The sequence below is a fragment of the Lonchura striata genome, chromosome 36, assembly GCF_050655825.1.
Source record: "Lonchura striata isolate lonStrDom1 chromosome 36, ASM5065582v1, whole genome shotgun sequence".
NCBI classification, from domain to species: domain Eukaryota; kingdom Metazoa; phylum Chordata; class Aves; order Passeriformes; family Estrildidae; genus Lonchura; species Lonchura striata.
In genome coordinates, this window is record NC_140738.1 from 12729047 (window position 1) to 12799933 (window position 70887).

Here is a 70887-nt window from a genome sequence, read left to right on the forward strand (position 1 = left end):
CCAGGTGTGAGAAATCCTGAGTGGTGTGGGAAATGGGGGAGACGGGAATTGGCACATAGACTGTTTTCCCACATTCAAATCAATTTTATTTATTTGCCTAAAGTAGGAAGGTATCAACACTTATTGGTGATAATAGATCACTTGACTCACTTTGTAGAGACATTCCCTACCTCCAGGGCAACTACACAAACAGTAGTAAAAATACTATAAGAAGAGATAATCCCTTGCTACAGACTAGCAGAAGTAATAGACTCTGACAGAGGGCCACACTTTGCCTTCAAAATAATCAAAGAAGTAGTTACAGCTCTAGGAACAAAGTGGCAATATCATACTCCCTGACATCCACAAAGCTCAGGTAAAGTGAAAAGGGTAAATGGGAAAATTACGAAACAACTAACTAAATTGATGTATAAAACACAGTCATCTTGGGTAAAATGTTTACCTTTAGCCTTGTTAAATATAAGAATTCTGCCCAGAACCAATATTGGAATTTCTCCATTTGAAATGCTTTATAGGGTGCCTTATGACATGGATTCTCCTATAGATCACCCTGAAATAAGTAATCAACAAATTAACCAATATGTCATGCAACTTATGAAGGCTCGGGAAGGGCTTAGAAGAGCTGGATTACTAGTGCAACAACCTCCTTTAGACCTAGCAATCCACAATATAAATCCAGGTGATAAGGTGTTAATAAAAAACCTGGAAAGAAACTTCACTAACCCCAAACTGGGAAGCCCCCTATGTTGTTTTACTCACTACAGAAACTGCAGTCAGAACCGCCGAGAAGGGATGGACCCATGCGAGCCGAATAAAGGGAGTGATTCCTGCTGCTGCCAAAGAGCCCTGGAGAATAACCAGCCAGCCCAGGAACCTTAAGGTCACATTTAAATGGACTGAGTGGACTCAGTAAAAATTGTACGAACCAGCTGGTATAGTGAGATGTTGGACTATGGATATCCCATAACTAATGATTTTAGAGTATATTATACAAATAAGGATTGTGATTGTTACCCTTTTGTATGCTCTATTTGTAAAATTTGCAGGAACAGTGGTGGGTCCATAGTTACAGAGGCACTCCTCCTGGGGGTATTTGTAAAGGTGTTATCAGTTAGAAAGAGAACTGACAGAGTCAGTCCTAAGGATTGGAGAAGAGAACAGGACCCTGCCAAGAGAATCCCAAGAGTGGTAGGAGGTGTTTATTAAGGGAGCTAGGCCTGAAAATTTTTGTTTCCACTCCAATGAACTCCAAATTAGAAAAGGGAATTGCCGGAAAACTTTACCTGGGATTCAGTGTGACTCACCACAAGTGAAGGATAAAAGCTGGGAATCATTCAAAAAGAGGCAGCAAAAACAGAGTAAGGGTCCTCCTGAAGAATATCCTTGCTGCTGAGAAGATGGTGCGCCTCACGGCTTGGAGCAACCGAGTCGGCGGGCGAGGCAGAGGGATGTTAGAGGGAATGCCGCGGGAGACAAGACTCATGATATCATGATCATCAAGTCTCAGTTTATTGTAACAGATTACACAGTTTATATATGTTCGTTAATTAGCTCATACATATTGCAAAAGCCGAGCTCATGATTGGTTGCTATGTGACTTGTACTATTATCTTAAAAGTATCTTTATGATCGATACATGCCTGTCCAGCTGGCCTTGCAGTTAGAACAGCTTAGTACCCCTTTGTTCTTCTCTATCTACTTCTACATACCAAGCAGTTTCAATATCCTGCTTTCTGCACACCATCTACTCTTCAGGGCCATGCGAACTTTGCAGCAGTCACGTAGCCCTCCCTATTTGGATTAAATTTACAGTGTCATGTCCCTTGTCGTTCAACCATTCCTCTGTCAGGCTCTCTTCATCTCCCCCGTTTTCCTTTTGTACAAGAAGGTGTGCATTCAGCATTTTCTGCAAAAGCTGCTGCATCAAGCCTTGCAAGCAAGTAAACACACAGGGCAAAACAAGCAAAAGTATCACAATTATGCTTAGAACTATTATGCTGTATTTGATGATGTCCCTCAACCATGGTCCGATCCCCAATCCTTTCAGCCAGCCTTCTAAGCCCAATCCGTCCTCCACCTTCAACTCTTGAGTTAGCTCGGTCAATTTTCGTATTTGCTTATGGATGGATGTAGAGTGATCAGATAAGTTCATACAGCACATTCCTTCAAATTCTTCACAACTATGACCTTGGGCTAGAAGAAGTAAATTAGTGGCAGCTGCTCTGTTTTGCAGAACTGCATGACAGATACTACCTATATTTGTGGCAAGCTCACTTAACATTTTAGATGAAATATTAATTTATTTTTCTGTCCAGTAGGCTAGGATTTTTAATTGTGTGAGAGCTTGCACTGAAGCAACTCGTGGGGTGAAAAATGAGGTTAGTATTACAGAAGTGCACCCCACTTCATATTTCTCATGTTTTTGATTGTTCTGTTTAACATGAAAGGAACAAACTTAATTCTAAATACAAACTATATTTATGATAAACTTAATGTTATGCTTCTGATTATCTAATTGATTGTCCCTCTTTTTCTTTTGCCATTGAAAAGCAATGGTAAAATGAACAGAAAAATCACAGGCATTACTAAAACTCATTAAAACTTAGTAAAAAAAGTCTATAACATAATTAAAAACACACTTATGAAAAAACCCAAAGTCTACAACCTTCTGTGGGTGAAACACAAATCTTTGCACAATCCACTTTTGCTGTGCATCCTCTGATTTACTTGTGGAGAGATTAGTGTTCTCTTGAAATTGATAAGTTTAACATTCTTCACTGAAATCTATCTAGATTCTGCACCTGCTAAAACACAAACAAACTCAACACTCCCCACAGGGACTGGAGGGTCCTCTCTCAATTCTGCTTCTTAAAATTTGCATGAAGAAATGGAAATATCAACATCTTTGTTATAAACATGAAAAAACATCAAGAACAAAACAATGCATACACAATTAATATTACATATAAAATCACAGTTACCAAGTGCTACACTATCATATTGTCATCCCAGAGTCTGAAGCAGCTGATAAACCTTAAAACAACAGAGATTTGGATAAAACATGTCCGGATCATGTTTCTCCAAAACTCCTTTTGAGGCTCAGCTGCCCTATATGGTCAAATTGTCAAGCCAAAAGGACTTGAATACTTTTTGATGCAGAAAACACCTGGGTCAATCACACCATCCACGTAGAGCCAGAGCTTGGCCAGAGCTCAAACTCTAATTGGAGGATATGTTTTAACACATTATAAAACAAAAGTCCTAGAAATAACAGTTATAAGTAAAAAACCTTATTATTAAAAATTTATCAAACTATTAAATAATTGAACCTGTTTAAAATCTCTTTCAAGACAAAAATTCTCTAAATACAACAAACTCTTTCTTCAGAAATCTGAAAATTTGAAGTCTGAAATTTTGAATTAAAATTTGGATAATGAATTTTTAAAGGAAGATGAATTGCAGCTGCATAAAAGATTGGATAAAGAAAACACATGAGTAGTTAAAAAATCAAAAACACAGGATCCTGAAAAAACATCTTGTAATCAATCACCTAAAGAGACAATAAAACATATGAAAACTGACTGTAAATACTATAACAACACCTTAATACCTTAATAATAATTCTTATCACAAAAATCAGACAACTCACATTTTATGATCAACCTATTAACAAGAAATGTTTAAAATAGTTTAAGACAATCCTTTTAAAGCACTCATATAACATTAGTAACAATCACTACTTATCATTACTTACGAAAACTTAACAATCACTATTTATCGTATTATCTATAAAACTTAAAAATCATTATTACTTATATTATTATCTATAAAAACCCAAATACAGAGATTACAAACTTAATACTAAAATTCCATCAGATGACATTTTCTCAACTCTTTGTTTTCAGAGACATTTTTGGTAATTAAATCATTACTAACATTTCTATCTTTATATAGTGATTTTTATCTATATCATATTTGAAATAACATTGATTCACATAATGTTCATCCTTCTTGGTATCTTGGAAAACACTCGGTACTGCTGTACTTTTTCATTACGTCTTCTGACTTGTAAGAAATTGGGAAGATGCTGTTGAAATTTTTGCTGTAGTGCTGCGATCCCGCCATCGGCGGTGCTGCTGCTCTCGGCGTTGTCGCTGCCATGGCAACCAGGACTGTGCCGCCATCTCCGCCGCCATTGCTGGGCGCTGCGGGGAGATGAGGGGCGGCGCCGCCTCGCTCCCGTCCTTGTTGCGTGACTTTGTGGATGGGAGAAGAGACACCCCCGCCACGGCCGCGCCCCGCCTGCTCCGACTCCAGCGCGGCTGAGCCCCAGGAACGCCCCTCTCCCCCCTTGTGCTGCTGCTCGGCAGCAAGGAGCCTTCCGTCTCTTGGCTGATGTCCGCTCCGCTCCGGGCTCGCCTCCGGCTCGGTGCTGGCCGGCCCCGCTCTGTCTGGCCCCGCGCCCGCCGCTCCGCGCTGCCGCTTCTGCGCTCTGCCTGGGCGGCTGGCCGGTGCTCACCGCCGCAAACCGCTGCCTTAGTTCTGCCAACCTCCAACCTCCGCAGGTTGCTGCGCTCACTTTTCTTCGGCAAGGCAGCACTCCCGCTCCAGCTCCCGGCCCCGGCCACGTCCACACCCGCCGTTCGGGTTCCTCGTGAACGCTGAGGTATTCACTGCTCCAGTGGACTCTCGCAAACAAACAACGATGCGAAAAGTCTTTTTCCTCCCATCGGGAATGGCCCAATTTGGAGTTTGGAGTCTTCTGATCTGTTCCACCTGATCCCCGTTCACACAAAGTGAATTTGGGATCCCAGTCCCGTTGCCATAAAGCAATTTGGACTTCAATTTCCAGCACCTCAATGCCACTAGTGTCTATGGGAGGTACAGGCATTTCAGAAGCAGAGATGGGAATGGGAAAAATTGTGAGAACCAGAGAGTTTGGCTCACTGGAGAGAAGCGAGGATTTCCATTCCTTATTTTTCTCCAGAGCTGTCCGTATCACTTCCACCGCCCTCTTTTCTGCCTGACACATTAACAATTCGTTATGAACCACTCTCCAAAGTTTACTCATTTTCTTGCCTGGTTTGTCATCATCTAACACTAATTCCCACACCTTATCCCTATATTTTCTCCATTCGGAAAGTTCATGAACACTATGGGGGTTAATGAAAAAGCCATAGGACTCAGCATGATGCAATAGCGAGGGGAGATCTTTATCTAAGTCAATCCCCCTAATCTGCCATTTTCTAAGAGAAGCACTAAACAAATCATATGCTGCTTGCCTTTCCATGATTACGTCGGTACCGTTGCTGGCTCCTTCAGGCTTCGGCAGCACGTATCGGCCAGGCTTATCTCTGCAGTCACCTGGGGCACGGTGCACTCTATTTCAATTCAGCACTTTTGCCGTCCTTCCAGCTGCAGGACCCGAACTCCAACGCAGCACCTCTCCCGCCTTTCCCTCGGATGAGGTCCCTGTTCGGGCGCCAGTTGTTGGAAGGTGCTGCGGGAGACAAGACTCATGCTATCATGATCATCAAGTCTCAGTTTATTGTGACAGATTACACAGTTTATATATGTTCGTTAATTAGCTCATACATATTGCAAAAGCCGAGCTCATAATTGGTTGCTATGTGACTTGTACTATTATTTTAAAAGTATCTTTGTGAATGATACTTGCCTGTCCAGCCGGCCTTGCAGTTAGAACAGCTTAGTACTTCTTTGTTCTTCTCTATCTATTTCTACATACCAAGCAGTTTCAATATCCTGCTTTCTGCACACCATCTGCTCTTCAGGGTCATGCGAACTTTGCAGCAGTCACGTAGCCCTCCCTATTTGGATTAATTTTACAGTATCATGTCCCTTGTTGTACAACCATTCTTCTGCCAAGCTCTCTTCAGACAAGGACAAGGAGGATGATGAGGATGAGGCGGAGGAGGACAACGAGGAGGAGGAGGAGGACAAAAAGGATGAGGACGAGGATGAGGAGGAGAAGGATGAAGATAAGGAAAAGGATGAAGATGCAGAGGACAAGGAGGATGAGGAGGTCGAGGAGGAGGAGGAGGATGATGAGGACAACGAGGATGAGGACGAAGAAGAGGACGAGGACAATGACGAGGACGAGGACGAGGAAGAGGACAAGGACGAGGACGAGGACGAGAAGGATGAGGAGGAGTACGAGGAGTAGGAGGACGAGGAGGACGAGGAGGAGGAGGATGAGGAGGATGAGGAGGAGGACGAGGAGGAGGATGAGGAGGACAAGGAGGACGAGGAGGAGGAAGAGGACGAGCAGCAGGAGGAGGAGGACGAGGAGGAGGACGAGGACGACGAGGAGGAGGACGAGGAGGACGAGAAGGCCGAGGAGGAAGACGAGGAGGAGGAGGAGGACGACGACGATGACGATGACGAAGAGAAGGTGGAAGATGTGGAGGAGGAATAGAAGGAGGAAGAGAGAGAACGAGGACAAGGAGGATGATGAGAAGGAGGAGGAGAACGAGGAGGAAGAGGAGAATGAGGATGAGGAGGAGGAGGAGGAGGAGGACAATGACAAAGAGGTTGAGGATGGGGAGGAGAAAGAGGAGGAGCAGAAGGAGGAAGAGGAGGAGGAGGAAGACGACAAGGACTAGGGCAAGCACAAGGAAGATGAGGAGGAGGAGGACAAGGAAGAGGAGGAGGCAGGGAAACATGAAGAGGAGAAATAGGAGGAGGAAGAGAGAGGACAAGATCAAAGAGGATGATGAGGATGAGGAGGGGGAAGACAGCGAGAAGGAGGAGGAGGAGAAGAAGGATGAGTACGAGGACGAGGAGGAGAAGGATGAGGATGAGGAAAAGGATGAAGATGCAGAGGACAAGGAGGACGAGGAGGAGGAGGAGGACGAGAATGAAGATGAACAGGAGGAGGAGGAGGACAAGGAGGAGAATAAAAAGGAGGAAGACAAGGATGAGGAGGACCAGGATGAAAAGGATGAGGAGGATGAGGATGAACAGGATGGGGAGGACGAGGAGGAGGAAGAGGAGGAAGATGAGGAGGAGGAGAAGGAGGAGAATGAGGATGAGGAGGACAATGAGGAGGATGAGGAGTATAATGATGCAGAGGATAAGGAGGAGGAGGATGAGGAAAAGGACAAGTATGAGGAAAAGGATGAGGATGAGGAGGACAAGGAGGAGGAGGAGGATAAAGAGGACAAGGAGGAGGAGGACGAGGAAGACGAGGAGGAGGAGGAGGAATAGGAGGATAAAGAGGATGAGAATGAGGATGTGGAGGAGGACAATGAGGAGGAGGAGGAGGAGTAGGAGGAGGACGAGGACAAGGAGGACGAGGATGAGGACGAGGATGAGGAGGACGAGGAGGAGAAGGAGGAAGAGGAGGAGGAGGAGGAGGAGGACGAGGACGAGGAGGAGGAGGAGGACGAGGATGAGGACGAGGACGAGGAGGACGAGGAGGAGGAGGAGGAGGAGGACGCGGAGGAGGACGAGGACGAGGACGTCCTCCTTGTCCTCTGCATCTTCATCCTTTTCCTCATCCTCATCCTTCTCCTCCTCGCTCTCCTCCTCCTCCTCATCATCCTCCGTGTCCTCGTTCTCTCTCTTCCTCCTCCTATTCCTCCTCCTCATATTCCACCTCCTCTTCGTCATCGTCATCGTCGTCCTCCTCGTCCTCCTCCACATCCTCATTCTCATCCTCTTTTTCCTCCTATTCCTCCTCGTCCTCGTCGTCCTCCTCCTCCTCGTCCTCATCCTCGTCCTCCTCCTCCTTTTCCTCCTCGTGCTCCTCGTCCTCCTCGTCCTCCTCTTCCTCCTTGTCCTTGTCCTAGTCCTCCTCCTCCTCCTCCTGCTCCTCGTCCTTGTCGTCGTTGTCCTCCTCCTCCTCCTCCTCCTCATTGCCCTCCACATCCTCATTCCCATCCTCTTTATCCTCCTATTCCTCCTCCTCCTCCTCGTCTTCCTCGTCCTCCTCCTCCTTGTCCTCCTTGTCCTCCTCGTCCTCCTTGTCCTCCTCATCCTCGTACTTTTCCTCATCCTTGTCCCCCTCCTCATCCTCCTCCTCTTTATCCTCCGCATCCTTATCTTCCTCATTTTCCACATTGTCCTCCTCATCCTCATTCTCCTCCTTCTCCTCCTCCTCATCTCCCTCCTCTTCCTCCTCCTCGTCCTCCCCATCCTGCTCATCCTCATCCTCCTTGTCCTTCTTTTCCTGGTCCTACTCATCCTTGTCCTCCTCCTCTTTATTCTCCTCCTCGTCCTCCTCCTCTTCCTCCTCGTTCTCCTTGTCCTATGCATCTTCATTCTTTTCCTCATCCTCATCCTTCTCCTCCTCGTCCTCATCCTTCTTCTCCTCCTCCTCCTCCTCCTCGCTGTCCTCCTCCTCCTCATCCTCATCATCCTCCTTGTCCTTGTCCTCTCTCTTCCTCCTCCTATTCCTCCTCTTCATGCTTCTCTGCCTCCTCCTCTTCCTTGTCCTCCTCCTCCTCATCTTCCTTGTGCTTGCCCTAGTCCTTGTCGTCCTCCTCTTCCTCCTCTTCCTCCTCCTGCTCCTCTTCTTTCTCCTCCCCATCCTCATCCTCCTTGTCATTGTCCTCCTCCTCCTCCTCCTCCTCATCCTCATCCTCCTCTTCCTCCTCGTTCTTCTCCTCCTCCTCATAATCCTCCTTGTCCTCGTTCTCTCTCTTCCTCCTCGTATTCCTCCTCCTCATCTTCCACCTCCTCTTCGTCGTCGTCGTCGCCCTCCTCGTCTTCCTCGTCCTCCTCCTCGTCCTTCTCCTCGTCCTCCTCGTTCTCCTTGTCCTATGCATCTTCATTCTTTTCCTCATCCTCATCCTTCTCCTCCTCGTCCTCATCCTTCTTCTCCTCCTCCTCCTCCTCCTCGCTGTCCTCCTCCTCCTCATCCTCATCATCCTCCTTGTCCTTGTCCTCTCTCTTCCTCCTCCTATTCCTCCTCTTCATGCTTCTCTGCCTCCTCCTCTTCCTTGTCCTCCTCCTCCTCATCTTCCTTGTGCTTGCCCTAGTCCTTGTCGTCCTCCTCTTCCTCCTCTTCCTCCTCCTGCTCCTCCTCTTTCTCCTCCCCATCCTCATCCTCCTTGTCATTGTCCTCCTCCTCCTCCTCCTCATCCTCATCCTCCTCTTCCTCCTCGTTCTTCTCCTCCTCCTCATAATCCTCCTTGTCCTCGTTCTCTCTCTTCCTCCTCGTATTCCTCCTCCTCATCTTCCACCTCCTCTTCGTCGTCGTCGTCGCCCTCCTCGTCTTCCTCGTCCTCCTCCTCGTCCTTCTCCTCGTCCTCCTCGTCATCCTCCTCCTCCTCCTCCTCCTCGTCTTCCTCGTCCTCCTCCTCCTTGTCCTCCTCCACATCCTCATTCTCATCCTCTTTATCCTCCTATTCCTCCTCCTCCTCCTCTTCTTCTTCTTCCTCCTCCTCCTTCTTCTTCCTCCTTTTCCTCCTCGTCCTCCTTAAGTCAGGAGAGGCTGCTTGGAGCCAAACCTGGGCCATTCCCTGAAGACTGTCCTGCTGGAACTCAACCACCCTTTTTCCTGCTATGGGAAATCCTTTACCCAGGTCCCTGCCTGAGCTCCAGTTGTGCTGGCTGAGTGTGCCAGGAGCAGCCAGGCCTGTGCGTGGGGGCTCTCAAGGAGCCATCCGTGCCCTGCTGCCCTGGGTTTGTGGCCATGGTGCAGAGGGACAAGGCGTGGTACTCAGGATATCTCACAGGAATCACTCCTACTGCAGAAAGTCTTGGTACCATCTGCACTCACAATTCTAGAGGAAACAGATGGCAGGAGTTGGTTTTAGGAATTGTTTTCCTACCCACAGATCATTCCTGGCACTCTGAGGTCAGAAATCCCCAGCATTCCTGCTCCACCATGAATTTGCCACTGAGATATGTGAGAGGCAAAGGATTCCCTGTGGCTGAGGGCAGGTGAGGGGCTGGATGGTCTTTTTCCCCCAGCACTGCTCTGTTCAGCCCCCTCTGCTTCCCTGAGCATCTCCCTGGGCCTGGACATCCCCTCCTGAGAGGTGCCTTGAGACTGACCAGCCAAAGTCACAGTTCTGGAGTCTCTGCAAATGTCCAAACATTCCTTTGATGATCCTGTGTATCCCTTTCAACTCAGAATGTTCTGTGATTCTGGGATTACAATTCCTGTTCTGCTTCTCTCATCCCCCTGCTTATAATCAAAAAGAGAAAAAAAAACCCTTGCCACAGTGTTAGAACAGTAAAGTAAAAGCCAGACCTTTATTGGAAGCTCCCAGGTGTCCCAGTGGGGATGGGGGACACCTGGCCCTTGATTCCAACAATTTACTAAGGTTGATAAATTAGGATATTTAACAGGAATATCCAATAGGAGATTCAGTTGCCCCAGTTACACATCCTGGCTCAACCCATTGGAGTAGAACCAAGGGCTTCTTCGCCCCACTTTAGTTATGACTACTCACATTGTTGTCAAAAACCAAAATGTTCTTCTTGTAGGTTCTCTTCCTAATAATAAGACTATTCAGTATTTCAGGAATATATTTAGATAGTCAGCTTATTTTTGTACAATCTAAGAGATAGGTAGGAAACAGAGTCAGTTAAGAATTACCCTTATAAAAGCACATAATAGTAATTTAATATAGTTAATTAAGAGTTTAATAGATAAAGAAAGGATTATATTTCTATAACAATATAATAGTAATTTACAGAGCTATGAATATATGAAAAATGTATAAAAAGCAAAAATCTTTTTGTCATTATCCCAACTTTCCAATCCTGCTCCATACATGAAAATTGAAAACATTTTCAGGAAATTTCCTGACCTTTACAGCAATCGCAGGTTTACCTTCTTTGGGAAGTGTCCTCCGGAGCTGTGCCCAGGCTGGTCTGGAGCTGGGAGCAACCCTGCCCCAGCCAGCCCCTCTCAGCAGCAGCACCTGCCCTGCTCAGGGTGGCTCCTTCCCCCCACAGCTCCTGGCCAGCGCTGGGAGCAGCTCCAGGGCCGGCTGAGAGCTGTCCCTGGCAGGCAGCAGAGTCCCTGGCCCAGCACAGCACCCTGGGCTACAGGACCCTGCTCTGTAGGACAGCCCTGGGCACCCCTGGCTGCTCTGCACAGGAGATGAGCAGAGAATGCACTCACAGGGTCTGTGGGCACTCACAGGTTCTGTGGGCATTGGGATGTTCCAGCTTTAGGAGATCTCTCCAGGAGCTGCAGCTGCATTGTCCTGCAGCCAGAGGTTCCTGTGCCAAGGGCTGGCAGTGATTCTGCCCCAGGCACTTCTCAGCCCCTTCCCAGCCCTGACTGATTGAAGCTCTCTGTGCCTCTGTGCTGTGCCTGGGCTGGCTGCAGGCAGTGCCCCAGCCCTGCTGGGCTGGGAGAAGAGCTGCTCAGCAAGAGAAATGTGCTTTTGAAGCTCTGCTTGGTTACCAGCATCACCCTCTGTGCCAGGAGCCCGGCCCAGCTCAGCAGCACAGACACAGCACAAGGACTTTAATGACCCTCTGGGGCTTTGTGCTCAGGGCCTGAACATCAGGCCCTGAGAGGCAGCTGCAGAAACCTCTCCAGAACTCCAAGTCACAATCCAACTGCAAAGTTTCTCTGACCTTTAATGGGTCCCACTGAGGGACAAGACTGAGAAAGTGTCCCCAGGACCCAGGCAGAGCAGAGAACTGGAGGCACTGATGCCAGGTGGGGACAAAGAGAAGCCAAGTCTTGGTGCCCTTGGGCACAGCAGGGTCTGTGCCACCAAAGGCTGTGAGGAGACACCTTGTCCTGAGGCCCTGGGGCCTCCTGGCACAGTCCCAGCCAGGCTGGGCACTGTCAGCCCCTGGTCCTGCCCTCAGCATCCCTCCCTAGCCCACATCCCAATGGCCTCAAGGATCTGCTGGAAGGAGTCCCTGGGGAGCCTTGGTCAGGAATGGCCCTGGGGACTCCTTCATGCTCCCAGAGACTGCAGGTTTTTCAAAGTACTTTGGCTTTTCCTTTTGCCTTGGAGTCTCTGAGAGCTTTGTGCAATTATGGCCTCCAATTATCTGCTCTAATTAGTCCCTGGAGAGGCTTTGTCAGGAACAACACTCAGTGGGGCCCATTAATGCTTCAAGGTACTTCAGTTCTTTTAAGGTACTTGGTGTTTCCCTTTTGATACAGACTTTATGAGACAGTGCAGTCTCAGCCTCAAATTATCTGTTTTAATGTGTCCCTTGTGTGCTTTGAATTGACATTCAGTGCAGCTCATTAATACCCTGAGATACTCAAATTTTGTAACGTAATTTGGATTGTCCTTTCCACACTGAGAGGTATTTGTGGCATTTTGAGTCTCAGAGAGTTTTTTGTACAAACCTGGCCTCCAGCAATCTCCTCCAAGGAGTCCATGAGGAGCCTGTGTTGGGGATGGACCTCAGTGGGCCCCATTAATGCCTCGAGACACTTTGGGTGTTTCCTCTGACTCTGAGTCCTGGAAAGGTTTGTGCAATCTCCTCTCAGGCCCTGAGGTTCCAAGGCTCAGCTCCAAATGTACCACGGAGCTCATTAGGATCAAGCAAGTCCTGACAAACCATGGCTCTGCCTCAATTTCCCTCTTGTCCTGAGCAGTTCAACAGGAAGATTTCTATGGTAGTTTTCGTTTGCCTATTTTAGATTTCTTGGCCAATGCATCAATTAGTGTGGTGGGTTCAGTGCTGGCTAATTACCAGTGCACTCACTAGAATATACTTACTCATTTCCTGCTGTGAGATAGGATTAGGAGAAAGGCATATTGGGCTCAGACTTAAGGAGTGTAAAGAAAAGTTTGTTGACAGTAACTAAAAGAAGGAGTAATAAGGATCAGAACAAAATTTCAGAATACTTCCCCTCTCCATACAACCTTTCCTTACTTACTGATTATGTAAAGGGACAAAGCAAAAAATTTTCAGTCACTTTACCACCTCTTGAATAGTCTTTCTTTAGTTTACTTAGAGAGAGGAGTCTCTCTTTCTTGCTTTGGAGACTTCTCCACAAGAAAACAGTTCTCTTGTGGCTCTCAATTTCCACAAATAGCAGCCACTTGCAAAAATGAAATCGTGAAATCCCTCCCATTTTTTCACAGCCATTCGCACAGCTGTGTTTAGGGACCATCCAACTTATGGAATATTAGTTTCAAGATGAGCAGTTTAAGAGCAAAGATTGTCTTCATCTCTTTCTGAAATCATCTTAATCTCTGCAGATATCTTCTTCTCTCCCTGAGGGCACAGGGTCTCATCACTCTGCTCTCCTCTGTTCAAACTTATGGGATCACAGCTGCTTCAACATTTGCTTACTTCAGCATGGAGGCCTTTGCTGAAACAAGTCATCTCCCCTTACTTTTCAATGCCTTATAGGGAAAAAGAGAGTCTGATGTATCAATGACATCCTTCTCCATAGTTTTACCAGAGGATTCCAGCCCCAAGATCAAGGCATCTCCTCATCCCTCCCATCTGGGACTCAACTTGCTCTTCCCTGCCCTCAGTGTATTCTGTGTGCCTGCCCTGTGTCCTTTTCTCTCACGGGAGGGAGGATGGCAGTTCTGGAAGTGTCAATATCTCCTCCTGGGCCTGCAGATGGCTACACAACCCTGGCCAGACTCAGTGGCCAATTTTAATTTTGGTCATGGTCCCTGGACATGAAGACCAGTTTTTTTCCATTGAAATGAACAACAGAGCACCACTATTTTAGGGGCAGATGAGAGGTGACCACGAGAGGACAAAGCCAGCCAGAGCTGCCAGATTTTGTTCTGAGAGAGAACCTTGAATATCAGAATTTTTTTAGGCAGAGTGTCAATTTTGGCAATGAGCATCTGAAATGACAGACGGTTCTTTTCCATACAGAGGAAAGCAGTGAGCCCCAGTGCTCCAGGAGCTGATGAGAGGCAGCCCTTGGCATTCTAACATCAGCCAGACCTGTCAGGTGGCCCTTGGGAGGCCAAGCCAGCCAGACCTGGTCCATGTTCCCTCACTTCCATGGGGCCCCACAGTGTCCCAATGGTCCCTTGCTTCCAGGAGACCCTGAGGTGTCACAATGTCCCCTTGGTGACACCAGGCCCTGAAGGGTCGGAATGGTCTCCATGGTTCCACAAGGCCCCACAGAGTCATAATGGTCTCTGGGTCCATGAAGCCCCGCAGTGTCACCATGGCCCCTTGGTTCCATGGGCTCCAGTGGTGCCACAATGATCCCCTTGGTTCCATGAGGTGCCCACAGTGTCACAGTGATTTCCATGGGAAGGAATGAACCGAGCCCCAGTGTGGCGGGGGCAGCCACCAGAGGCCAAGACCAGACAGACTAGACAGTAGTGGGAAATTTTGCCTGGGAGTAACCCTTGGATATAGGGACTTTTAGAGGTGGAATCCCAATTTCAGACATGGACACCTGGAGTAGAAGGACTGTTCTTTTCCAAAGGAAGAAAAGGAAGGATCATTGCTGTTTCAAGGGCAGATGAAGTGTGGCCACCTGAGGCCAAGGCTAGCCAGACCTCTCTGTCCTGGTAGCTTTTGTCTGAAAGCAACTCTTGGATATAGGGAATCTGGAAGGTTGAATCCCAATTTTGGCCATTTCTGCATAGATAAGAAGGACAGTTCTTTTCCATAGGAAGGAAAGCCCAGAGCCCCAGTGTTTCAAAGGCAGAAGAAGAAAGAGGTGGCTCCTGGGTGTCTCAGCCAACCAGACCTCTTCTTCCTGGCAGCTTTTTTTATGGAGGAATCATTGGCTATATGGAATTTGGGATAAGGAATTTCAGTTTTGACCATGAACACCTTGAGAAGAGGGATGGTTCTTTTCACTGGAAGGAAAGCACCAAGCTCCAGTGCTTTGAAAGCAGATGAGAGGCAGCCTCCAAGAGGCCAAAGGAAGCCAGACCTGTCTGTCCTAGCAGGTTTCACTTGGGAGCAATCCTTGGATGTATGGAGTTTTGGAGGTGGAATCCCAAATTTGGCCATGGGTGCCTGGTCAGGATGAGCAGTTTTTTCGTATAGAAAAGAGAAGTGAAAACTCCAAGTGTTCTGAAAAAAGATGAGATGTGGCCACCCTTAGGCCAAGTCAGCCAGACCTGTCTCTCCTGGCACCTTTCGTCTAGGGGCTATCCTTGGACAAAGGGCATTTTGGAGGTGGAATCTCAATTTTGGCCGTGGTTGCCTAGACAGGAAGATGAATTATTTTCATTAGAAGAAAAGCACAGAGCCACATGTTTCAGAGGTAGGATGAGTGCCAGCCCTCAGGAAGCCAAGGCCAGCCAGACTTGTCAGGCCTGGCAGCTTCTGTCTGGGAGCTATCCTTGGATATAGGGAATTATGGAGGCAGATGCTGCATTGTGGCCATGGGTGCATAGTTGAGATGGGTGGGTTTTCTCCTAAAAGAAAAAGCACACAGTCCCAGTGTTGAAAGGCAGATGAGAGGTGGCCTCTGGGTGGCCAAGGCAGCCAGACCTGTTTCTCCTGGCAGATTTCATCTGAGAACAATCTTTTGCAATATAAGGAAATTTGGAGGAGGAATCCCAGCTTTGGCCATGGCCCCTGGGGAAGAAGGACAGTTCCCTCCCATAAGAAGGAAATCCCAGAGCCCCAGTGCTTCTGGGGCATATGAGAAGCAGCCCTTGACATGCCAGGGTCAGCCAGACCTGTCAGGTGGTCCCCAGGAGGCCCAGCCAGCCAGACCTGTTCCATGTTCCCTTGGTTCTGTGGCACCCCACAGTGTCACAATGGTCTCCTTGGTTCCATGAGACCCTGGAATGTCACAATGTTCCTCTTGCTTCTGCAGTGTCACAATGGCCCCGTGCTTCCATGAGGCCTTGCAATGTCACAATGCCTTTGTGGTTCCACAAAGCCCTGATGTGTCACAATGGCCCCTCAGCTCCATGTGCCCTCGCTGTGTCACAACGGCTCCTCTGTGACACTGCGGCTGCACAAGGTCACCATGGATCCTTGGTTCCTTGGGGTCTCTGAGTTCACAATGGTCTCCTTGATTCCATGAGGCAGCACAGTGTCACCCTGGCCCCTTGGTTTCATGAGGTTCCCCAGTGTCACCGTGGTGTCCTTGGACCTGCATTGTCACAACTGACCTGTGGAAATCACATATCCTCCGAACAGAGAGAGACCTCTCCCAGGATTTTCCTGGGAAGCTGTGAGAAAGCTCAAAGAAAAAAATGAGAAACAATTCTTATCTTCACTTGCTGCACCTGTTATTGTGTACGTGTGGAATGTGTTATGGAGATTTATTTACCAAAGGGTGATTTCTAAATTGGCCAATGGTGACAGTGTTTGGATTTCAATTAACCAGTCTGGTCTGTCTGTATCGGACTGTCTGCAAGAGCCATGAGTGTTTTTTCGCAGTATAGTACAGTATAATGTAATAAAGTGATTGATCAGTTTTCTGAAATCATGGAGTCAGTGCTAATTATTACCAGTCAGGGATGCCCTGCTACAATAATTATCCAAGTCAATCTTCCCTTACCTCTGAATGTTAAATAGAATAGGTTTAACAGGTATATCAGCAACACCAACCACTGTAGACCCAAAGAGCAGGCTGAGGGGTTGGGAGAAAATTTCCCTGGTGTCATTTCCTCACAGTGGGTACCATTATTAAAATCATTCCAAACACATACAGTCAGTGTGTGGTAGCCTCGAATGCATGTGCTCACTGTCCAGAGGAAATTAAAAACCCCTAAATTCCTCACCATATTAACCCATCAAACAAATTGGATAGCAGTCACAGTAGCCATAGGTATAGGATGGGAAAAATGTAGCCACAACCATGTGCCACCCAAACCAGGGTCAGCTAGACCACATTGTGACATCTAACAAGGTTTCTATATCCAGTACACACACACACACACAAAAAAAAAAATGTTACTCAAGAATTGTTATTTTCATTTCACCATTTTCCTCTTGACACCCTTGGGCTGCTCATTGGATGCCAAAATTGGTCTTGGTTTACAAGACAGGTCTGCCAGGGAAGGTGGAAAAAGCCTCCTGTGGAGGTGCCTCCAGCAGGACTCGAGAAAGCAGCAAGCTGGGCTGGCAGGATGTCTTAGCAGGCAGGGGGTGAGGGGCTCCAAGCAGGGCAGGGAGAGCCCAGCTCAGGATCCTGGGCACCCGAGCAGACAGGGATAGGTCTCTCGTTTAGTGGGGCAGGTGTTAATAAGGTCCCAGTTTAGTGGCTGTTCTCACAAGCAGAGGCTCACCCCATGACAGAAGAAGCAGCTCTGGTATGGGCTTTGGCAGCAGCAGTGAAAACTCCCTTCTCCAAGAGCAGTGTCTCTGATCATCCTCCCAAAATAAGGGATCAGCAGAAAATCATCAGCCAATGATAAGGAATGAACAGAAAGGAAAAACCCAACACTGGTTTGCTATTCTTAATCCTGTGGGACAAATTCTATAAAGGTTTAATTCCACCTTTATAATTGTTTACATATGAGCTCTTGAAAAGCTTTGGGCAGGGATTGGAACCTGCTGCTCCAAGGCTCCTCTCACAAAAGGAGTTCAGAAAGGCTGGAGGTCCTTGGAGGTATTTGGGGATCTGTAGGGGCTATTGGGGGTCCTTTCTGCACCTCCTGATGTGACAGGAGCTTCTCTAATGAACTTTGCCTAAAGCTCCCAGTCTGCCCATGACAGGAGCCCCTGTGAGTGCCTGTGACATCCCGGCTCTTTGGCAGCCTGGAGACACTTAGAAAGTCTCCATGGAACCCCTCTGAGTGCATGTCAAAAAATCTGATCCTTACTAGGCAAACTGTTGGCTGTTAACTGAAAGGTTGGTAGTTCAAGCCCAGCCAGGGATGCCATTTATGTCAGAATCTGTGGTATTTAAATGATCCCAAAATTATAGAAAGTTGCTGTCTTTCAGCCCCGCTGCCAAAGAAGTTGTAATTCATTTGTGCTGGTTTTCAAGGTTGTTTTTTCTTGCTTATCTATAACATGTTCTGCTGCCCTGCCCAGCTCTGTCCTGCAGGACAGCATTCGGGGCTCTGCCCTCAGTGAGATGTTACAAACATTAAATACCGGAAACTACGTGTGCTATATTTACAATAACGTGCCAATACCTATCACCTATGTTGCACAGTGTGTCCCCAGCCTAAACCAATAGAAAAATGCAAACACTACAGTGGAACATGGAAGGAATGAAGAAGAAAAAGGACAAGGCACACCCAATTTCCCCCATCTTGTCCCCTTTGAACCCCTTACCTACAATCCTAAAATTCTACTTTTGCACACATGTCACGCTAATTATTACTTAAAACAAACACTCAGAGCTTGTAATTCATCCTGTAACATTGAAAACTTTTTCCCATGGACAGAGATCACAGACAGTGTCTCTCGGGGCTCTGTACAGGGGGGTTCTTGAGCCCCTTCCCAGGGTCCCAGGTCTTCCAGGGCAGCCAGAGGGATTCCCTGGATTACCACAGCAAACCTCATCAGGACCCATTGCTATGGTCAGTTTCCATGGCAACCATCCCCACCCCTGTTGCTATGGTCAGTTTCCATGGCAACCATCCCCAGCCCCTGTTGCTATGGTCAGTTTCCATCATAACCATCCCCAGCCCCTCTTGCTGTGGTCAGTCCCTGGGCAGCTCCATGGAGACCCCATGCCAGGGGTGGTTGCCATGGACACCAGCTCAGGCCTGGAGCCAGAATCTGTTTCCATGGCAACTACTGACACTCCATCCCCAGGCTCATGGGATCCCAGAACCACAGAACTGGCTGAGCTGGGAGGGGCCCATCAGGATCCTTGAGTCCAACTGCTGGCCCTGCACAGGACACCCCAACACTGCCAGCCTGGGCCTGGCAGCGCTGTCCAAACGCTGCTGGAGCTCAGAGAGCCCTGGAGCTGTGACCCTTCCCTGGGGAGCCTGGGCAGTGCTCCAGCAGCCTCTGGGCAAAAACCTTTTCCTGAGATCCAACCTCAGCCTGCCCTGACTCAGCTGCAGCTGCTCCCTCCACTCCTGTCCCTGGGCACCAGAGTGAAGAGGTTCCCTCAGCCCCAGCCAGGGACCCGCTCCCAAGGCTGCTGCCTTGGCTACCAGGGCTGGCACCAGCTGGGATGCTCGGTTTCCACAGGCTGGGGTTCAGGAATGGGATTCCTCAATTTCCTGCTCCTGCTAAAACCGCCCTGCCATTTGTTGCCCTCCCACTTACCATAGAAAGCACAAAAGGCAAAGATTCCAGGCTGGAATAAGAACAATTTACTGGCAACAGCAACAAGATGAAGAACAAACAGGAACAGAAAAAATATTGACAACAGAAGGGATAAGAAAAACTAATTACAGGGAAAACTACATCACCATCACTTGTATCTTCCTGGCCACGTGTTTCCTCCTGCATGGAAAGGACACCCTTCTCCTCAGGGAAAGACAGAGTCCCTTTCCTGCCCCTGGCAATGACCTGAGGTGGGAGTGAATGTAGTGACAGGGCCATGGCCAGACCCTCATGTCCTTCAATCCCACATAAGGTCATTGGCAGGGGCAGGAAAAGGGACAGGTGTCTTCCCAGCATGGATCACAGGGAACATGGATCACCAGGGCTCTTCCCAACAGGGTCTCCTCCAATGGGGGATGAAGCTGGAGCAGTGCACAAAGCTCTTCCTGCAGCTGGGGCATTTTCAGGACTTCCCTTACTGGTGGCTCCGTTGGTGTTTGGTCAAGTGAGAGCTCCAGGTGAAGCTCTTCCCACACTGGGCACACAAGTATGGCCTCTCCCCAGTGTGGATGCGTTGGTGGCTGACAAGATGGGAGTTGTGCTTGAAGCCCTTGCCACAGTCGGGGCAGAGGAAGCGCCTCTCCTCAGTGTGAATCCGCTCATGCAGGAGGAGATTTGAGCTGCTCTGAAACCTCTTCCCACAAGTGGGACATATGTAGGGCCTGTCCCAGGTGTGGATTCGCTGGTGCCTGATGAGGTGGGAGTTCCGCTTGAAGCCCTTCCTGCAGTAAGGGCAGCAGAAGGGCCTCTCATCCATGTGAATGCGCTGGTGCACAAGGAGATTGGAGCTGGTCTGAAAACTCTTACAACACTTGGGACACTCGTAGGGCCTCTCCCCAGTGTGGATGCGTTGGTGGATGATGAGGTCGGAGCTCCATCTGAAGCCCTTCCCACATTCCCCACACTTGTAGGGCCTCTCCCCAGTGTGGATGCATTGGTGGCTGACAAGGTGAGAGTTGGAACTGAATCCCTTCCCACACTCCCCACACTTGTAGGGCCTCTCCCCAGTGTGTATGTGTAAGTGCCTGACAAGGTTGGAGCTGCAGCTGAATCCCTTCCCACACTCCCCACACTCGTAGGGCCTCTCCCCAGTGTGGATGTGTAAGTGCCTGACAAGGTGGGAGTTGCAGCTGAAGCCCTTCCCACACTCCCCACACTCATAGGCCCATTCCCCTGTGTGGATCATCTGGTGTAGTTTCAGATTTTTGCTCTGGCTGAAGCTCTTCCCACACTCCAAGCACTTGTAGGGCTTCTCCCCATCAGGAAGCTGCTCAGGGACCACCAGCTCCGAGCTCTGGCTGAAGCTCTGCCCACCTTCCTGGCCCAGAGTGGGTCTTTCCTCCTCAGAGCATCCTGGGCTGGGCTTGCAGCCCCTCCTCCTGTCAGATCTCCAGGGATTTTCCTCCCTGGTGGATTCTTGCGCTGTGGAGTTGCTCACAATGGCCTCTTCCATGAGGTTCTGCTGCAGGGATTTGTCTTTCCTGGTTTCCATCCTCAGCTCCTGCTCTGGGGGAGGAAGGACAAGGAGAGGATGGGATTAGCCTCCATGCCACAGGGAAGGACAAGGAGATCCCCCCAGAGGATCCCTGGCAGGAGGGCATCGGCAGCGGGGCTGTCCTGCAGCCGGGGGCCAGGCTGGGCTGGGAGATGGAGCAGGAGAGAGGGGGAAAGGGGCACTGACTTCCTCCTCACCTGCCTTGGTGTCCCAGGGCATCTTCCTCTTCCTTGCAACCTTCTTCTCCATCTGGCGAATGTTTGGGCATGGGAAATCCTGTTTTGGGAGGAAAACAAGGGATGAGCACAGTGAGTTTTGTACTGGTTTGAACACAAACCAGGGGGAGAGTTTTAAGCCAGAATGACAATTGAATAAGAAAATTAAGATCACGGCAATGATACAGAAACACTGGCTTAATCTGACAGAGTCAGGATATAACCTGACACCCCGTTGGTCAGGGTGGTGGTAGCTGTCTGATGAAATGGTGGCTGCAGTCCAGCTGGAGTGATAAACGTGATTCTGTCAAAGCCGTGATCCTGGTCTTCCTCTGAAGGTCCAGTGGTGGTTATGGAGCTCTTGTCCTCTGGGAATCCAGTAGTCAAGGTGGTTGTGGTGTTGCAAATGGTGAGATTATATCCAGGCAGGAATTCTTGGTTCCTCCCCCTGGGCGGAGCATCCCACAATGGGATGATGTAATTTTATCAGTGCTGCAGTGACACTCAGTGGCCCATTAACAGAAGATGGCCCCTGGAGGGCGTTATCAGGGCTGAGCCATGGAAGAGATAAAGAACACTGTCCCACATGTTGATAACAGTTTATGGAGATGGTGACTGAAAACACTTTTGGTTACATCTGACACTGTAACCTGAAACAGTGAGGCAATCCCTGCTCGGGGTGGGGGGTGAACACCACCCCCCTTACCCAAACTGGCTCCGGTGTAAAACCCCCACCCTGGGAGGGCAACGCACACAGGGGACAATATCACACTTGCCCTGTCCCAGGGGAGATCTTTGTCCCTGTCATTCCCTTGCTCTCTCCCCTTTTCTCTTTCTTTCCATCTCTCTCTTATGTTTGTTAAAATCACTGGAAGAAAGGGAGCAAATGATACCAGCGAGACTGACAAGGATCATTCACCCCAAAGTGAAGAACACAATGCCACTAAAGTCCTACAAGATGCCCAGCTGAAGTACCTAAATTCCCAAATAACTCTTGAATTCAGGGGCTTGGGGGGAGAATCATTACTTTCTTGGTCCCTGTCAGCTTTGTGACAGCTGCACAGAACTTTCCCTTCCTTTTAATAATCTGTATTGGGACAAATTTCCATGTTTCTTTTTTTGCAACCTGTCAGCATCTGAGCTGGAACTGTGCTGGAACTGATGAAATTTGGAATTGCCACAGAATTCCTTCTGTTGTTGGTTTATTAATGTTTGGGATTTGTTTGAGTTTCAATCACAAGTGACTTGTGGAAAGAACAAATCTTCCTCAAGGCATTTTATGTAGGGTTAAGTTTAATTTCTGCTGAGTTTGTTTTGTCCAGTGCCCAGGGGATGCTCAAGGGGTCTCTGGTTTTGGTTTGGACCTAATTTTCTTCTGATTTGTCTTTATCACTTAAAAACACCTGAAAAATGACTAAAACGAGTATTGACCAGAGATGTCAAAAGTCCCACCATTTAAGAGGTATTTAAGGTGGAATTTACGGTTTGGGAACATATTGTGCAGGATTTCTGTGTTCTTGGGGGATATATGGGAGTATTCTCCATATTTTTGCACTCCAAAAGCCAAGGTGGATTTGTCTGTCACCGCAAAATGACTCAATCCCACCTCAAAATGGCTGGTTCCCATCTCAGTCACATGCCAAAATTAGTCGATTCCAGAGCCTCCAGCGTTATATGGGGTTGGAAGGAGATTGGGAGAAGTGAGATCCAAATCTCAAGTTGTGGGGTCAGGATTGTGTGGGGCTGAGTGGGTGTGATTTATTTTGATAGTAAATAAAACGATCAGAATGATTGATTTCTGTTCCATTCATTTTCTGTCAGTTCTGGTTTGCTTTTCAGAGTGCTGCCTTCTCACCTGATTTTGTTTATGACCTCCTGTCCCTGACTGAAAAGCAAGATGTGTTCTTTTTGCCATGTGTATGGCAGTTGTCCTGTGTTAAGTGGGCAGTTTTTCCTTATCTCTTCCACAATCAATCCTCCCTCAGGGGAGAAATCTGCTGATAATGAACCATTGAATGTCACAGCATGACTGATAAGAACTGTAACATCCCATTGTGAGATTCTCCACCCAGAGGGAGGAGCCAAGCATTCCTACCTGCATCTAGTCTTGAGATCCTGGCCCACCAACACAGCTTTTTCTGCGCTGGATTTCCCAGAAGAACAGCTGCCTCTTGCACTGCCTCGTCTGGAGAAGACACCTTTCTCTATAGGATCACTACTCCAACAGAACCACACCTATCACTCCAGGAGGACTGCAGCCACAATTCCAATTGGACTGTGACCAACAACCTGTTCAACAGAGTGTCAGGTTGTATTCTGGCTCTCTCAGTGTTGTTCTGGTTCACTGCATTGTTCATATTTTCATCTTCTTCCCTCATAAAAAACTGTTATTCCTCCTCCCATATTTTTACCTGAGAGCCCCCCTTAATTTCAAATTTATAACAATTCAGAAAGAAAGAGCCTACATTATTTCATTTCAGGGGAGGCTCCTGCCTTCCTTAGAAGACACCTGTCTTTCCAAACCCAAACACCTCCTTTCTCTCCTGCCTTCCTTTGCCTGCTCTGTTTCTCTCTCAGTGTCTCCCTTGAGCCAGGGAAGCTCCCACCAAAGACCCTGCCCTGATTTAATTCCCAGTGCAGGAGCTGCAACAACCATGGGTGAAGTTATGAAGGCTGGTAGTGAAATGTCACTGTAGGATCTTGCTCCACTTGGATTGTGGCTCCTAGTTAAGAGCTTTGCCTTCAAGAGCAGGAACATCTTTTCCTGTCTGGGAACTGGAATTCCAGCCCCTGGGAGTGTGTGCCATGGATCCCAGAGGGGCATTCCCGAGGCTCCCAGTGTGCTGCTCCTGCCGTGCCTCCCAAGGAGCTGTGTAGGGCAGGGGACAAGGTGCAGCAGCTGTGTTGGTGCTCAAGTGCCACAACAGCCCCTGGTTCCAGGAGTTTCTGCACTGCCAACAGCGGTTCTTGGGTTCCCATGATGCCCTGCTGTGTCCCCATGGATATTTGGTGTCATGAAGTTCTTCAGAGTCACAATGGCACCTCGCTCCATCAGCTTCTGCAGTGTACAAATGCCCTCCTTGGACGAGGAGTGTCACCATGGACCATTGGCTCCATGCAGCCCCGCTGGGTCACCATGGACTCCTTGGTTCCATGAGGTTCTGGGGGTGTCTCCATGGTCTCCTTGGATCCACAGTGTCACAATGGACCACTGGATCCACGTGGCCCTGCTGTGTCACCATGGCCCCTTGGTTTCATGGGTCCCCAGGGTCACAATTGACTCCTTGCTTCCATGTCACCCCCTCAGTGCCAAAATGGCCCCTTCGTTCCATGGGGAACACAAAAGATTTATAGAAACATTGAGCAAATCCTGCTTAACACAGCTGGGAACATCTGTTTGCATTCCAAAGAGAGGTTAAAGGTGAGGCTGGCACCAGCAGCTTACATCTGCAACAGAGATCCAGGGAAAGGACAGGGACAGATAATTCAGCTGGGAGACTCAGAGAATTCTGCTTCCAGAGATCAGCTCTGGTCACACTGTCCCTTGTAGAAAGGTGACACCATTCCAGGCAGCCTGTACTGAGCAGGTGGCTCCTGAGTGGGGTTTGTTGTTTAGGAAACCTGCTCAAGCTTTTCCATTCTTTCTTTCCCAACAGGAAAACTTCTCCTGGGCCTGTGTGCAGGCAGAGCCCTGAGGAGAGCAGGTGGGACACAGTGCAATGGGCTGGGACATGGAGCTGCAGAGCTCAGGGACAAGGTTCTGCTGCAGGGCACAGGGATGTCAGTGCCAGGTGGGCGATGTCAGACATGGTGAGGCTGGGGGTGAGGAGCAGCTTGTCCAAACAGGGTCAGCCCTCAGGGGGCTCATTCTTCTACATGCCCAGACCTCCTAAGGAGACAGTGAGCATCAAAATCACTTCTATCAGCTCTTCTCTGAACTGGAAAATAAAAAATACTCTGTTAAAATAAATAATTAATGTTCCATTAAATCTCTTTTCTTAAAGGATCTTTAAACTGACTCCAATCTGCTGTACAGGGCCTGAAAACTTGTAGACAATTGCAGGAAGAGGAAGCCCGCCCCACCGAGGGCTTTGTGTACTTTAATGAGCCCTACAATGGATCTTCAGCTGAGTCCAGGACCCTCAGGCACATAGAGAAGGCTGAAGAAGCTGCTCAAGGAGTCAGAAGCAAAACGCCAAGTCCCTTGGAGCATCACTGGGCTCCACTGAGGGCAGGGACTGCCAAAGGCTCCCAGGTGAGAGCAGGTCCTTGAGGCCAGGATTGCAGGGAGCCCAAGGCTCAGAGCAGGGAACTGCAATGCTGAGCAAGGCCTGGGCTGGCTGGGGGAAGCAGAAAGGCCAAGCCCTGAGCCCAGCCTGGCACAGCAGGGCCTGTCCCTCACGGGTGGCTCGGGGCTGTTTGTGGGGCAGGGGGGATGTGAGGGGCAGCAAGGACAAATGCCAAAAATCTGCAACCCCTGCCAGTCTCCTCAGGGAGGGGCACGGGAGAACCAAGGTGCAGCCCCTCTGTCGTGGTTTGACACGGAAAGAGAATTTTTTTCCCGAAGGAAGAGGTCAATTTAGATATTGACCAATTGAAGTTGAACACGCCTCTGAGAACACAGAGGAGTTAAAAGCAGAATTCCCAGGGGAACTCGCTCTCTTTGGTTCTGGTCAGCGTGCAGTGCAAACTCTCCCCTCCCCAGCCACGAGCTGGGTGGGAGAGGGGAAGGCCCATGGCCTGACTGAGGTAGGCCCAAGGGTGGTGGAAAGACTGGAACCGGGCTGGCCCCTGCAGATGGAAGGGTGGAAGAAATCTGGGATGTCTCCATTCCCCCCCCCACCCCAGAGTTTCTCTCCCGAGAGGGAGAGAGAAAAGAGACAGCGGCAGTCAGTGGCGGGGGGAAGCTGCAAGGTGCCCAGTTGCGTGGGAGTTGCTGGATGTCCGGGCATCGAGCCATCCCTGGGAGTTCGGACTTTTAACCCTTCCTTGAGAAATGAAAGCTTGTGAATTTTTCCTTCCCCTCCTCGGTTTGAAAGAGAGGAAGAGGGACACCTTGGACCCTGGGATGTTAGAAGGAGGAATTCTAGATGGGAGGGGGACAAGGAGTGGCTTTTGGCTGGACTTTTCCGTGTTAGCCACAACCTGAACCAATCTTCTCCTTCAAGAGGGACTGTGTTTTGGGAGGATGCCAGTGAGTCAAGAGACCTGCTTCGGCTGGGAAAAAGACAAAAGTGAACAGAGAAAAGGTTAGGGGGTTTGTGGTGTCGCCCCCTTGTCCTGGAAAGGAAAGAGAAGAGAAGAAGATCTCTGCTCTCGAGCCCTCGGCCCCAGGGGAAAATGGGGGGGACTGTGGTCCCAAACAATGAAAAACTGAACTGTTGTTTTCTCCCCTCTTGGCAGGGCATCCTTGAAAGGAAAAATCCTAAAAGCAGTCTGTCCATCCATGCATTGGTAGTGAGAGCACTGTGCATGGAAAGGAGAAGGGTCACCATGGCAAACTTTTCTCCGGGCGGTGCCATGTGTGACATGGAAACACAGCATGTGGAGTGTGTTTCTTGGGGGGTCTGTAGCACAGGGGAGACTCTGTTCCCTCGATGGACTGAGTATCGATTGTTTGGAGGGTGGAAACCTGATTGGGGTCCAGATTGTGTCTCACTGTGGTTTGTTGGAGTTGGGTGGTGGGGGGAGGAATGTTTTGCAAGGTTTTCATTTTATCTTTGTGTGGTTTTTTTTTTCCCTTCTTTAGTTTTCTCTTTTCTTTTGTAGTAGTAGTTTAATAAAGTTTTTTTTCTGTTATTAAGCTTGGGCCTGCTTTGCTCTGTTTAGATTCCACTTCACAGCATTCAAGGGAGGGATCACATTTTCATGGGGGCACTGGCATTGTGCCAGTGTCAAACCATGACAGCCTCCGAGGAAAGTTCCTTCTATGGGCCCTCCAGAGGTGCTGCCCGAGCCCAGGGACAAAGGCCTGGGTGCCTCTGGCCCTGCCAGCCCTGCCCAGCCCTGCCCAGCCCTGCCCAGCCCTGCCCATCTGTCCTGCGGGCTGTGCCCCCTGTGCGCTCTGCTCCTCTGCCCTGGCCGGCTGCACTCGACCATCTCGCTGTGCCCCAGCATTTCTCACCCAGCGTTTCTGTGCCCTCCCTGGGCTCCCTGCACTCAGCGCTGCCGGCTCCTGGCACACAGAGCCAGGCCAGGAGCCCACCCTGCCAAGGGTGCTTTGGAGCTGGGCAGTGGCTGCGATGGCTTCTGAGCTCAGCAGCTGCTTCTGGGATGGCTCCATGGAGACCCAGCCCAGCAACGCTGCTGTGCATATTCCCTGCTGAGGGTCACACACTGGCGGGGCACATTCCCTGGCTGCAGGATTCGTGCCCAACCCAAGCACTGCTCTTATGGCTCCAGCACTGCTTTCCAGCAGACACAGGGGAAGGCAAACTGTGTGTAGCTCATGGTATGTTAGAGTGTCTAAAACTCGCTAAGTCATTGATCTTAGAGGTGAGATGCATTTGGAATTTATGAGATGGAGAACAAGATGGAAAAGGGGAGCATAGATATAAATAGGGGAAAACATTTCAGATTGTTTCTTTTCATCTTCATTTCACTTCTGGAAAGCTGTTTCAGTTTTTCAGGAATCTTCTCCACAGTCCTGTTTCCTCTTCTCAAGAACCCTTCCTGGAGAACGAGGTCGAGCTCTTGTCACAAGATGTGCCACCAACTGCAGCTTCTCTTGGCTTTCCACACCCTGTGTGCTGCTGGACTCTTGCAGCAGAGCAGGACAAAGGTTTGGAGAAGTTGACAGCTTGTCCTTTCTTTAACTGGTGGTCTGGGGAGTTGTGCTGGGGGTAAGGTTTTCATTGTTACTGTTCTAGGCTAAAAAACCAGGAGGTGGTACCAGGAATTGTTAGAGAATACAAACCTGTCTGAATTCAGAGAAATAATCTCCAGAGCCTGCAGCCCAAAGTGGAGAGTTGTGTAATAATAATCATTCCAGCCTGTCAGTGGACATCTTGAAAATGATCTGGAATGTGAAAATGCTCTGACAGAGGGAGTTTGTTTCTGAATTCAGTGTAGATGATTCCACATCTGGTGCATTGATGCATAAATCAAGAGTACAATCAGTTCCTGATAAGCACTAGAACAAGCTGGACCTCTCAGAGTAGCCAACTGAAAGAATCTGAAAAGGAGAAATGCAGGCAATGACTTGGTGAACCTTGCCTGGAAGAAAGGTGTTTTTCTTCTAATAATTACTAGTCCATTCCCATGGCTTTTGGCTTTATTAACAAGCACATTTCCATCCCAGATTCACCATGAAATGAGAAGCCTGAGCTTGTGGAAGTGCCTGAAAGATGCCCTGTTCCTCTGCAGGGACACTCAGGCTGGAGCAGGAGCCAGAGCCCTCTCTGGGGAAGCCTCCTCTGAGCTGGAATTTGTGCCGTGCAGGGAGAGGAAGAGGAGGAGGGGAGAAGGCTGGGTGCTGTGTGGCAGGAGCAGGAGGTTTGGGCCGCAGGACATTCCGTCTGCGCCGCTGCCCCGCAATGGGCGGCCGTGCCCGGGGCTCTGGGCCTGGCCCCGCGTGCGCTGAGCTCCCTGGGCTGGGCTCAGGCTCCCGCTGGGACTGGGCACAGGCTGGGCTCTCACTGTGCTCACCAGCAGGAAAAACACCTCTGGGCATCTACAGTTCCTGCTGCTGGGAAGAATAAATGAAGCAAATTGAGAAGTTCTGGTTTCTGTTTCTTTTGGTGGATGTTTAAATTTAGTTCCACACTGCAGAGGCAATTTCTGTAATGGCCTCTGTCAGTTTATTCTATTTCATCAGCACCAGCAACAGGGCTGTGTTTGAGTACTGCAAATGTGACCTGTGTGGCTTTAATTCCCCTCACCTTAGTGCTCAGGAACTGGTGGGCATTCCAGTATCTGCTGATCTTTATGCCTGCAACAAAAATACTGACTTTGCTGTCATGAAAGCACTGTGGGTAGCACCAACTGAAAGAGGCACTTGCAGTTTTATGGATAAAATTCAGGTGGTAAGTAGCAGGGCAAGAGCAGCCGTGCTCTGCAATTCCCAAGGCGAAGGCAGCAGCAGCCTCCTGCTGTCAGCTCAGGGTGAGTAAAACAGCACTGAAAACAGCGCTGGAACCCGATCCTTCCTTCCCCTGGGGGCTGGCTCGGGGCAGCACAGGCGGGCCCTGGGGAGCCAGGGCTGTGTGCGGGTGCTTGTTGCTCTGCTCCAGAGTCCATCTGGAAAAGCCCTCGGCAGCCGAGGCAGGAGCAGGCGGGAAGGGGCCGGCGCTGCTGCTGCTCCTGCCGGGAGCCCCGGCCGGGCCGGGCCGGCGCCCGCTGCGCTGCGGCTGCTGCTGCTGCCAGAGCCGGGCGGGGTCGGGACAGGGACGGACACGGCACAGCAAAGGCCGGGGCTGCAGGGCTGCTGGTGCTCGGCCAGCGCCGGCACAGAGCTTCAGCCCGCAGCCAGCCCAGAGCGAAAGGCTGGGAAAGGCTCCATTCCAGCCGTTCTTTGCTCGGCACTGGGAAGGGACTGAAATTAAAGGAGAACAGCAGGGCCCGACCCCTTCTCCTTGGGGAGGAGCCCCACGGCTGGGGCTGTGAGGGGCCATGAGGGGCTGTGAGGGGCCATGAGGGGCTGTGAGGGGTCATGAGGGGCTGTGAGGGGCCATGAGGGGCTGTGAGGGGCTGTGAGGGACCATGAGAGCTGTGAGGGGCTGTGGGAGGCCAGGCACATCATGGAACCAAGGGTCCATTGTGACACTGCAGAACCAAGGAGATCATTGTGACACTACACAACCTCGTGGAATCAGGGCGCCCATGTTACGCTACTGAACCTCACAGAAGCAAGGGTCCCTTGTGACACTGTGAAACAAAGGAGACTGCTGTTGGCAGTACGAAAGCTTGTGGAACCAAAAGTCCATTGCTACACTGTGGGGCCTCATGGAACCATGGAGACCATTATGACATTTCAGGACTCATTGGAGCCAAAGGGGCCATTGTGACACTGCAGGGCCTTGTATAACCAAGGGGCCATTGTAGCACAACACAGCCTCATGGATTCAAGGGGATCACAGTGACAATGTGGGATTCCACAAGGGCCCGTGGGGCTCCATAAGGGGCTATGGGGCTCTATAAGGGGCTGTGGGGCTCTATAAGGGGCTGTGGGGCACCATGACACCACGGGGCCATTCCGACTGTGGAACCAATGACACCATTGTTACACTATGGGGCATCATGGTACCAAGGAGGCCATTGTGAACCAGTGGGGGAACCCGCTGAGACTATGGTGACACTTCAAGGGACACTGTGGAACTGCAGGGCCTCATGGAACCAATGAGACCATTGTGACATGCCCCAGCCTCATGGGAGCAAGGGGCCCTTGTGACACTGTGGGGCTTTGTAGAACTGAGGGGCCCTTGAGACCCTGTGTGGCACCATGGAACCCAGGAGAGCTCTGTGACACTGCAGGGCTCCGTGGCACTGAGGACTCATGTAACAGTGAGGAGCCCAATGGAGCCAAGGATCCATTCTGTACTGCAGGGCTTCACAGAACCAAGGTGCCAGTGTGACACTGCCAGGTCTCATGGATCAAGCGGACATTGTGACATTGCAGGTCCCCATGGAAGCAAGGGGCCAGTGCAACACATCCAGGCCTGGTGGAACCAAGGGGCCATTGTGATCCTGGGGAACCCAACAGAACCAAGGGACCATTTTGAGACTCCGTGACCTCATGGAACCAATGGACATTGCCCCATGGAAACAAGGAAACCATTTTGACACTGCAAGGCCTCATGGAAGCAAGGGGCCATTGTGCCACTGTGGAGCCAAGGAGACCATTGTGATATCACTGGGCCTCATGGGAACAAAGATCTACAAAGCTCTGTTGTGATCCTACAGGCCTCAAGGAACCAAGGAGCAATTGTGATGCTGCAGGGCACCAAGAATACAAGAGCATGGAACAGGTCTGGCTGGCTGAGCCTCCTGGGGGCCACCTGACTGGTCCAGGTGACCTTTGAATGTTGAGGGTTGTTTCTCATCAGCTCCTGAAACCCTGGAGTTCCATGCTTTCCTTCCTGTGGGAAAGAATTGTCCTTCTCCTCCAGGGGTTTATGGCCGAAATTGGGATGACTCCACCAAATTTTATTATATCCAAGGATTATTCCCATATGAAACTTGCCAGGGCTCACATCTCTGGCTGACCATGACCTCTTGGGAGCCACCTCTCATCTGCCTTCAAAATACTGGGGGCTGTGCTTTTCTTGCCATTTTAAAAAAAAAAACCAAACATCATTTACATCCTGGCACCCATGGCCAAGATTGAGAATCTGCCTCCAAAATTCCTTATATGCAAGGATTGCTCCCAGACAAAACCTGCCAGGACTGTCCAGGCTCCCTTGGGCCAGCTCTCATCTGCCTTTGAAACACTGGAGCTCTGTACTCTCCTTCCTATGGAAAAGAACTGTCCTTCTCATCCAGATGTCCATAAACAAAAGTGGGGTTTGGCCTCCCAAATTCTTTCTGCCCAAGGATTCTTCCCTGGTCTGGCTGGCAGGTCTGGCTGCCTTGCCCTCCTTGGGGCTGCCTCTAATCAGCCTTTGAAACACTGGGACTCCACCCTTTCCTTCCCATGACAGCTGTCATTCAAGCCCAGGAACCCACAGCTGAAATGGAATTCCAACCCCAAATCTCCCCATATATCCAAAGGCTGCTTTCAGACAAAAGCTGCAGGTACAGACAGGTCAGACTTGCCTTAGCCTCTGGTGACAGCTTCTCATCTGCCTTCAAAGCCCTGGGGCTCTGTGGTTTCCTTCCTGTGGAAAAGAACTGTCCCTCTTGTCTGGGTACTCTTGGCCTCGGGCACTTGACCACTCTATAAGGACAAAGGAGCTCTGTGCTCAGTGGGGTGGAGACTAAGGACAGCAGAGCAGAGCCCTGGGAGGGACTGAAGGGTGATTTCAGAGATGGCGGAGCCTTCTGACATAGAAGAGAGCAGCCAGAAAAAGAAAGAATTAATGCCAAGGGCAGCTGGTGAGGTCCAGACTGGACACAAGAGGAGAGGAATTTCCCTCCCAGGGCAGGGCTGTGGTGCAACACGTCCCCAGAAGGAGCCTGGAGCAGCCCAAGGTTTAGTGTGGCCAGGCAGGGACAGCAGGAGGCAGAGCTGCCAGCAAAGGAAGGGCCAGCGAGGTGGGGCAGCCGGGGGTGACGACAGCCTGCAGGGACAGAGGCGCAGGGCAGGGACACTGTGGGACAGCCTGGGCTGCAGAGGGATCAGGGATGTGCAGCAGCTGCAAGGCCCTGACAGAGCCAACCTGTGCAGCCCTTTGGCCATGGCTGCTGGCCCTGGGCCTGAGGCCACGAGGGGACAAGTGACCCTTGCAGCCCTGGGGCCTCAGTGCCTCCTTGTCCCTGCTCAGCAGCCTGGCAGGGGCCGCCCCATGGTCCTGCCCTTGGCACTGCACAGCCCCACATGCCAGTGCCCATCCCGGGAAGAGCCCTGAGCAATGAGGGAGGGACAGGATCTGCCTTGCCAGGGGCTGGGGCTCTGGCCTGGGCCCTTTGCATTCCTGAAACACATCCAGGTTTGCTCAGCACCAGAGACACCTTCCCCTTGCTTGTCCCTTGCTGTCATCTCTGCTCCAGCATTATGCTCTACTTGGGGACACTTTCTCAGTCGTTTCCCTCAGTGGGACCCATTAAAAGTCCAAGAAACTTCAGTGTTTCAATCACACTTTGAGTTCTTGAGAAGTTTTTTGAGCACACTCTCTGGGAATGAGACTAATGAAAACAACAGCAGCCCCTGAGAGGGTAATTAAAATCCTTGTGCTGTGTCTGTGCTGGTAAGCTGGGCTGGGCTCCTGGCACAGAGGGTGATGCTGGTAACCAAGCAGAGCTTCAAAAGCACATTCCACTTGCTGAGCAGCTCTTCTGCCAGCCCAGCAGGGCTGGGGCACTGCCTGCAGCCAGCCTGAGCACAGCACAGAGGCACAGAGAGCTTCAATCAGTCAGGGCTGGGAAGGGGCTGAGAAGTGCCTGGGGCAGAATCACTGCCAGCCCTTGGCACAGGAACCTCTGGCTGCAGGACAATGCAGCTGCAGCTCCTGCAGTGATCTCCTAAAGCTGGAACATCCCAATGCCCACAGATCCTGTGAGTACTGAGTATTTCTGGTGCAGGGGAGGTGAAATGCTCATGAAGCTCTGACATACTGAGGGCTTCTGATTAGTCACAGAATATTTCCAAGACAAGGATTTTGATAAAAATGTGGAAATTTCCTAAGAATTTGTAGTCAGCTGTCTACTATTGAAGAGTGGCAGGGAAAGAAGGATAAATATTAAAGGTTGACTATGAATATTGACAAGTGCATGAGACATCTGAACTGCTACTTTTAGTGATCTGTAGGTTCACAGGAGATCCCTAATGTGCTTTCAGCCACTCTGTCCATGGACAGCACCAGCATCACCTTTGCTGGAGCCATCAGGCTCAGTCTGAGCTGTCCTTTCTCCAAGCTGCAAACAGAACCTGCCCCCAGCCCGTGCCCTGCAAACAGGCAGGGTTCTGTCAGGCCAAGGAGAGTGCACAGAGATTTGGGGTCTGGAAGTGCTGGCAGGGAGATTTCAGGCACAGGGAAACAGCTGCAGGTGGAAAATCTCCAGGAAGCAGAGAGAAGATCAGGGAAGGAGAGAAAACAAATCCCAGAAATGCTGAGGCAGGGAGAGTTTAGAGATGCCCAGAGGATCCCCTCCAGTGCAGCCCCTCCCTCTGCACAAGCCCCCTCCCTCCTGTGCCCCAGCCAAGCCTCTGCCCTCAGGGCCGGGGCTCCAAGGCGTGCAGCAGAGCCGTGGGGCAGCTCTGCAGCCCCGGGCCCAGTTCCCTCTGCAGAGCACAGGGCTGGGAGCAGCTGCCCGGCACTGGGGGCTCTGGCAGGGGTCACAGCTGGCTCAGGGTGACACAGCTGTCCCCAGTGCCCGGCTCTGGGCAATGCTGGCAGTGCAGCCAGGGAAGAAGCTGCACCTCCCTTCATCCAGTGCCATCAGAAGGACACTTGGAAGTGTCCCTGAGATTTCAGTCCAAGCTGGGAGCTTCAATGCTGGGTGCCAACCTGTCCTAGAGAATCTCTGATTTATGAGATTTATGGGGAAAGGTAAAGGTGTTGTGACACTGAAAATGCTGCTGGGTTGGTGAAATGTGCAAGGTCAGTCCTTGGCTACAAATGTGGAGCTGGGCTGTGGTGGATCCATCTGCTCTTACCTGTACCTGAGGGTTTATAAGAGAAACATGGGAGTGTGAACATCCTTCATGTGAGAAAAATGAAAGCCAAGAGAAGCTCCAAACAGAATGAATAATCATCTCCTCTTAGTCTCCACTCATCATCTTTCTTCAGAAAACTCACTGTATTCATCAATGGGATGGAGATATGCAGAGGGTTTCTGATATCCAGTAATACCAGGAGAAACATGGAGACAGCATAAAAAGAAAATCACAAAACTCTCAAATACAGAAGTGTATACATCTGTGTTACAGAGGAGGGTGTATGGGAAATGGCTTTAACTTTCGTTACAGGCATCTCCTCTAACTCTTCACTGTCCCTTTCTCCATGAACAGGTGCCCATGTGCAGCCACAGCAAATGTCCAACAGCAGCTCCATCAGCCACTTCCTCCTGCTGGCACTGGCAGACACACGGCAGCTGCAGCTCCTGCACTTCTGCCTCTTCCTGGGCATCTCCCTGGCTGCCCTCCTGGGCAACGGCCTCATCATCAGCGCCGTAGCCTGCGGCCACCACCTGCACACGCCCATGTTCTTCTTCCTGCTCAACCTGGCCCTCAGCGACCTGGGCTCCATCTGCACCACTGTCCCCAAAGCCATGCACAATTCCCTCTGGGACACCAGCACCATCTCCTACACAGGATGTGCTGCTCAGATCTTTTTCTTTATGTTCTTCTTTGGAGCAGAGATTTCCATCCTGACCATCATGTGCTACGACCGCTACGTGTCCATCTGCAAACCCCTGCACTACGGGACCCTCCTGGGCAGCAGAGCTTGTGCCCACATGGCAGCAGCTGCCTGGGCCAGTGCCTTTCTCAATGCTCTGCTGCACACAGCCAATACATTTTCCCTGCCCCTGTGCCATGGCAATGACCTGGGCCAGTTCTTCTGTGAAATCCCCCAGATCCTCAAGCTCTCCTGCTCCAAATCCTATCTCAGGGAACTTTTGCTCATTGCAGTTAGTGCCTGTTTGGTATTTGGTTGCTTTGTGTTCATTGTTTTTTCCTATGTGCAGATCTTCAGGGCTGTGCTGAGGATCCCCTCTGAGCAGGGACGGCACAAAACCTTTTCCACCTGCCTCCCTCACCTGGCTGTGGTCTCCCTGTTCTTCACTACTGGTATATTTTATTATCTGAAGCCTCCCTCCGTGTCCTCCCCATCTCTGGATCTGGCCCTGTCAGTTCTGTACTCGGTGGTGCCTCCAGCCCTGAACCCCCTCATCTACAGCCTGAGGAACCAGGAGCTCAAGGCTGCACTGAGGAGACTGATGGTTGGTTGCTTTAAGGGACATTAAACTGCTAGTCAATTTATGCAAAGCACTTGTAGTAAAAGTCATCTTTGGTACTTCTTCTTGGTTTAGTTATGGGGATTTTTTTCCTCTGTTTTTCTTTTTTCATATTTTCTACAATAAATGTCATTTTTTTGTGCCATTTCTCATTTTGTTTTTCTACACCTTCCCTGTGCCAGACTGTGTCAATGAGGGGCTGCACTACTGGTGGCTTTCAAGGAACTAAAGAATCTCCCAGCAGTTTTCTCCAGAGAGACCCGTTTATTGCCTTCTCTGGAGCTGCAGCAGCAATGTTTGTGTGCAGAGCTGGGGGCAGATCAGTGCTGGCACAGCAACTCTGTTCCTGCTGGCCACAAAATTCCTGATCCAGGCCAGGAGCCATTGGCCTTCTTGGCCACCTGGGCACACTGCTGGCTCATGTCCAGCCTGCTCTCCATCAGTCTCTGCAAGTCACTTTCTGCCTGGCTGCTGTCCAGCCCCTCTGTCCCCAGCCTGTAGCACTGCAGGGGTTGTTGTGGCCAAAGTGCAGGACCCGGCACTTGGACTTGTTAAACCTCACCTTGTTGGATTTGGGCCCTGGGTCCAGCCTGTCCAGGTCCCTCTGCAGAGCCCTCCTACCCTCCAGCAGATCCACACTCACACCCAGCTTGGTGTCATCTGCAAAGCTGTCCTTGGTTCCATGGGCCCCTCAGTGTCACAATGTCCCTTTGGTTACACCAGGCCCTGCACTGTCACACTGGTCTCCTTGGTTCCGTGGAGCCCCAAAATTTGACAATGGACTCCTTGGTCCCATGGGGCTCCACAGTGTCACAATGTTCTCGTTGGTGCCGCAGTTTCACAGGGGCCCCTTGGTTCCATGGGGCCCCAGGGTGTCACAAAGGCCCCATGGTCACACGAGGTCCCACACTGTCACAATGCTCTCTGTGGTTCCACAAGTCCCGTCAGTGTCACAATGGACTCCTTGTTTCCACGAGGCCCCCCAGTGTCACCATGGCTTCTGTGGTTCCACCAGGACCCAGTGTCACAGGGACTCCCTGGTTCCATTTGGCCCCAGACCACCCAATGGAGCCCTGGTTCTATGGGGCTGCACAGTGTCACCATGGTCCTCTTTGTTCCATGAGGCCCTGCAGGTTCACAATGGCCCCAGAGTGTCCCAATCATCACAGAATGACAGAATCAAATAGGCTGGAAAATACCTTTGGGATCACCAAGTCCAACCAATGCCCTAATACTGCCTTGTCACCCAGACCATGCCACTGAGTGCCACTGGAGAGGGACAGTGACTCTGCCACCTCCCTCCTGGCCTGCCCATTCCAATGCCCACTCACCCTTTCTGAGAAGAAAAGACTCTTGAGTGCCAGGGGTAGTATGAGGGAAATGGTGGGGAGTTGGTGCGGACAAAGTCTGATTGATTGTCAGCCATGAAGTGTCTTGATTTTCATATCTGTTCAGACTGCATTAGAAGATGCTGGGGTTCAATATCAATTGGACATTGCTGATATCAGTCCATAAACAGGAAAAACAGGAAAAGAAAACAGGACAAAACTGTTCTCTCTGCATTGTTTTCAATACAGTATATTCACTTTGAATACACTTCCGAAATCTGTTTCATTTACCACAGAAGTATTGAAAACTTAATATATTCCCAGCAGCTTTTTTTTTTTTTTTTTTTTTTTTTTTTTTTTGCATTTTGAACAATTATTTATGGGCTTTTCTCACTGAATTCTGTAACTGAAGAGCTCAAGAAAGAAGAGGCCGCTGGAGCAGTAAAATTCATCAGCAACCTCCAGGAGGCTGAGGATGCATCCCCATCAGAGCAGCAATGAGCAGAAATGGGCACAGCTCTGTGGCTGCCCCAGCTCTGGGATGGGCCCTGGTCCTGGAGCAGGAGCAGCTCTGGAGGGCCCCAGGGCCGGGGCTCTTGTGCTGGCCTGGGCAGATGGGATGGCAGGAGGGGCTGCAGAGCTCTCAGCACCTCAGGCAGAGGGGAGCAGGGCAGCCAGGGAGCTCCTTTGGCCTTGGCCAAGCCCCTTCCCCCATGGTGGGGCTGAGTCCTGGCTGAGCTGCAGCTGCTGCTGTGCCCTTGGCAGGGGCTGAGGCCGTGGGGCAGTGCCCAGAGCAGCCTGGGCTGAGCAGAGCTGTGGGGCCAGAGCCGGCTGGGCTGTGCTGGGGAGAGGCCCTTGGTGCTGCCCAGAGCTCAGGGCAGCTGGCAGAGCTGGCAGGGAGCTGGGCTGGGCTGGGAGAGCCTGGCACAGAAACCATCAGTGTCCATCTCAGCCCGGCTGAGCGGGCAGGGGCAGGACTCAGCCCAGGCCTTGTGGGGCAGGGCCAGCGCCTGGGCAGGCATTGAAAACAGGCAAGAGCCCCAGAGAGGAGGCTGCTCTGTGCCCTTGGGCCATGGACAGAGCAGGGAGGGGCCCAGGACATTTGTCAGCGCCAGCCTCTGTCTGTGCCAGCCCTGGGCAGCCCTGGCTGCTGAGCCCAGCTCTGCCCTGGGCTGAGTTTGGCTGTGGCCCAGCTCCATCCTCCTGCGGGGCTCAGGGCCTGTTCCCGGCCATGGCCAGCCCTGGCCGCCTCTCTGCTGGCCCCGAGGCCGGCAGAGCCCGGGCAGGGCTGTCTGTGCAGCCCCACAGGTGCCACGGGCTCTGCAGGAGCTGGCAGAGGCTGCCCAGCAGGGAGGCCATGGGGCACAGAGCCCCAAGGCTGCCCAGGGCCCCACGGCACAGGGGCTGTTCCCAGCCCCAATGCTCCTGTCCTGGGCTGGGCTGCACAGGGGCTGTGGCACCATGGCTGGGCCAGCACAGGGCCACCGAGGGGCCACGCAGCCGCTGCCGGGGCTGGCAGCAAGGCCGGGCACAGACAAGGAATTGCTGAGCATGGCCTGCGCTGGCCAGGGCTGCCTGTGCCCAAGGCAGAGCTCAGCTGCCCTTGGGGGCTGCAGGAACACTCAGGAGCCCAAAGAGCCTCCATGGCTGTGCTGGAGACCAAGGCTGGAGCAGGGAAATGCAGGGCTGCTGTGCCATGGGGAGGGCATGGAATTCCAGCACACACCTCAGCTCTCTGATGGTCCCGGCACCGTGCTGGGCCCTGTTCCAGACTGGAGCAGAGCAGATGTTGATGGCACAAGAGCCCTGCGGGGCTGGCAGGGACCTGCAGCTTGCAAGGTGCTCTGCTCTCCCTCAGCTCCTCTCTGAGAGATCCAATCCCAGCTCGGCACCTCAGGGCACAAGTGGCACTGCCTGTTCATGGGCACACAGCTGATGTCTGTCTGGAAAGGGACACAGGTTTAATACTTGTACTTTTCATATTATGGAAGCAAATTTTTATTATCTAGGTTACTTCAGTGCTTTTAAGAAATGGCAAAGTTTTCCCACCTTGAGCAGGAATTTTCTTCAAGTGTACTAATGGCAGGAGGAGAAATTACTGACATTGCCTTCTACTTTTGTCACCAATTTTATGTTTATTCTTTCCTCTCCCTCTTCCTTCAGGTGTTTCCATCTCTCCTATTGAAATAGCCATGTCTAAGGACATCTCTTAACTAGTTCATCTGGATCTATGTCCTTCCTGCTGCTCCCAGATTTCCTCCACCTGATGCTATCTGGTCATTCAAGTACCTCTCAATTGACTGTTTTCATGCTTTGAGCTTCAGGGAGTTGCCGAATCTTCCCGAAATTAATATAAATATTATATAAGTCAACATCCTTATTGTTCTTAAATCTATCTAAGAACTACCTTTTTTTATGTCTTTATCTGAAGCTGTTCCTGTATGGAAATCCCTTGGGGTGGGGGACATGTCAGATGCTGCTGGGACATCCCAGAGAGCTGAGGGAAGAGCTGTGATGGTTATTAAACTGTTCAAATGTTCAACTTGTGTTTGTTGGCAAGAAACCTTTCTGTGCCTCTGAGTGTCACCATCCCTGAGCCCAAAGGACACAAACCTGATGAGTTGTGGTTCCCACTGCAGGGGCACTTGGACCTTGGCTCTGCACAGGAGAGCTCTTCATCCGATTTCCCTCTTTTCCCCCCTCTGGGCATGGAGGGAGCTCCTGACTTCAGCCTGTGACTCGTGTGTGCAAAGAGCAAAGCTGGGCAGAATCGGGGCAGGGAGGGTCTGGGGGGGCCTTGGGATCAGTGCTGGGCACAGAAGGTGTTTTCCATTGCTCTGAGACTGTCTGCTGTGCAAAGTGGATTTAATAGTCAGCAGAGGAATTACTTTTGCATTTGATGGAACTGTGCCTTCCCTTGGCTTTGTTGGCTGGCAATAAATGAACATCCCTCTTTGTCTGTGGCAGCTCCTTCTCCAAGGAAAGCAGGTGGGAGTTGGAGCCCAGGAGCTGAAACCTGCAGGTGCAGCCTGGGCTGGAGGGAGCTCAGATTTGCACAAGGCTTCTCTGAGTGCCAGGGCTTGGATGGGGGAAATGGTGGGGTGGGGGTAGGGACAGAGTCTGATGGATTGTCAGCCACAAAGGGTCTTGATTTTCATATCTATTCAAACTGCATGAGGAGGTACTTGGATTCAATGTCAATTGGAGATTGCACATATCAATGTATTAACTAAAAAATCAAACAGGGACCTGAAAAATGGTTTCGCACTCCCTGTGTAAATAAAATTCATTCATTTCAACTACACTAATGGAATCCGCCTAACCAACCACAAAGGATTTGGAAACTTAAATCAAATTATTCCCAGAGGTTTGGCTTGTTAAGGTGTTCTGAATGTTAATGAGCCCTGGGGCACTGAATTCCTGAACTGAAGAGCTGAAGGCTGAAGAAGCCTGTGGAGCAGGAAAATTCAGCAGCAGCCTCCAAGTTGCTGAGGATGTCAGCAGCCCCCACTGAGGCCATCCCTGCCCAGAGGCCCTGGGGGAATGGGAAGACAAGGAGAGTGTCCCTGGGGCTGGGGCAGCAGAACTCAGAGGCACCAGCAGCTCCAGGTGGGAAATGGAGTGTGGGATGGGGCTGTGAAAGCCCTGCCTGGGCTGTGCCAAGCAGGACACACAAGCCCTGACCCCCATCCACTAAAAAAACTCTCTCAAGGAGATATTTGAAAGGAATGACAATTGTTTGTGTCCTCTGAGTTGGATGCACTGGAGAAATACCAACAAGAGATTATCAGGAGCTCAAAACAACAAAACAGCCATTACTGGCAACATAGAAGATCTGAGAAACTTTGAGAAAAGGTTTAATAGCATATTCAGTCAACAAAAAACACTTCTCAAAGCATTGAATTGGCCCATTCAACATCACTAACTATAAGCCATTTATGTTACTCAAATTTGGCAAGGGTACAGAAATAGATGAAGAAGACACAGAAGGAGAGAAAGACATAAAAGGTGTAGAGAAGTACACACAGAGCTACCATCTCCTGGATTCCAGCAGTGTTCAGATAGAAATTCCAAGAGGAGGTAGGGTCAAGATGTGTGCTTGCCTTGTGGTCAGCCTTAAATACCCCTTGGTCTTCCTGGGACCTTCCCCCAGGTGGGACTTGGGGTGATTTGGTCACTCAGGAGCTGGGCTGGGGATCCAGAGGTGGCTGTGGAGCATTGCCTGTGCTGTGCCAGGGACTGGCAGACACTGCTGGGCTGGGATAGAGGCTCTGGGGGGATTGGGGTTCCAGGGCAGGGCAGTGCTGGGGTTCCAGGGCAGGGCAAGGCTGGACCTGCCCCTTCCTCCCCCACACATGAAATGTTTCCAGCCAACAATCTACTCCAGTCTGTCACAACAGGCAGTGCTGGAGGTGAAATCCCAATATGGCCATTGGCACCTGCAGGAGAAGGACAGTTCTTTTCCATAGGAAGGAAAGCACAGAGCCCCACTGTTTGGAAGGCAGGTGAGAGCATTTCTAGGCCAAGGCCAGTCAGATTTGTCAGGAATGGCAGATTTTGTCTGGAGGCAGCCTTTGGATATAGGGAATTTTGGAGACAGAATCCCAGTTTCACCCATGGGCACCTGGAGAAGCAGGACAGATTTTTCCCATAGGAGGGAAAGCATGGAGCCTTCCCCAGTGTTTTGTGGACAGATGGGAGGTGACACTCATGAAACCATTGCCAGCCAGACTTGTCCTTGCAATATTCTTATGGGAACAATCCATGCATATAAGGAAATTTGGAAATAAAATCTGAATTCTGGCCACGGGTGCCTGATGGAGAAGCAGAGTCCTTTTCCATAGGAAGGAAAGACCTGAGCTGCAGTGTTCCAGTAGGAGATGAGAAGATATCCTCAACATGCCCAGGTAAGCTGGATCAGTCAAGTCGTCCTCCGGAAGCCAAACCATCCAGACCTGTTCCGTGTTTCTTTGGTTTTATGGTGCTCCATAGTGTCACAATGGCACCTTGCATCCATGGGGCACCACAGTGTCATAATGGTGCTTTGGTTCCATGGGGTCCCACAGTGTCACAATTGACCCTATGTTCCACAAGGCCCTGCAGTGTCCCAGTGGTCTCCGTGGCTCCCCAGGCCCCACAATTTCATGGGACTCCTCTGTTCCATGAGCCCTGTAGGGTCACAATGGACATTTGGACCATGGTGGTTTGCTGTGTCACATTGGTCTCCTTTGGATCCACAGTGTCACAATGGACCACTGATGACACGAGGCCCTCCAGTGTCACCCTGTAGTTTTTTGTTCCATGCAGCCTTGCAGTGCCACAAAGACACTTGGTTTCATAAGGCCCCACAGTGTCACAATGGTCCCTTGGTCCCACAGGCCCCACAGTGTCACAATGCTCCCTTGGTTCCATGGTTCCTGTGCTGGTGCATTCCCCCTCCCCTTCTCAGGCCGCCCTGCCAGATGAGAAATGCTCGCTGGCCTCGGCCTTGGCCAGCAGCCCCTGGGCTCAGTTCCTCTGGAGCTCAGCACAAACACGCTCTGCTCCAGGCACTGCTGCTGCCCAGCCAGCTCCTGGCTGCTTTAGGAGCAGCCCTGGGAACTGTTTGTGTTCCCTCAGTGGCACAACATCCCTGTTCTCACCCTGCCAAAGAAAGCTGCTGATGCCAAGTGTGGCCAGGGTGAAACATGGCTGGGACTGCAGCCCCTCTCTTGGGGCCCTACAAACAGCGCTCCAAAAGGAGCCCTTGGAGCTCTCCTGGGCCAGCGACTCCCTCTGAGTGGGGCCTCTCCAAGCCGGGAACTCTCCCGTTTGCTGCACTCGGGGATCCCCAACAACGAGGGAGCCTGGGCCGATCCCCCCACTCCTCCAGGCTCAACCCTTCCCTGCTGGGGAGATGCCAAAGCATCCCCAGGGAGCATTTCCCTGCCCTCAGGGGAATTTCTCACAGGTGCCTTGCACTGACTCTCTGTGTCTGTGTGCACACAGGAGTGCCTGTGCTAGGGAAATGTGGCAGAAATGCTGCTCTCTGAGGGGTCTGAGTGCCTTGGATAGCTGAGCCAGTCAGTCCTGTAATAAGTTCAAGTCATGAGGAATAACCTAAATTAAATGCTTCTAAGAGTTTTTCTTTTGCTAAGTTGTTAGGTTTAATATAAGTTATAAGCTAAGTTGAATATTGTTAAATGTTATTCCTCTGTTAAATTGCAAAGTTATAGGTAATTAGTTAGGTTAAATACTGTTAAGTGTTGTTCTATTGCTAAATTGTGAAATTAAAGGTAGAAGTTAACCTTAAGGGATGTTAAGTCCTGTTAAATTTGAGCCCAGTAAAGCTTTGAGGCTGAATTCACTCCATCCTTGTCCTCACTGTCCATGTGTATCACACACACACAGGGATGGTTCTCAGTTAATTTCTGGTTTGATTGCCTGGATTTGGTTTGGTTTTGTTGTTGCTTTGTTTCCTTGCTGTGCCTGAAGTGTCCAGTCAGGAGCAGAGTGACTCTTGCCAAGGAACTTTGTGCTGCTGTCACTTTAATATTAAATCTGGTTTTTGCTGGGGATTTTTTCAGCGCTCTCAATCCCTCGTTGGTCACAGGGTGAAGGAGCCCTGGCCCAGGCTCTGGCCCTGGGGGACACGGGGATGCTGCTGGGGGGTCCCTGTCCCCCTGTCCCACCCCCCATGGCTCCAGCCCCCGTCCCCGTGTCAGGCTCTGGGGTCGATCTCGTGGAACATCATCTGGGGGAGGCTGCGGCGCCGGGGGCAGGGGGACCCGGGAGGACAGGGGACCCCGCTGTGCACGAGCAGCGTTGGACTTCTCTGGGGGAACTGGGAGGGGAATGGGGCAGAGTGACCTCCCCAGTGAGCTCACACAGCCCCTGTGATGTCACACAGCCCTGAGATGTCACACAGCCCCTGTGATGTCACACTGCTGCACTAGGACACAAAATAACTCACGCACTGATTTTAAAATTAAAAAGAGTAAAAGGAAGTAACTTTTATTTTTGATTTATGTAATATCTGATTTTTTTAAAAGAGGCAGTGATTTGGAGGATGTAATTGCTACTTCTCTAACTTCACAGGTTAAACTCACAGTCCACCAATACTCTCTTCTTATAAAGAAGAATGTACAACAATTATTATTTACATAAACAGTGCATGAGAATTCTAGTAGAAATATGTAAACATTAGGAGACATAGAAAACATTAAAAAGTACGTTAAAGCATTCAAATAAGCATGGTGATATTACACAACCTTCCTTTGCTGTCACACAGACATCTCTGTGATGTCACACAGCTCCTGTGATGTCACACAGCCACAGTGAGGTCACACAGCTTTTTGTGATGTCACACAGACCTCTCTGTGATGTCACAGTGACACCTCTGTGATGTCACACAGCTCTCTGCAATGTCACATGGAAATCTCTGTGATGTCACAGCGCTCACTGTGATGTCATATGGCCATCTCTATGATGTCAGAGAGCTCACTATGACATCACACTGACATCTCTATGATGTCACCCTGACTTATCTGTGATGTCACACAGCTCTCTGTGATGTCACATGGACATCTCTGTGATGTCACAAAGCTTCCTATGACATCACAATGACATCTCTATGATGTCACACTGACATCATTGTGACATCACACAGCTCTCTGAGATGTCACATAGGCATCTCTGTGATGTCACAGAGATAACTGTGATGTCACATGGACATTTCTGTGACGTCACAGAGCTCACTGTGATGTCACATTGAGATGTCTGTGAAGTCACACTGACCCTGTGAGGTCACAGAGCTTATTGTGATGTCACACAGACATCTCTGTGATGTCACGATAACATCTGTGTTATGTCACACAGCTCTCTGTGATGTCACACAGACATCTCTGTGATGTCACGATAACATCTGTGTTATGTCACACAGCTCTCTGTGATGTCACACAGACATCTCTGTGATGTAACACAACCTCCTGTGTTGTAATCCAGACATTTCTGTGATGTCACACAGCTCTCTGTGACATCACTTGCACCTGTAAGTGACGTCACACAGCTCCCTGTGATGTCACATGGACATTCTGTGATGTCACAGTGACATCTCTGTTATGTCACACTGACCTTGTGAGGTCACATGGCTTTTTGTGATGTCACACAATCAACTCTGTCACTTCACATTGATATCTCAGTGATGTCACACTGACATCTTCATGATGTCACACAACCTCCTGTGATGTCACATTAACATCTTTGTGATGTCACACAGCTCTCTGTGATGTCACACTGAGATATCTGTGAAGTCACACTGACCCTGTGAGGTCACACAGCTTTTTGTGATGTCACACAGACATCTATGTGATGTATCACAAACTGCTGTGTTGTCACCTAGACATTTATGTGATGTCACACAGACTTCACTCTGATGTCACAAGGCTCTCTGTGACGTCACACGGACATCTTTGTGATGTCACACAAACTTCTGTGATGTCACACAGCTCTATGTGATGTCACACTGACACCCCTGTGATGTCTCACAGCTCTCTGTGACATCACACTGAGATTTCTGTGATGTCATAATGGCGCTGTGAGGTCACACGGACATGTCTGTGATATCACAGTGACCTTGTGAGGTCAATGGCTTTTTGTGATGCCACACAATCAGCTCTGTGACTTCACATTGACATCTCTGTGATGTCACACAACCTCCTGTGATGTCATATTAACATCTCTATGATGTCATACAACTCTCTGTGATGTCACACAGACAGCTGTCTGTGATGTCACACTGACATGTCTCTGATGTCACACTGACATCACAGCCTGGAGTGGAGCCCGCGCGGCCTCGGGCTGCAGCAGCGGGCAGGGGCACAGCTGCCAGCCCGCACACCGAGCACCGCGCTCAGGGGCTGCTCCAGGCTGGGGCTGTGGCTTCCCGGCCCTCCTTACCAGGATCTCAATGAACCTCCACAGTTTCTCCTTCTTTACAGACTTTTCAAGATCTCTCCTGTTCAGGAATTTGGCCACACAAAGCAGGGTTTCCCGAGAAGCCTGGAGAGCAATAGAGACATGGAAATGTCCCCGCAGCCCAGAGCCCAGGTTCAGCATGCCTGTGCCAGGGCCAGGAGGAGGCTGCAGCCCGCCAGGCGCCAAGGCAGGAGGCAGCCGAGCCCCCTCGCAGGGGGACAGCAGCAGCCCATGAGTCCTCACCTCTGCCACACACTGATTCTCCTCATGGCAGTGGAAGAAGAGTGGCAGCAGGCTCTGACACACTTGTGTCATCAGGGGCTTTTTTCCTTCTTCTGCTACAGCAGACAGCAAGGTTCGAAAGACAAACATGGAGAGCTGCTGCACGTGGCTATCATCCTGTGGAACAGGAAGGAAATAAGACCTTGGCATCAGCTGATTCTGGCCCACGTGGGTGCAGGCCTGCATCTCCACAGGGCACCAAGTGTCTGGGCAGCAGCCAGTGGCCGTGGCTGAGGGCACAGAGCCTTACGTGTTCAAAGAGTGGCAGGAGCACCTTAGCCAGCTGCAGGGCGATGGGGCTGGGTATTGGGGCGTCATTATCCAGGAACAAATCACTAAGTAGAACAATGGCCATCCTGACCACATCACTATCATTTTCCTGCAGGAGCTCCCCGAGGCTTTCGGTCAGGCTCCACATTCTTTTGGCCTGTGCAGAGCAAAGGTGTGTGAAAGGCCACCCTGCTGCCACAGGGCCCAGAGGCCAAAGGCCTGTCCCGCAGCACTCGGGCAGCTGAAGTGGGAGGCAGGAGAGCTGGGAGCGGCTGCCCCAGTGCCTGAAGCCCAGCCAAGTTCCAGCGACTGCGTTCCCCAGCCCCACGCTGCCTGCACGGCTTCAGCTGATGCCCCTCCTTACCAGCGAGGGATTATCCCTGAGCAAGAGGAGGGCCCTCAGAACCTGGCGGCGCATCTCTGTGCACTCACTCAGCAAGTGCCTCGACAAGAGATCCATGATGCTGTCACTGCATGCAACCAAGACCAGGCAATGCAGGACCTGAAAGGCACAGGGCAGTGACAGGGGACCCGGCCGGCAGGAGCCCAGAACCGCACAGGGCGGGGACCAGGCAGCAGCACAGGGCGTGGGCACCGTCCCAGGCAGCTGCGGCTACGAGAGGGCAGAGAGCCGGGAGGCAGTGCCGGCCTTCAAACTCACCTCCACAAGGAATGCCAGGGCAGGGAAGTTCCAGTATGGCATCTCTTTGCTGAGCAACTGAAGGAGACAGCCTGAGATGCTTTTACACAAATCGATGGATTCATTGTGCATCTCCCTGGAAGGCGGAAAATGGCACTAAGATGTGGCAGCAGCTCTCTGGCCTCAGAGAGAAACAGACAACTTTCCCAGGCATCACCTGAGAAAGTCTGAGAAGATCAGAGGAAAGAATGAAAAAACATTCTTATCTTAACATGCTGCACCTGGTATTTTGAACACGTGGAATATGTTACGGAGATTTGTCTACCAAAGTGTTAGGAAAATAAGGCCTTTTTGTTCATATAGAGTCTCTCATATTCACAGAATAGAGTTTTAATTAGAGCTTGTACTTGTCTGAACATGTTCTCATCTTGTCAGGCATTCCAGTGTCTATCTCATGCATTCCAGTGTCTATCTCATGCATTCCAGTGACTATCTTTCAAGGTTGACTTCGTTACGAAGTTTTTAGGGAGTTAGAACTGTTTTGAAAAGGCTGCTACTAGACACCCAAACACCTAAGCAAATAGATATGTTTCAAGGATAGTTCCGTTACAGACTTGGCAAAGCATGTAAACGTGCCTCGAGATAACATTTCTTGTTTTTGAGGGAATTTCCAGGTCGCAGAGACAACCTTAAAGAAGACCACTGGCGCCATCAAGAGGCAGAGAACGACCACCTAACAACAGGGTGCGCCTGTGCAGAAGAGACACTGGAGCGTCACCAGAGCGTCACACACCCGGAAGAGACAACCCAATAAGTGGGGGGGAAACGGGGAGCTAGGCGCGGTAGTTGAAACGACTGCCGCCCAGCGCGCGCTGGTTTGCTTTCGCTTTCTGCTATTAATAAATCCTTTTAATTGGATTTGACAGCTATTGTGCTCGTTTATAACAAAAGGGTGCTTTCTTAATTAACTAATGGTGATAGTGTTTAGACTAGAAAACCAATTCAATCAACCTATATCATAACTATCTAAAAGAACAATGGGTTTCTTAATAAAGATTATTATTAATCAGACTTCTGCAATACATGGAGTCAGTGATAATGATTACCCTGCTGGGGGCCTGCTCCTACAACACTAAGACCCTGAGCTGGGGGGGGAAGCCCCTCCCAGGACAGACTGATGCAGTTCTTGTCTTTACCCCCCACCCTGCAGGGGGACCTGGGCCCTTTGAGATGTGGCTGCTACTGGGCACCTTCCTCTCCCAGCCTTTCCCAGTCTGCTTGGCCATCCCTCGTGCCTCTGGCCCACAGCCACAGGGACTGAGTGGAATACCCCAGACACAGAGCACAAATGCCGGGAGCAATGGGGAGAAGGGGGTCTCACCTGGCCAGCAGACCCACGGCATAAATGTGGGTGTCAGCACAGAGCAGCGTGTCCCAGCCACGCTTGCGTTCCATTGACACCACCACATCCTCATAGTCCATTCGGCACAGCAGGGACTTCAGGGTCCTCACTGCAAACCTGAGTGCAGAGCAAAGCCCGGATCACACTGGGAACACTGGCTCCTGCCCTGGCTGTGTGGCAGGGACAGAAGGACTGGGATGGAGCACCTGTTGGGGCTGGTGGCAAGGCCGTGTTCTTCCTGGCATCCCTTCCAGAAAGTATCAACCGCCTCTGGCATCTCCTTGGTGCTGAAGAACACTTGGAAGAGCAGATGCACAAATAACTGTGGAAAATGCTCCATCACTATATCTGGGACACAGGGCTCCTGGAGGATCTTCCACATCACCACAGTTGCCTGCAAAGGACAAAGCCCCCCAATACAGTGCTCAGTGCCGAGGTGTCCGTGTGACAGGGCCCGAGCGTGGCAGGGAGAGGCCCAGAGAGACACAGGGGAAGCAGCGGGCCTGGTGGCCCTGCAGCTGTCCCTAGGCCAGCTTTCAGGCCAGTGCCTGAGGCAGGGAGATGCAGTGGGGGAAGGAGGATGGAGAGCTGCTGGACAGGTGACCTTGGGGCCAGCAGAGGCCACTGGCAGAAACTCACAGTCAGGACAAAGACACCCATTTTGTCCCCATCGGAGGTGCACGTGCTGTGCTCTGGCCAGCTCCCCAGCACATCCAGGAGTATCTGCTGTGCCAGCTCTGCAGTCCAGGGCGTGCACATGATGGTCTTCCACATGGCCATGGCAGCTCTGTGGGGTTAGAGCTCTGTCTCAGGGGATCTCAGACACAGCACCATGGCCTGGGCATCTCTAGGGGCCTGGGTTGACCGATGGCTCTGCCTCTGCCCACTGCCCCTCTCCAGCAGCAGCCAGGCAGCCCAGCCCTGTGGGGACAGGCCCCTGTGGGGCAGCGAGGGAGAATGGCAGCAGGCTCAGGGGCTGACGTGCCAGGGCTGGCAGAGGGAGCAGCCAGAGGGCCCTGGGACTCTCTGTGGGTCAGACACCTGGGACAGGCTGTACAGGGCGATGGGTTGGGGTGAGCCCTGAGCCCTCTGGGCAGGTGGGCCCCGTACCTGTCACAGGATGGGGCCACAGGCAGGAGTGTCATTACTGCGTCATTTGGCTGCGCTTCTGTGAGATACAGCAGGGCGTTGTCCAGCCTGTGCTCTGCAGAATCATTGGCCATGAGCCACTGGTGGATGTACCTCACCATGGCGGGCACCTGGAGAAGGCACAGGGAGACTTGGAAAGCTGCCAGAGGGAGCAGTGTTCCCAGGGTCCCCAGAGAAGTGCTTCCCTTCCCACCGCACTGTGATGGCCTCAAAGGCTCACAGGGGCCAGCACTTTGGCTTGGGAAGCCGTGTGACTCATGGGGGAATTGAAGCCTGGCCACAGCTGCCTACATGCTCTGCTCTGGAAACACCCCTCTGCACAAGCAAATCCAGCAGGGCGGCACTGGTCTCATGTCCGAGGAGCTCTGAGTATGCTCTGAGCCCAGGGCCCATGGCGCTGCTCTCTTCCTGCCGAATTCTCTTGATGAATTTGCAAACGAGCTGTAGAAGGGCAAGAAGCCATGGAGTGCTGCAGGCGTGCTGCTGGGCTGAGCAGTGCCAGCAGGCCCAGCCCAGGTGGGGATGGCGGCAGGTACCTGCGCTGTTCTGCGGAAGCGGCCACGGGTGCGTTCCTGCTCTCGTGTGCGCTGCACGGCTGCACCTGGCAAAGAGCGAGTGCAGCCCGAGCTGAGGGGCTGCGGGAGAGGCCGGAGAACACAGCCCAGCCCTGCGCTGCCCAGGCAGGGACAGCCCCGCGACGGCCCAGGGCACGGAGCACGGCTGTGGGGTGTCTGCCCGGCCCCAATTCCATCCTGTCCATGGGCATGGCCCCAGGGGATGGGATGGGGTGGGATGGGATGGGATGGGATGGGATGGGATGGGATGGGATGGGATGGGATGGGATGGGATGGGATGGGATGGGATGGGGGGGGGGGCAAGCTGGCTGCAGGCACCAGCCCTGTGGCCCAGCTCTGCCACTCACCCTTCTACGGTGGCTGGAACTGGTCCACCTCTTCAGGCTGCTGTGCTGGGGCAGCTCCAGGGCCTTCTTTCTCCTCCTTCCCCCAGGCCAGCTTGGGCACGCTCGCAGGTCTGTGCTCTACGTCACTGCCTGGATTCATGGCTGCTTGCAGAAGGTGTAAAGGAAAAGGTCCGAGTCAGCAAGTGCTGCAGTCGTGCCTTGAGGGCACCTGCAAGAGTGAAGTCTTGGCAAGGCTACAGGACAGCAAGTCCTGCATTCTGGTCCTGGGGGCTCCAGCCAAAAGGACAGGGGAGTCCTTGTCAAGGACCATGCTAATCAAATTCCATGGTTTGCCCTCGAGGGCAGCTGCAGAAGAGATGCCTTGGGAAGGCCAGGGGTCACCAAGTGCTCTGGTCTGCCCACGAGGTCACCTGCAGGAGTAACACCTCGGGAATGCCTCGGAGTCAGCAAGGAACGAGTGGCTGTGCGAGGGCTCCTCACAGCACCGCTCTCTCCCGTCCTGTCCCGTCATGTGCACTGAGCACTCTGGCGTGGCCTCGTCACTGCCAACACCTCTGCCAGAGCGTGTCACCAAGGGCCCTTGGAATCCCCTGTCCCGTTCCATTCCATGGTGACCATGCTGCACCGTGTCACCAAGGGCCCTTGGATCCCCTGTCCCGTTCCATTCCACGGTGACCATGCTGCACCGTGTCACAAAGGGCCCTTGCACGCACTGCCACCTGCCCTGGGGCCACCCCCAGCCCCCCAGAGTGGCCCAGGTTGGAAGGAATGCCTTGCCCCAGGTGTGTCAGACAGCCCAACAGGATCTTTAGGAAGGGCTCAGCCCATCAGCAAACGCTGCCCTGCTCTGCGGGCTCAGAGCAGCAGGAGCCCCCGCAGCTGCCGACGCAGCCGTGGCGGGAAGGGCACGGGGCCTCCACAGAAGCTGGCACGGCCTCCTCGGGACACGTCCCACATGGTGGCCATCCTAAGCACAGCCGTGGGACACAGACCGGGAACGTGTGGGCCAGGGCAGGAATGCTGCTCTGAGCCCTGGGGCCCGGGCAGCGCTGACAGCAGCAGGTGAGGCACAGTCCCCGCCCAAGCAGAGTTCCCCCGAGCCCTGGCTGCACCAGTGCCCATCTCCAGAAACCCGTGCCCCAAAAGGGCTTCTCTGCCAGAAGGCAGCCAAACCTGGTTTCTGTTGGAGCAGTGGTCCTGTAGAAAAGGTGTAGTCAGTCCAGTGGAAAACCCCAGCTGTGTCCTCTTGGAAACCTGTGGGAAGGCTGCCTGTCTGTGTAGAAATCGCAGGATATATCTAGGTCGGAATGTTTAGCTCTTCCCCCTGGGTGGAGCATTTCACCATGGGCTGATGTCATTCTGAGTAACACAGTGGGTCCTTGATAAAAGCCAGGGACATCAAAAAACGGGAAAGCTGGCAGACAGAACGCACATCTAACCAATATTATTAATGCCACGTTCTCCGCTTATTTGAGAGAAGATGGCAGTTTTTATACACATCTACATAGTTTACAATTTACAAAGGCACTCTGATTGGCAAGCTAACGTTGTTTATCTTTGTCTTAAGGTGGCTGAAAACTTACACTATAAACCTCTACTACTTCACACCCAGACAGCCCAGTGCTCCCCATCACACCTTAATACAATTTCTAACTGCGCCAGAAACTCTTAATTTCTAACTGTGTCAGAGGCTGGAAGGCCTCACAAGGCCCAAATCTGAGGCCCAGACTGGAGTAGCTAAAATCTCATTCCAAACATAAATCATGACCTCTGTCTCAGAAATGCTTCAACACTTGATCCCCTGTTAAACAGAAATGGCTCTGGAGGGAGTTATCTCTGAGCCATGTGGGGAGACATTGATGGGCCCATTCACAGGAGATAAGGAAAACAGTCCAGAGGCAGCTGCTACACAGATGGCAATAGAAAACATCTGGACTCTCAATCTCAGACAAGAAACGAACTGTAGGTTTACTGATAAATGAAATTGGATATTGAAAGATTAAATAAACGATGGGGAAAAAACATAGATTCCATGAAAATTAAAATCTAAAAGTGAGTGTCATACATTAGAGGGGAATCTTTGGTATCAGACATATCAGGAAGTCTGTACCACTTAAGTACCTCATCCAGTGTGGAAAGACAGAAGGGAAATTAGGATAAAAAGGAGACTGTGTCCTCCAAAAATTGGAAAGACCTCAAGAGAATGCCCCATGGCCTCTCCCTTTATTTGAATAAAATAAAAGGACTCCTCTGTCTCTGTTTAGGACATAAACCTGTGGCAGCAGCTCTCTGGCCACAGAGAGAAACAACTTTCCCAGGCATTGTCCTGGGGGCAGGCTGTGAGAAGATCATAGAAAAGAATGAGAAACAATTCTTATCTTCACTTGCTGCACCTGCTGTTGTGAACATGTGGAATGTGTTATGGAGATTTGTTTGCCAAAGGGTGTTTTTTTAATTAGCGAATGGTGGTGGTGTTTGGATTAGTGGACCAATTAGGTCCAGGTGTATTATAACTGTATAAAAGCAATGGGTTTCTTAATAATTATATATAATATAATGAAGAGGTTGATCAGCCTTCTGTGAATCATGGGGTCAATGCTAATTATTACCCAGCTGGGGGCCTGTGACAATGACATAAACCTCTGGTGTTTGTGGATTAATTTTCCTGACAAGTTCTTCCCAAACTGTTCCAATGGGGATCACTCTTCCACACAGCACAGTCCTTCAAGGACAGCCTGCTCCAGCTCGGGTCCCCCCAGGATCACACGTCCAACCAGGAAACCTCCTCTGGGGTGGGCTCCTCTCTCCACAGGTCTGCAGGTCCCTGCCAGCAATCTGTTCCAGCACAGGCCTTGCACGGGCTCACAGCCTCCTCTCAGGCATCTTCCTGCTGGGGCATGTGCTCCTGAAGGGCTGCAGGGCAATCTCAGCATCCCCGTGCCCTCCCTGTGCTCAGGGCTCAGCTGCCTCCCCAGGGCTGCCCCAGGGCTGCAGGGCAATCTCAGCATCCCCGTGCCTGGAGCACCTCCTGCCCCTCCTGCACGGACCTGGCTGTCTGCAGGGCTGCTCCTCTCACACATCCTCGCTCCTTTCTGGACACAATTCCTTTGCTGCACTTGCTTTTCCCTTCTTCAGTGAGTTTACATATTCACAGCAATAACAGAGGCATCAGCACATCCCTGACGGGCCCAGCCCAGGCCAGTGGGCCTCTCCTGGAGCCGGCTGGCATTTGCTCTGTGGGCATGGGGGAGCTTCCAACAGCTTCTTACAGAAACCATTACTTCACCTACCAAAACCTGGCCATGCAAACCCAACAGACTTTCTTATCTATTTTCCACCTCCTCACTACACTAAGAATTTAATTCTAGTGACGATAATCATCAAGTGGTGACGGAAGAGGGAAATTTTATGTACGTCTGCAGGCACTGAAGTTCACACTACAGACTAAATGAAAAAATGCCTCAAACCTACTCATCAAAGAGTCTAACTGCTGGCACATTTGTACATGTGCATCTATTCAATAAAACTCATAATTAGTTGTAATGATTAGGCTGAATACTAATTTCGCACCAAGATCCTCCTGCTTTTGGACCCAATTCCAATTGAAAAATATTACAATAAGCATTACATTTTTGGTAAAGACACATGCCTAATCCACAACCCACTGGAGCCACTGGTGGCACTGAATTTTAATGTTAAGAGGGAGCATACTACATTCTTTATAATGATTTACATTGACAGTTCACCCTTACTGCTTATGTCACAGCCCTCAGGTATCCATCTGACACTACAGACTGCCTTTCTCAGGTTCAACACCTACACAAACAGAGAGATGGCCTCCCAACACATCTGCATAGGTAAGATGGGAAAAACGAGAGAAAAATTTCCTTTTCTGATTGTCCAAGATTGGAGCACCAAGATGTTTCTTATTACCATCTGAGTAGGAGCTGCCTCTGGGCAGTTTTCCTTATCTCCTGTTAATGGCCCATCAATGTCTTGCCACATGGCTCAGAGACACTCTCCAGGAGCCAGTTCTGTTCAACAGGTGATCAAGGACACACCTCGTGACTCAGAATAACATCAGCCAATTGTGAGATGCTCCGGCCAGGGGGGAGGAGCTAGGCATTCCCACCTGGATAAAACCGGGACTTTCTAGACAGAGAGGCAGCCTTTCCACAGGTTTCCAAGAAGACACAGCAACCACATCTGCAATTCCAAGAGGACTGCAGCCACTCCAATTTGGACTGCACCAGCATGCTGGCCAGAGGGGTGTTAGGTTGTATTCTGACTTTGTCAGTGGTTTTCCTTTTGTAGTATTGCACGTATTTTTGGGTTTTTTCTCTTTTCCCAATAAATTGTATTTCTGACTTAGAGTCTCTCAATGGTTTTGCTTTCAAATCAGAACATTGATACAAAATAAAGAGGAAAGCTGGCAGTCCTCACCCAGAGCTCTGCAGAAGGTTCTGTGGGGAGCACACCTGACGTTATTGAAGCTGTGTGTTCAGCCCAGAGCCCTGGAAAGATGGGATTGGCCTGGCTGCCTCAGCCTGTTTGGCGCTGGCTCTTGCACCGTTCTGGCCGTGCTGGTACAGCACTCACTGCTTGCCCAGCTTCCCTGCCATGTGTAGTACATGTTCCTGACCCATAAATCCTGTGAGACTATTGCTGATGGAATAGGGAGGAGTCACACTTTGAAAGAACCCTCTCCAGTTCCCTTGTGTTTGAACAGAGGTAATTCAACAAATCTATCCACAAATGCTGGAAGATATCCTCCAGTTCTGCCCATGGAGATACAAATGGCCCTGAGCAGCCCAAGGGCTTTGTCAGGAAGGCCACTCCTTTCCAGGCTTTCCCAAGAAGCCCCGGGTCAGTTTTTCTTCTCTGTGCTCCCCTCTGGCTCCATTCCTACGCTGCCTCCAGATCATGAACGTGGCAGGGACAGCCAAGCAAACCACTGTGCATGTGTGCCATTGGATCTTTCCTCCAGTTCCCACAAAGGCCATGCCAAACACTCCTGTCTGGCTTCCAGGTCTGCAATTTCCTTCTCCGAGTGCAGCTGGTGCTGCCAAAGGATCACCTCCTGCTCCTTCATAATCTGGACAATTCCTTTATCATCCTCAGGAGAAATCCCATTCTTTCCAGAGGGCTGGTTGATGCTGACAATGTCCATCAACACCAGGTACCTACGGAAAATCCCTTCAGCCATGGCTGATCCTTCCCTGAAAGAGAAAGGAGGACAGAGCCAAGATCCAGACTATATTGCCTCGGGAGGAGAGAGGAAAGAGGCTCGCCCCTGGCAGGAAGGCTCTGGCCAGCCCTGCAGAAAGGCTGGAGGCCAGAGGTGCTCCTCAGGGCTCGCCTGCTGCCGCCAGTTCCAGTCCAGCTGCCCAAAGAGGCTCCATGAGCACGTGGTGAGGAGGAAGAGGAGGAAGGTGTGAGACACAGGGACATGAATCTGAGCAGCCAGGTTTGAGGAGAGAGAAGCTCAGCATTGCAGATGGCAGAAGAAACCAAGCCCAGTCCCCCAAGCAGGAGGAGGAGAGGAAGGGCCCCCCAAGCTGGCTGCAGGCAGACAATGGAGACCTTTCCCAGATGTTCCCAAATGGGCTGGGGGGAGGGAATACACAGCCCTGTTTTCCAGCTGCTCCCACCACTTCTGACCCTGCTACTGTCGTGAGACAAAGCCCGATGAAATCCTGCCCAGCATGGGCATCTGAGCCCTTGAAGGACTTAGTGTCAGGTCAAGGCTTGCTTTCCCTCCCAAAGCCTTCCCTTGGCAGACTTGGGCAGGGGATTCATCTTCCCTCCCTCCTCCTTCCCACAGACCTGCTCGGAACCACTCTGTGGGCACTTTCCATTCTCTGTGTCTGTTCTCAAGTGCATTGCCAACCTGGGTCAGTCCTGGCTCTGTCCTGAGCTCCCAGGAGCTCCCAGGCTGAGATGGCAACGCTCAGCCACACCAGGGCCCTGCCCCTGCCAGCAGCACCCCCACAAGCAGCAGCAGCAGCAGCAGCAGCAGCAGCAGCAGCAGCAGCAGCAGCAGCAGCAGCAGAAGCAGCAGCAGCAGCTGCAGTCGCCTCTCAGCTGTTGGTGCCCCTGCACTGCAGCCCCTCCCGCTGGCACCAACGTTCAATTGTGGCCTTGGAGACAGTCCTGAATCCATCCATGGGGTCACAGAGCCATGGAATCCCAGAGTTCCAGGTTCCTGTAATCCTAGAGTCATTGAATCCTGAGAACCTCACTCAGAGGAGGAGGAGGAGGAGGAGGATGAGGAGGTGGAGGATGAGGAGGAGGACGAGGAGGAGGAGGACAAGGACGAGGACGAGGACGAGGAGGAGGAGGAGGAAGAGGAGGAGGAAGAGGATGAGAATGAGGATGATGAGGAGGACGATGAGGAGGAGGAGGAGAAGGATAAGGATGTGGAAGATAAGGAGGAGGAGGAGGAGGAGGACGAGGATGAGGATGAGGATGAGGATGAGGAAAAGGATGAGGATGAGGAGGACAAGCAGGACGAGGAGGAATAGGAGGAGGAAGAGGATGAGAATGAGGATGTGGAGGAGGACAAGGAGGAGGAGGAGGAGAAGTATAAGGATGTGGAAGATAAGGAGGAGGAGGAGGAGGAGGACGAGGATGAGGATGAGGATGAGGAAAAGGATGAGGATGAGGAGGACAAGCAGGACGAGGAGGAATAGGAGGAGGAAGAGGATGAGAATGAGGATGTGGAGGAGGACGAGGAGGAGGAGGAGGATAAGGATGAGCAGGACAAGGAGGAGGAGGGGGAGTAGGAGGACAAGTAAATGGAGGAGGAGGACAAGGAGGAGCAAGAGGATAAGGAGGAAGAAGAAGACCAGTAGCAGGAGGAAGAGGAGGAGGAAGAGAAGGAGGACGAGGAGGAGGAGGCGGAGAATGGGTTGTTAAAAGAGCAGTTAAATAATGAGTGCTGGGAACCTGTCCCCATGGAGAACCCATCTCCCAGATGTGCTCCATGCCCTTAACAATGGCCCCTGGGGAAATGGAAACCCCCTGGCTGTGCACGGCTGCTCCCAGTGTGCAAATACAGCCCTGGGCAGTGAGACTGGGACTGCCTGGGAAATTGTTCTGGGTGTGATGGCCCTGGCAGGGCCAGCCCAGAGGCTGCAGGGCTGGACCTTCATGCACTGGAATTAGTTAGGATAAATCAGAAGCAAAGGAGAGTTAACAATAGAGGAAGAGGAATCCAGATTCCTCCAGGACACTTTGGTTTGGTAACTGCTCACTGGAGCTTGGCCTTGCAAAGTGCTCATGTCATGGGAGGAGGAACTGATGCAGATTATCAAGGGGAAAATGAAGTAATTTGGTTAAAGAATAGTGAACAACATTGCATTATTCAAACCCATGTCAGGGTAGCACAAGTATTGACACTGTCAGTGTTTAAAACAATTGGGGAAAAAAGGAGATCCACCTCAAATCACTGCTGTTGGTAGAGATAAAGGGTTTGGATCCAGCAGTGCTAATATTGGAGCCAGAGTGTGGGTCCAGAGGCCAAAAGGCCTCCCGAGGCAGCTGAAGGAACAGCTCCTGGGAAGGACAGCACTGTTTGAATCCTGAAACCTGGGCAGGAACGATGGGAATGTGTCCCTGCAGCCAAGTGCTCTGTGTGAGAACAGGTAGATATTACAGGGGATTGTTTTACACATCCTGCCAGACCAAATCTCCCTGTTTGCCCCAGTGAAAACTCGTGACCTGGACTCCATTTAGGATGGAGCCAGGGCCAGGCTCTTGTACTGCCCAAGGTGTATCCCTTGAAGGTCTTTTAATGAATACCTGCTTTATTCCTTTAACACTGCCTAGCTCTGTTCTAGGCAGCCTCTCAAGGCATCACCACCAAACCAAGGGAACATGGACCAGGTCTGGCTGGCTCGGCCTCCTGGAGACCACCTGACCACCTTGGCATGTCGGGCTGCTTCTCACCTGCCCTGAGGCACTGGGGCTCTGGACTCTCCTTCCTATGGGAGAGAACTCTCCTTCTCCTCCATGGGCCATGGCCAAAATTGGGATTCCTCCTCCAAAACTCTGTACATCCAAGGATTGCTCCCAAGTGAAAGCTGCCAGGACAGACAGGTCTGGCTGCCCTTGGCCTCCTGGGAGCTGCCTCTCATCTGCTTTTGAAACACTGGGGCTTGGTGATTTCCCTCCAGTGGAAATAACTGTCCTTTATCTCAAGATGACTGTTGTCAAAATTGAGATTCCTCCTCCCAAATTCCATCTATCCAAGGATTCCTCCATGACAAATGATGCCAGAAAGAACAGGTCTGTTTGGCTGAGCCTCCCAGGAGCCACCCCTTTCTTCTTCTGCCTTTGAAACACTCGGGCTCTGTGCTTTCCTTCCTATGGAAAAAACTGTCCTCCAGGTGTCCATATCTGAAACTGGGATCCCACCTCTAAAATTCCCTATATCCAAGGGTTGCTCCCAGCCAAAATCTGCCCGTACCATCAAGTCTGGATGGCTTTGGTCTCTGGTGGCTGCCCCTGCCACACTGGGGCTTGGTTCTTTCCTTCCCATGGAGATCACTGTGACATTGTGGGCACCTCATGGAACCAAGGGGATCATTGTGGCACCACTGGAGCCCATGGAACCAAGGGGACATGGTGACACCACGGGGCTTCATGGGCCCAGAGACCATTATGACTCTGTGGGGCAGATGGAACCATGGAGACCATTCTGACCCTTCAGGGCCTGGGGTCACCAAAGGGGCATTGTGACACCTCAGGGCCTCCTGGAAGCCAGGGACCATTGGGACACTGTGGGGCCACATGGAACCAAGGGAACATGGAACAGGTCTGGCTGGCTTGGCCTTCCAGTGGCCATCTGACAGGTCTGGCTGATGCTGGGATGTCAAGGGCTGCCCCTCATCAACTCCTGGTGCAATGGGGCTCCTTTGTTTCCTTTGTATGGAAAAGAACCATCCGTCTTTTCAGATGCCCATTGCCAAAACTGACACTCTGCCTAAAATCTTTCCTATATTCAAGGGTATCTCTAAGAACAAAATCTGGCATCTCTGGCTGGCCTTTGCCGCTTGTGGTCACTTCTCATTTGCCCCAAAAGCAGTGGGGCTCTGTTCCTTCATTCCTATAGAAAAGAACTGGTCTTCATGTCCAGGGACCATGGCCAAAACAAGAATTGGCTACCGAGCCCGGCTGGGCTCACGGAACCATCTGCAGCCCCAGGCAGATATTGACTCTGCCAGTGCTGCCATCCTCCCTCCAGTGAGAGAAAAGGACACAGGGCAGGCACACAGAGGAGCAACATGAACACACCGAGGTCAGTGAAGAGGAAGTTGAGTCCCAGATGGGAGGGATGAGGAGATGCCTTGATCTTGGGGCAGAAATCCTCTGCTAAAGCTATGGAGAAGGATATCATGGATACATCAGACTCTCTTTTTCCCTATAATGCATTGAAAAGTATGGGGAGATGACTTGTTTCAGCAAAGGCCTCCATGCTAAAGTAAGCAAATGTTGAAGTAGCTGTGATCCCATGAGAAGTTTGAACAGAGAAGGAGAGCAGAGTGATGAGACCCTGTGTCCTCAGGGAGAGAAGATCTCTGTTCCCAGAGATGATGATTTCAGAAATAGATGAAGAGAACCTTTGCTCTTAAACAGCTCATGTTTATACTAATACCCCATAAGCTGACATGGCCCATAAACACAACTGTGGGAAAAGCTGTGAAAAAATGGGAGGGACTTCATGACTGCAGATTTTTCCAGTCAGCTGTTATTCACGGAAATGAAAAGCCATGAGATAACAGTTTTCTTGTGGAGAAGTCTTCATAACATTAACAAGAGGTACTTCTCTCCCTAAGTGAAGTGAAGAAAGACTATTTTAGAGGTGGTAAACTGACTGAAAATTTTGGGTTTTGTCTCTTTACATTGTCAAGTTGTATGGAGAGAGGAAGTGTTCTGAAAGTTTTGTTCTAATTCTTATTACTCTTTCTTTAGTTATTGTAAATACAATTTATTTATACCCTTTTAATATTTTTTGACTACTTTGCCTTTCTCCTAATCCTATGTCACAGCAGGAAATAGTAAGTATATTCTAGTGAGTGCACTGGTAATTAGCCACCAAACTATTGAAGCATTGGCCGAGAAATCTCAAAATGATGACCCAAAATCACTACAGAAACTTAATGACAAGCTGCACGAGAGCAGAGAGAAATTGAGGCAGACCCGTGGTTTGTCAGGACATACTTGATCCTAATGAGCCCCGTGGTGCATTTGGAGCTGAGCCCTGGAACCTCAGGGCCTGAGAGGAGATTGCAAAAACTTTTCCCAGAGTCAAAGTCAGAAGAAAACCCCAAAGTGGTTGGGGTCTAAAGCATTAATGGGAACCACAAAGGTTCATCTATACCACATTCTCTTCATGGAGTCCTTGGAGGAGAGAACTGGAGGCCAGGATGGCACAAAAACCTCTCAGAGACTCAAAATGGCACAAAGAACTGTCAATGTGGAAAGGAAAATCCAAAGTACCTTACAAAAGCTAAGAATCTCAAAGTATTAATGAGCCCCACTGAGTGCCTGTTCAAAGCTCTCAAGGGACTCATTAAAGCAGATAATTGGGGCCATGATTGCACAAACCTCTCACAGAGTCTGTATAAAAAGGCAAACACCAAGTACCTTAATAAAACTGAAGTACCTTGAAGCATTAATGGGCCCCACTGAGTGTTGTTCCTGACAAAGCCTCTCCAGGGACTAATTACAGCAGATAATTGGAGGCCATGATTGCATAAACCTCTCAGAGACTCCAAGGCAAAAGCAAAAGCCAAAGTCCTTTGAAAAACCTGCAGTCATGAAGGAGCCCCCAGGGCCATTCCTGACCAAGGCTCCCCAGGGACTCCTTCCAGCAGATCCTTGAGGCCACTGGGATGTGGGCAAGGGGGGGATGCTGAGGGCAGGAGCAGGGGCTGACAGTGCCCAGCCTGGCTGGGGCTGTGCCAGGAGGCCCCAGGGCCTCAGGACAAGGTGTCTCCTCACAGCCCTTGGTGGCACAGACCCTGCTGTGCCCCAGGGCACCAAGACTTGTCTTCTCTTTGTCCCCACCTGGCATCAGTGCCTCCAGTTCTCTGCTCTGCCTGGGGCCTGGGGACACTTTCTCAGTCGTGTCCCTCAGTGGGACCCATTAAAAGTCCCAGAAAATTTGGAGCTGGATTGCGACTTGGAGTTCTGCAGAGGTTTCTGCAGCTCCCTCTCAGGGCCTGATGTTCAGGCCCTGAGCACAAAGCCCCAGAGGGTCATTAAAGTCCTTGTGCTGTGTCTGTGCTGCTGAGCTGGGCCGGGCTCCTGGCACAGAGGGTGATCCTGGTAACCAAGCAGAGCTTCAAAAGCACATTTCTCTTGCTGAGCAGCTCTTCTCCCAGCCCAGCAGGGCTGGGGCACTGCCTGCAGCCAGCCCGGGCACAGCACAGAGGCACAGAGAGCTTCAATCAGTCAGGGCTGGGAAGGGGCTGAGAAGTGCCTGGGGCAGAATCACTGCCAGCCCTTGGCACAGGAACCTCTGGCTGCAGGACAATGCAGCTGCAGCTCCTGGAGAGATCTCCTAAAGCTGGAACATCCCAATGCCCACAGACCCTGTGAGTGCATTCTCTGCTCATCTCCTGTGCAGAGCAGCCAGGGGTGCCCAGGGCTGTCCTGCAGAGCAGGGTCCTGCAGCCCAGGGCGCTGTGCTGGGCCAGGGACTCTGCTGCCTGCCAGGGACAGCTCTCAGCCGGCCCTGGAGCTGCTCCCAGCGCTGGCCAGGAGCTGTGGGGGGAAGGAGCCACCCTGAGCAGGGCAGGTGCTGCTGCTGAGAGGGGCTGGCTGGGGCAGGGCTGCTCCCAGCTCCAGACCAGCCTGGGCACAGCTCCGGAGGACACTTCCCAAAGAAGGTAAGCCTGGGATTGCTGTAAAGATCAGGAGCTTTCCTGAGAGTGTTTTCAATTTCCTGCTTGGAGCAGGATGGGACAGTTGGTTCGGTGACAAAAAGATTTTTGCTTTTCATATATTTTTCACATATTTTTAGTTCTGGAACTTACTATGAAATTGTTATAAAACTATAGTTCTTACCTAACTCTATTAAACTCTTAATTAACTCTAACAACTATTATAGAGATAATATAATAATAATCCTTAAATAACTGTAGTACGTTTCCTTACCTTTCTCCCAGATTTAAGAACAATAAGCTGATTTTCTAAATACATTTTTAAAATACTAGATTGTCTTACTATCAGGAAGTGGACGTACAAGAAAAGCATTTTGGTTTTAGAATGTGAGCAGTGATAACAAAAAGCTGGGCAAAGAAGCCTTGGACCTACTCCAATGGGTTGAGCCAGGGGTGTGTAACTGGGGCAACTGAATCTCTTCTTGGATGGTCCTATTAAATATCCTAATTAATCAACCATAATAAATTGTTTAAATAAGAGTTTGAATGTTCCTCATCCCCGCTGGGACACCTGGAAGCTTTCAATAAAGGTCTGGTTTTTACTTTACTGCTCTAACACTATTACAAAGATCCTTTTTTTCTGTTTTGATTATAGACAACAGGGGGATGAGAGAAGCAAAACAGGAATTGTAATCCCAGAATCACAGAACATTCTGGGTTGAAGGGATCATCAAAGGAATGTTTGAACATTTACAGAGACTCCAGAACTGTGACTTTGGGTGGTCAGTGTCTCTGCTGGGAGCCTCCCAAAGGGCCTTCAGCCACTCCTCAGCCCTGGGCAGCAGCAGCATCACCTCTGCAGGTGGGGTAACAAGCCCATCCAGCCCGTCACCTTCTCTCAGCCACAAGGAATCCTTTGCCTCTCACATCTCTCAGTGCCAAACTCTGAGTGCAGCAGGAATATTGGGGATTTCTGACCTCAGAGAGCCAGCAATGTTGTGTGGGTAGGAAAAACATTCCCTACATATTTTCCCTGCTGTCCATGTCCTCCAGACATGGTAGTGCAGATGGTACCAAACCCTTCTGCAGTATGAGCAATTCCCCTGACAACTCCTGAATATCCAGCCTTGTCCCTCTGCCACATGGCCACAAACCCACGGCAGTAGGGCAGGGATGGCTCCTTGAGTGCCCCCACACACAGCCCTGCCTGCTCCTGGCACACTCAGCCAGCACAACTGGAGCTCAGGCAGGGACCTGGGTGAAGGTTTTCCCAGAGCAGGAACAAGGGTGGGTGAGTCCCAGCAGGACAGCCTGCAGGGAATGGCCCAGGTTTGGCTCCAAGCAGCCTCTCCTGACTTGTCCCTGTCCTTTCTCCATGAACAGGTGCCCATGTGCAGCCAGAGCAAATGTCCAACAGCAGCTCCATCAGCCACTTCCTCCTGCTGGCACTGGCAGACACGCGGCAGCTGCAGCTCCTGCACTTCTGCCTCTCCCTGGGCATCTCCCTGGCTGCCCTCCTGGGCAACGGCCTCATCATCAGCGCCGTAGCCTGCGGCCACCACTTGCACATGCCCATGTTCTTCTTCCTGCTCAACCTGGCCCTCAGCGACCTGGGCTCCATCTGCACCACTGTCCCCAAAGCCATGCACAATTCCCTCTGGGACACCAGGAACATCTCCTACACAGGATGTGCTGCACAGGTCTTGTTCTTCATGTTCTTCATCTCAGCAGAGTATTTCCTCCTGACCATCATGTGCTATGACCGCTACATGTCCATCTGCAAACCCCTGCACTATGGGACCCTCCTGGGCAGCAGAGCTTGTGCCCACATGGCAGCAGCTGCCTGGGCCAGTGCCTTTCTCAATGCTCTGCTGCACACAGCCAATACATTTTCCCTGCCCCTGTGCCATGGCAATGACCTGGGCCAGTTCTTCTGTGAAATACCCCAGATCCTCAAGCTCTCCTGCTCTAAATACTACCTCAGGGAACTTGGGCTTCTTGCTGTTACTATGTCTTTTGGATTTGGTTGTTTTGTATTCATTGTTTTCTCCTATGTGCAGATCTTCAGGGCTGTGCTGAGGATCCCCTCTGAGCAGGGACGGCACAAAGCCTTTTCCACCTGCCTCCCTCACCTGGCTGTGGTCTCCTTGTTCCTCAGCACTGCAGCGTTTGGCAATCTCAAGCCCCCCTCGATGTCCTCCCCATCCCTGGATCTGGCCCTGTCAGTTCTTTACTCAGTGATGCCTCCAGCCCTGAACCCCCTCATCTACAGCCTGAGGAACCAGGAGCTCAAGGCTGCACTATGGAGACTGATGAGAGGAAGGTTTCAGGAACATTAAACTGCTGGCCAATTTCTGCAAATAACCTGTAATAAAAGTAATCTGTGATGCTTCTTATTGGTTTCATTTTGGAGGTTCTTTTTCTTTGTTTTATTTCTTAATCTTGTCCACAAAGGAAAGCCATTCCATGTGCCATTTCTCATTTTGCTTCTTTCCACCTTCCTTGTGCCCACAGACTGTGTCAATGAGGGGCTGCGCTCTCAGTGGCTTTAAAGGAACTAAAGGATCTCTCAGCAGAGTTTTCTGCAGAGATGTGCTTTTGTTGACTTCTCTGGAGCTGCAGCAGCATTGCCTGTGTGCAGAGCTGGGGCAGATCAGTGCTGGCACAGCAGCTCTGCTTCTGCTGGCCACACCATTCCTGATCCAGGCCAGGAGCCATTGGCCTTCTTGGTCACCTGGGAACACTGCTGGCTCATGTCCAGCCTGCTGTCCATCAGTCCCTGCAGGTCCCTTTCTGCCTGGCTGCTGTCCAGCCACTCTGTCCCCAGCCTGTAGCACTGCAGGGGTTGTTGTGGCCAAAGTGCAGGACCCGGCACTTGGACTTGTTAAACCTCACCTTGTTGGATTTGGGCCCTGGATCCAGCCTGGCCAGGGCCCTGTGCAGAGCCCTCCTACCCTCCAGCAGACCAACACTCCCAGACAACTTGGTGTCCCCAGGGTTCTATGAGGCCCCAGAGTGTCCCAATGGTCTCCATGATTCCATGAGGCCTCCCAGTGTCACAATGTCCCTTTGATTCCATGGGACCTCTTGGTGTCACAAGGTCTCTTGGATCCTTGGGCCCTGCAGTGTCACAATGTCACCGTGGTCCCCCAAGGCCCTGCAGTGTCACAGTGGATCCTTGGTTCCATGATGTCTGGCAGGTCAGCAATGCTCTCCTTGCTCCCAGAGTGTCACAAAGGCCTCTTGGTCCCAAGGGACACTGTCAGTCTGTGGTGGTGGCGGGCACAACTTTCCCTGGGAGTGTTTTGTGCTCACGGGTAGGAGCCACGGGAGCCCAGCACACACACAAACACACACACACACACACGGAGCTGCTCAGCAGTGAGGACACGGGAGGGTCCAGGCATGGAGCTCCAGCGAGGGTTTATCTGGCGGTCAAGGGGTCTGGGGGTTAAAGACAAAAGAGGGTTTAGGGTATAAATACAGGAACAGAGGGGGTTGAGGAGAGCATCAGGGATGTCAGGGTTTAGGGGTGGTACACAGGAAAAGGGACTAATAGGGAATGCCAGGGTGGATAGGCGGGGACATAAAGCAATGAGAAGACAGGGAAGGGAGAACTTGCTAGAACATGAACATATGAGGGTAAAAAGGTTAGGAAAGGCCAACAGGCCAATTTGGAGGACAGATCTGGGACAAATTAACACAGTGCTGCAGAGTACCATGGGGGAAGCTTCTGTCCTCACCCTGAGCTGTGAGGAATGCCCAGAGCCTAAGGTGCATCTCTCCAGGGCATTGCTGTTGTCCTCTCCCCAGTAAGCTCACAGGCCTCCACACACACACACTGGAGATGTCTGGGGCCATTCATCATTTCTCTGCTCTCAGCACCGAGGCAATGGACTCTGGCACAGCACTGAGCTCATGCCTGTGGCAACCACCCCTGGCCATGGGGCTCCATGGAACTGCTTTCAGGAAACCCCCCAAGAGTTTGGAAGTGCCCCAAAACTGCTTCAGGAATGTGAGATACCCCAGCATCTTTTCATGAATGTAGACTATTCAAAAACTCACTCAGTAACGGGTTCCCCCTATCTTAATCATCCCCAAACTTTGGCTGTCTATTCCAGACCCCACCTCACCTCCCCAATGCCAACCCCAACTCACCCCAGCCATCCTGGACATCAAGACCTCTTCCCAGGCTGTACTTCCCCCATTTCACACCTCCCAAACCCCATCCCACCCATCCCGCCCCACCCAATGCCCATCCTGATTTGCATCCCACTTTGCCCAATCTCCTTGCAACCTAATTTCACCCTGAGATGCAGTGGAAGCAAGTAGTTTTGGGGTGGGATTCAGTAGTTTTTAGTGGCACTGAGTGGTTTTGAGCTGACAGATCTGTCCCTCTCACCTTTGGAGTGCCAAGAAATAAAGACAACTAAACCAAATACGCTCAACACCCCCATTTCCTCACAGATATCTCCTGGAATCGAAGATTCCCCAAAACACAAGTAAAATGTGAGGCTTTAGATGCCTTTGATGAATTTGTTGATTTTTACCACAATTTTCTGTGTTTTGAATGGAGGAAGAGAAAAGATAACTGGAGCAAAAATAAAAGGAACACCAGCCAATTCCCTCTGTGTATCACAGGGAATGTGGTCACCAGGGCTCTGACCAGGGCGGGTCCTCTGATGGGGATGGAGCTGGAGCAGCACACGAAGCTCTTCCTGTAGGCGGGGTTCTCGCAGGGCTTCCTTTACTGGTGCCTCCGCTGGTGCTGGGTAAAGAACGAGCAGTCTGAGAAGCTCTTCCCACACAGGAGACACTCGTAGGGCCTCTCCCCAGTGTGGATGGGCCAGTGGGTTACAAGGGCAGAGCTGCAGCTGAAGCCCTTCCCACACTCCCTACACTGTGAGGCCTGTGAGACCAAGGGACCATTGTGACACTGTGAGGTCTCATGGAATCCTGGAGAGCACTGTGACATTGCTGGGCCTCATGGAACCAAGGAGACTGTAGTGACACTGTGTGACTCCAGGGAATGTCGGGATCATTGTGACACTGAGAAGCCCCATCAAACCAAGGGTCCATTGTGACACCACGGGGCTTCATGGAACCATGGAGACCATTATGACTCTTTGGGGTGTCATGGGACCAAGGGACCATTGTGACACGGTGAGACCCCAGGGAGCCAAAGGTCCATTGTGACATTGGAAGGCCTCATGGAGTCATGGAGACACCATGAAGAGACTTCACAGCCTCATGGAACCAAGGGGCCATTGTGAAACTGTGGGGCACTTTGGAACCAAGGAGACCATTGTGACACTGAGGGGACTCATGGGATCATGGAGACCATTGGGACACTATGAGGCCCCATGGAATAAGCAAAGCATTGTGACACTGTGATGTGGCTGCAACTCTCTGGCCACAGAGCTGCAGGCACAACTTTCACAGGCATCATCCTGGGGAAGGCTGTGAGAAGCTCACAGAAAAGATTGAGAAACCATTCTTACCTTCACTTGCTGCACCTGCTGTTGCGAACATGTGGAATGTGTTATGGAGATTTGTTACCAAAAGGTGATGTCTTAAATGGCCAGTGGTGCTGTTGTTTGCATTCAAGGACCAAACTGGTCTGAGTGCATTGGACTGTCTGTAAGCACAATGAGTTTGTCTGAGTAAGTATAGTATAGTATAGTATAGTATAGTATAGTATAGAATAATATAATAAAGCAATTGATCAGCCTTCTGGAATGATAGAGTCAATGCTAATTATCACCACGATGGGGATATTATGCTACAATACTGTGAGGCCTCACGGCACCAGTGAGACCATTGTGACTATGGGGGGTCCCCACAGAACCAAGAGGGTCATTGGGACACTGTGGGGCCTCGTGAAACCAAGAGGCCTTTGTGGCACTGCAGGGCTGCAGGGAACCAAAGGTCCATTGTGACACTGCAGGGCCTTGTGTCATCAGTGTTCCATTGTGACCCTGTGGAGCCAAAGGAGACCATTGTGACATCGCAAACCCCCAGGGTCCAAAGGTCCATTGTGACATTGCGGCCTCATGGAACAGAAGAGTCACATGTCATTATGGGGCCTGAGAAACCACGGAGACACCTGGGACACTGCGGGGCCCCAGGGAACCAAGGGAACATGGAACAGGTTTGGCTGGTTTGGCCTCCAGGGGCTGCCTGACAGCTTGGCACCTGGAGGGTCTCTTCCCATCTGCTATTGAAGCACTGGGTCTCGGGGCTTTCCTTCCTATGGAAAAGAACTCTCCTTCTCCTCTAGGCACACATGGCCAGAATTGGGATTTCACCTCCATTTCCTTATATCCAGGGATTGTTCCCATGGACATATTGCCAGGACAAATCTGGCAGGAAGTTGTTTGGAAAGGGTCACTGCTTATCTGCCTCCAAAACACGGGGAAAGGCTCCACAATTTCCTTCCTTTGGGAAAGAACTGTCCTGCTTCTCCAGGTGCCATGGCCTAAATTGGGATTGTCTCCAAAGACTGCCCCTGGACAAAATCTGCCATTCCTGACAAGTCTGCCTGGCCTTGACCTAGTGAGGCTCTCACCTGCCTTCCAAACACTGGGGCTCTGTGCTTTCCTTCCTATGGAAAAGAACTGTCCTTCTCCTGCAGGTGCCAATGGCCATATTGGGTCTCACCTCCAATGTTGACTATTGTGACAGACTGGAGGAGATTGCTGGCTGGAAACATTTCATGTGTGGGGGAGGAAGGGGCAGGTCCAGCCCTGCCCTGACCTGGAACCCCAGCACTGCCCTGCCCTGGAACCCCAATCCCCCCAGAGCCTCTATCCCAGCCCAGCAGTGTCTGCCAGTCCCTGGCACAGCACAGGCAATGCTCCACAGCCACCTCTGGAGCCCCAGCCCAGCTCCTGAGTGACCAAATGACCCCAAGTCCCACCTGGGGGAAGGTCCCAGGAAGACCAAGGGGTATTTAAGGCTGACCACAAGGCAAGCACACATCTTGACCCTACCTCCTCTTGGAATTTCCAGCTGAACATTGCTGGAATCCAGGAGTTGGTAGCTGAGTGTGTGCTTCTCTGTATCTTATTGTTCTCTCTTTTTGTATCTACCTCTTCTATTTTTGTACTCTTGCAAATATTGATTAACTTAAAATTGAACAGGCTTAGAGTTTGTGAAGTTGAATGGGCCAAGTCAATACTTTGAGAAGTTTTTTTTGTTGATTGAATGCCATATTAAAACGTTTGCCAAAGTGTCACTGATTTTCTAAATTTCCCAGTAAAGGCTGTTTTGTTGCTTAGAGCTCCTGAGAAACTCTTGATAGTATTGCCCCAGTGCATCCAACTCAGAGGATACAAATTATTGTCACTCCATTTAAATGTCTCCTTGAGAGAGTTTTTTTAGTGGATGGGGGTCAGGGCTTGTGTGTCCTGCTTGGCACAGCCCAGGCAGGGCTTTCACAGCCCCATCCCACACTCCATTTCCCACCTGGAGCTGCTGGTGCCTCTGAGTTCTGCTGCCCCAGCCCCAGGGACGCTCTCCTTGTCTGCCCATTCCCCCAGGGTCTCTGGGCAGGGATGGCCTCAGTGGGGGCTGCTGACATCCTCAGACACTTGGAGGCTGCTGCTGAATTTTCCTGCTCCAGAGGCTTCTTCAGCCCTCAGCTCTTCAGTTCCGGAATTCAGTGCCCCAGGGATCATTAACATTCAGAACACCTTAACAAGCCAAGCCTCTGGGAATTATTTAAGTTTTCAGATCCTTTCTGGTTGATTACACAGATTTCAGGACCCTATTCAAACTGAATACACCGTATTTACAAAGACCATGAGAAAAGATTTCTTAGGTCCTGTTTAGTTTTATTATTTTTTTTACTGTTAAGAAATTTATGTGTGCAATCTCCAATTGACATTGAATCCAAGTACCTCCTCATGCAGTTTGAATAGATATGAAAATCAAGAGCCTTTATGGCTGACAATCCATCAGACTCTGTCCCTACCCCCACCCCACCATTTCCCCCATCCAAGCCCTGGCACTCAGAGCAGCCTTGTGCAAATCTGAGCTCCCTCCAGCCCAGGCTGCACCTGCAGGTTTCAGCTCCTTGGCTCCAACTCCCACCTGCTTTCTTTGGAGAAGGAGCTGCCCAGACACAGAGGGATGTTCACTTCTTGCCAGCCAACAAAGCCAAGGGAAGGCACAGCTCCATCAAATGCAAAAGTCATTCCTCTGCTGGATATTAAATCCACTGTGCACAGCAGACAGTCTCAGAGCAATGGAAAACACTTTCTGTGCCCAGCACAGATCCCAAAGTCCCCCCAAACCCTCCCTGCCCCAATTCTGCCCAGATTTGCTCTTCGCACACATAAGTCACAGGCTGAAGTCAGGAGCTCCCTCCATGCCCAGAGGGAGGGAAAGAGGGAAAGTGGATGAAGAGCTCTCCTGTGCAGAGCCAAGGTCCAAGTGCAACCCCTGCAGTGGGAACCACAACTCATCAAAGAGGAGAGCTGGAAACACCTGAAGGAAGAGGGAGAGGAAATAATAGATTTAATATTGGTGACACTAGTCAACAGGAAGATTAATATTTCTTCTCCTGCCACATGCAGGAAATTACTGTCTCTGGTGGGAAAAAATTGCTATTTCTTAAAATTACTCAA

General features: G+C 51.0%; 2 protein-coding genes across 2 annotated transcripts; one reads left to right on the forward strand and one right to left on the reverse strand.

Moving 5' to 3' along the window:
- Positions 1-18814: 18814 nt before the first annotated feature.
- LOC146764188 (uncharacterized) lies at positions 18815-21427 on the reverse strand. The gene has a single exon (XM_085565674.1). It carries the CDS (start codon positions 20645-20647, stop codon positions 19571-19573), a length of 1077 nt encoding a protein of 358 aa, XP_085421800.1. The 5' UTR covers positions 20648-21427; the 3' UTR covers positions 18815-19570.
- A 12486-nt stretch (positions 21428-33913) lies between these two features.
- Positions 33914-36686, forward strand: LOC144248753 (olfactory receptor 14J1-like). Its single transcript, XM_085565682.1, has one exon. The coding sequence runs from the start codon at positions 34495-34497 to the stop codon at positions 35425-35427; it is 933 nt and encodes a 310-aa protein (XP_085421808.1). The 5' UTR covers positions 33914-34494; the 3' UTR covers positions 35428-36686.
- Positions 36687-70887: the final 34201 nt, after the last annotated feature.

What these genes read in the sequence shown, in the direction of transcription:
- LOC146764188 (XM_085565674.1), bottom strand. Translation starts at nt 20,647, where the DNA reads ATGGAAACCAGGAAAGACAAATCCCTGCAGCAGAACCTCATGGAAGAG.
- LOC144248753 (XM_085565682.1), top strand. Translation starts at nt 34,495, where the DNA reads ATGTCCAACAGCAGCTCCATCAGCCACTTCCTCCTGCTGGCACTGGCA.